The 72,089-nt window shown below is 38.3% G+C and overlaps 1 pseudogene; it reads left to right on the top strand.

Moving 5' to 3' along the window:
• Positions 1-20,380: 20,380 nt before the first annotated feature.
• LOC148122247 (ferritin heavy chain pseudogene) lies at positions 20,381-21,237 on the top strand (annotated as a pseudogene).
• The last annotated feature ends 50,852 nt before the right edge of the window (positions 21,238-72,089 follow it).

Consider the following 72,089-nt stretch of genomic DNA (forward strand, 5'->3'; position numbering starts at 1 on the left):
TAATGTATCAAAAGTTATAAAATGTACTCTTCATCAGTGGTCCGTGAAAATGTCCACTTTTGAGTGATATATACATAGGGCAAGTGAATTTTGTTGGATAGGAAGAAGGGGAGGATGTGGGAGGAGTTGGGGAAAAATGAGTAAAATAGCAAAATATAATACATGAAATAAAACTAAAAGCAAAAAAATATAGGGTCATTGAAATTTTCTCTAACCTCAAAATTTAAAAACTGGGAAAGGATAGGCAGTAAATGGAGAGGAGGAAAAGGAAAATTACCTAAAGGAGGAGCAAAAGGAATAGCAGCAATCAGAAGACTACAGAAAGAAATAGATGGCCTTCCCCTTGAGTATGAGAACTTCCACTCAGTTTGAAAGGATGGAGAATGTAAATGTTCCTTTAAAACAAACAACAGCAGCAACAACAAAATTTGAACCCGCTATGGTTGATGCTAGCATGTATCAGTACCAACAACAATGGTGTGCTTATCTTCAAGTCTCCCAAGGATGCTTGGGGCAATAGTAGCAAAGTGTCTGCTGAGTAGAGAAGCAACTGGAGCCAGGTAGCAGGCGGCACTGGAAAGGTGTGAGGCTTCCGACAGTGCTTGGGGTGCTCAAGTTCATTTTTAAAGCAAAGCAATTTGGCAACCACTCAACCATTTGAATTTCAGCAGCATATTAACCAACAGCCTAAACTGATACAAAATCTAGGTGTGCTGGTTGAGTGTTGACGGAGAGAGCCAGATGGACATGTGTTCGCTACTGTTAGTGATGTGCCTGACTTCACCACATTTGAGAAGTCACAATGAAGAGCACCGTAATACCGCATGCAGATCTAAAATTATGTGCATAGGAGATGAAGTAAAGAATTACCCTTTGGCAGGGAACCCTGACTGCTCTTAGGACTAGAGAGGGAGGGGGACGTGGGGAGGAGGAGGGAAAAGGGAGGCAGGGAGGAGGTGGAATTTTTAATTAATTAATTTAAAAAAGAATTACCCTTTGTGAAGGCAAATCCAAAGTCTAGATAGTCTTTGCTGCAGAAAGAGAAGTAAACATAGCCATCAGCCTCAGTTTATGCCTGAGATCATTTGTAAAAACTATGCATATTAAAATCTTGTATGAATAAATCACGGTTCTTATTCTGCCTTCTAGAATCATTTTTATTCATTTTGCTTCTTTTTAAGACTACTTCTCATAAAATAAGTTTGTGACTTACTTCCTAGCACACATCATTTTATTAGCTTCATGTTTTATTATTAACTACATGGCCAATTTATTAAATACTATATAGGAAAGACATACACAGATTTTAATTTGCCTTAAGCAACAATAAAGTAGTTCTATAATTCAAACAATATATGAGTTTTCACCCCAGTAGAGGTTAGTGCTCTGTATGTGCTCTGAGTTCTTGGTTTCCTTTGTCTCTTTCACTTTCTCTGGATCACAGTTAAGCAGCTGGCTTTGGATATGTTCTGGTGAAACAGTTTCAAAAACCATGTAACATTGACAAACTTTGCATTGCAGAAGCTAACAAGTTGTCTTTATGTACTTTCTTGTTGTTAGTTTTAAAATGATCTAGCACTGACCTCTCAGTAAGTGACAAAGACCTACAGGCTCCTTGAAGCCAAACACAAGGTCAAAGATTGCCAGGGACCTTAAGCTGTCCCAGAGTTAATTACAGTAAATACGGTTAGTTCTTCCTTTCTGATCCAGAACTGTCAAACCCCAAAGAGAAGCTATCAGAAACACATGTTTTTCTGTTATTCTTTCTTTCTTTTTTTTTCAAAGTTTATTAAATTATAAAAGTTGCCATTTCCGCCCCTCCTCCCAACACCCTCCCAATCCCCCCACTCCCTCTTCTCCTCCCTCTCCATCCCTAAGAGCAGTCAGGGTTTCCTGCCCTGTGGGAAGTTCAAGTTCCTCCCCCCTCCCTCCAGGTCCAGGAAGGTGAATATCCAAACAGACTGGATCCCAAAAATCCAGTATATGCAGAGGAAACAAGTCCCAGTGTCATTGTCAATGGCTTTTCAGAAAGACTCCGGGCCAGCCACATTCAGAGAATCCAGCCACATTCAGATAATCTGGTTGGATCACCTGCTCGTTCAGTCCCAGTCCAACTGGCCTTGGTGAACACTCATTAGATCAGTCCCCTTGTATCAGTGGGTGATCGCACCCCTCGCGGTCCTGATTTCCTTTTTCATGTTCTTCCTCCTTCTGCTCCTCATTTGGACCTTGGGGGGCTCAGTAAGGTGCTCCAATATGGGTTTCCGTCTGTATCGCCATCCATCGTCGGATGAAGGTTCCCTCTGGTCTTGCCTTCTTTGCTCACGTTCTCTTTCCTTCTGCTTTTCGTTTGGACCTAGGGAGTAAAGTCCAGTGTTCCAATGTGGGTCTCTGTCTCTATCTCCATCCATCGCCAGATGAAGGTTCTATGGTGATAAGCAAAATATTCATCAGTACGGTTATGGGCCAAGGCCGGTTCAGGCACCCTCTCCTCTGTCCAGAGAACAATCTGGGGAATCCCTCCTTGGACCTGTGATCCCATTTATAATCAAGTCTCTTGTAAACCCTAAAATGACTCCCTTAGTTGAGATATATACTTCCCTGATCCCATATCCATCCTTTTTCCCTCCCCCCCATCCCAGTCCCCCGAGCTTTCCCTATTCCTCCCCTACTCCCTTCTCTCTAACCCTCTCCCCTTCCAACAACCCTCCCACCTTCCCATGCATCCGAGGTTACCTGGGACTCTTGTCTATTTCCAATCTCCCCGAGGATAACTACATGATTTTCTTCAGGTTCACCTTCTTATTTAGCTTCTCTAGGATCACGAATAATAGGCTCAAAGACCTTTAATTATGGCTAGAATCCACTTATGAGTGAATACATACCATATTCCACTTTTTGGGTCTGGCTTACCTCACTCAGTAAAGCGTTTTCTATGTCCATTCATTTGCATGCAAAATTCAAGATGTCATTATTTTTTACCGCTGAGTAAAACTCTAATGTGTATATGTTCCACACCTTCTTTAACCATTCTTCTATTGAGGGGCACCTAGGTTGTTTCCAGGTTCTGGCTATTACAAATAGTGCTGCTATGAACATAGTTGAACAAATGCTTTTGTGGTATGATAGGGCATCTCTTGGGTATATTCCCAAGAGTGGAATTGCTGGGTCTTGAGGGAGGTTGACTCCCAGTTTCCTGAGAAACCACCACACTGATTTCCACAGTGGCTGCACAAGTTTGCATTCCCACCAACAATGTATGAGAGTTCCCCTCTCTCCACATCCTCTCCAGCATAGGCTATCATTGGTGTTTTTGACTTTAGCTAATCTGACCGGTGTAAAATGGTATCTCATAGTTGTTTTGATTTGCATTTCCCTGATCACTAAGGATGTTGAGCATGACCTTAAGTGTCTTTTGGCCATTCGAAGTTCTTCTGTTGAGAATTCTCTGTTCAGATCAGCAACTCATTTTTTAATTGGGTTAATTAGAGTTTTAGTGTCTAGTTTCTTGAGTTCTTTGTATATTTTGGAGATCAGGCCTTCATCTGATGAGGGGTTGGTGAAGATCTTCTCCCAGTCAGAAGGTAGCCTTTTTGTCTTATTGACGGTGTCTTTTGCTTTACAGAAGCTTCTCAGTTTCAGGAGGTCCCATTTATTCATTGATTCTCTTATTGTCTGTGCTACTGGGGTTCTACCTAGGAAGTGGTCTCCTGTGCCTATGTCTTGTAGACTACTTCCCACTTTCTCTTCTTTCTGGTTCAAAGTGGTCAGATTAATGTTGAGGTCTTTAATCCATTTGGACTTGATTTTTGTGCATGGTGATAGATATGGATCTATTTTCATTCTTCTACAGGTTGACATCCAGTTATGCCAGCACCATTTGTTAAAGATGCTTTCCTTCTTCCATTGCATACCTTCAGCCCCCTTGTTGAAAATCAAGTGTTCATAGGTTTGTCGGTTAATATCTGGGTCTTCTATCTGAAGCACATCATGAGTTCTACGACACAGAGAGCTGACTGCAAGGTTAAACTAAATGATGCTAAGGTATTTGTACTTAGCCAGGTGGTAGTTTGCCATGCCTTTAATCCCAGCACTAGGGAGGTGGAGGTAAGCTGATCTCTGTGAGTTTGAGGCCAGTTTGGTCTACAAGAGCTAATTCCAGGGCAGGAACCAAAGCAATGCAGAAAGACCCTGTCTAGAAAAAAAAACAACAAAAAACAAAAGACAAAACAAAAAGGTATTTGTACTTAACCTAAAATGGTGAAGTTATGCTTTTGTATACAGGACGTACATCATAACCCAGGAGGAGAGGAATTTTATTTCCTCTTCAACATAAATAATCCAAAGCCTGGGTACAAGTCTCTTTCCCATCCTCCTATGCTAACTTCATGCACATAGCTATTTCCCATTCCCCATGAATCCACCTTGTTCTGCAAGATGCATGTGTTCACAAGCATTTCTCACTGATGCTGTGAGTGTCTCCTTTGTCCCCCTGCAATAGTGAGATTCCCTTGGATCCTTCTGACCTTAATAAATTGTCTTCAAGCTTCCCTCTGAGTCCGTTTATTTAATTTTTTCCCAACAGTACCAAAACCAGTCAAGGAGGTGCTACATCCTTATAACTGTAAGCTTAATATTGAAAAGGAATATTTAAAGAAGTAAAAAACACTTCTTTTTCCTTGAAAGTCAATTCGAAATAAGTTCATGGAAACCATTAAATATACGTCTTAAAAAAAATAACTGCTAAAAGTGTTTTCCTAACTTTTTGACATTAGGAACGGTATCCAAAGAAGGTAAGTTATAAATAAGGTTTGTCTTGTGAGCAAGAGACAAAAAATGCAGTGAGTAGGCAAGGAAGCAAGGGAAACATTTTAAAATAATGCTTAATGGACTGAAAGAAACTCCTGAAAGGAAAGAGGAAAGATTAAGTGCATTCATGTGCACACACAGGTTGGGGTAGGATTAAACAGAGCAGGCCTTAAAAATCTTGTAAATTTTTTATCTGTATCTTTCACTTTATGTATTTCTTTAATATTCTCCAGTATTTAATCTCTATGTGTAGTCATAAGAAGTCATTTTAACCTTATTTTAGGAATTGAAGCCTTCACTATGTTTCATAGCCTGGTTTTAAACAAGACACAAGGAATCCTTTTACTTCAGACTCCAGAGGAGCTACTACCACTGCTTTATGACAACACTAACCACAATTTCTTTGTTGCATAATATGAAGAGCATTAGCTTAATAGTTCACAAATCAATGAGTTGCAACAATGTATGTTAAACACACAATATAAATATTTGAAAACACCAATGAAAACTTCTTCTTGTGCTTTCTCCTTTTAAGAAAGTATTCCTATTCATTGATTTGATTACTGATACTATTTTAAATATAGTATATATTTTAATAAAGAAAAATTCAAGCTAGTATTTACTGCTTCTATTTTATAAAGGAAGCCATGTTATTCACAAGAATAATATTGTATACATGAACTCAACAATGTGACAGTTCCAAGAAAATATAAATGTGGGGATTTGACTTTGCCGTGGGTCACAAAGATGAGAAAGGTAGGTCAGGTAGATTCAACTATTCTTTGGACTTTGGCACAGAGATTGGGCACTGTTAGCATTGTTACAAGCTATCAAGCACTGTGAAACTCAGTTGAGGATGCAAGCTTTGTATTGAGCTTTCTTAAGCCTTTATTGGAAGTCATTTATGCTACAATGATTGCTCTCATGTTAAAGAACAAAATCAGAACAAAAGGTAATTCAGATCTCTGTGTGACAGTACATAGTTGCCTTCCCCTGCGCTTAACTGCTTGGGACATAGGACTGTCCTACAAGCACCCATTTTCCATCTGCTGTAGACATGTTTTGATCACTCCGAGGAAACTCTCGCTTCAAATACCATTGAGAGAAAGGCTACAACTGCTGTTCTGTGAGCTCTAGCCCTCCTTCCAGTTACTTCAGAAATTCTGTACTCTCTGTGGAAGGCGTGGTGTAACCCAGGCATGGCCAAACAGATTCCGCAGCTCTTCTCAGTCAAAAGAGGATGGAGGAAAGTCTTCTGAGTAACCCAGAAAGAGACCATTAGCAGGGAATCAAGAAGTAGTGCTGTAAGTGATAAATACAATCCTTCATTTGCATGAAACACAAGCATGCCACACACCACTCCTGTATATATATACGTACAAACTCAGGCTGACAAGTCATCTGGTAGATGTGCTGCCCTCTGGATGGACTTCTCATGTTTGGTTGTGAAATAAAAGCTTTTATTTATCCTTTTAAATTTCCTTTAACTTTTTAGATTATAATATAATTAAGTAATTTCCTGCCCTTCACTTTTCTCCCTCTCAACCCACTAATATAGCCCTTTTTGCTTCTTTCAAACTCATGACATCTTTGACCATAATTATTTTTACATACATATATGTATATACATACATACAAACTGCTCAGCAGCATATGTTATGTGTATATGTGTTTTCAGGGCTGATCATTTGGTATTGGGTAAGCAATTGGCGTGCTCTTCCAGGGATAAGACTATTTCTCCTTATCTCAGCATTCCTTCGCTGTCTCTAGTTCTTTGTGCAGGGTAGATGCCTGTGGTCTTTTCCCCATTCACTTTAGAATATCTGTCCTTGTCCTCATATGACATATAGCTGTATGCTTCAGTTCAGTGTATGAAAGCGCAATGAAACCTTACATGTGATCTATAAGCAGCCAGGGGATGGAGTGAGGACATGAGAACAAGACAGACCCAGTGAAGACTGACCTTACTCTCCTTCCCAGAGCCCTGTCCTTGTCTAGTCAGTTTGGCTGTCTCATACCCAGCTACTTGCTGTCTTATTTACCTCTGTCTAGATTCCCAACCTTTACACTTTAATTGCAACATTCCTTTTAACACTAACATATATGTTCACCGAGCACTGTTTTAGGAGCCTCCTAAAATCCATTCTTTTCAAAAATGGTTTTAGGATTATTTAGCCCTCAGATGTTACCTTGTATTTGTAATTGTTTCCCATAACCCAGCACCCCCTCCACACACACACAACTTATAGCATTTATTCGTGAGATTCCTCTTGATTATTCTAGAAGCACTTTATTATATTAATTGTCCATTTATAATAAAATTCATTTTATTGTCAACTAGGAAAATCCTTGGATTTGTTCTTCTGGCTTATAAAATCTGTTCATCTAAGCCCACCCCTTGCATCATTCATGCTTTTAATTTTTATATGTTGGAGTTCAGTTTCTGCCACCTGTTTTCTTCTCTGCTGTGAGCAGGATACAATCTTTGTAAGCATAATAATCTTAATTATCTTAGAGCTTTCTCTTGTTGTGCCTCACTCTAACTTCCAAGTTAGAGTTCAATTGTTAAATTTGACGCCTGTCTTTTCTATGTTGCTTTTTCTCAATTCTTAGTAACCATTTTTTATCTTTGCATTTCATATTAACTATTTGATGTTTGTTATCACAAACTTTGAACACCAGAATCTGTGTGGAGCGGAGGAAATCTTGAATAAATATTTACTGTTGACATGAGCACTGGCATTTCAAAACCTCCAGGGCCTCAGAGTCGTGAAAATGGCAAACTTTTCTCTTGGTTCCTGCACAGATATTGACAACATGCACAGAAATTATCAAATGCAGCTTCCTTTTAGTGGATACTTACAGTCTAAGACTGCTTACACCCTACAGAGATCAAGATTAACTAAACACATCTTTTTTCAGTTGTATATAATAAATCCACTTATTTTATTCAGTGTATGTAATAAACTGGCTAAGTTTCAGGGCTCCTGCTTCAGAGTGTATGGCTCACCTGATCCCAAAGTTTCTGTACATGTGTTTTTGTGTGTGCTCCTTCTTCATTGTCTCAGTTAGGTTAATCTCTAAACAAAGGGAGTCATGGAAATATTCTTTTTCTTTGACAGCAGATATAACAGTATATGGGCAAGAGAAGTGGTATAATCGTCTTACTTTTTTTTCTGTTGTGGTTGTAGTTGCCTCAGCTGAAGGCTGAGGACTGCTTTAACTATTGCTAGCAATTTCAGTTCTACATTCTAGCTTCCCATGCCCAGTGTAGATGACATTTCTTCTGCCTGCTATTTGGCAAAAAAAAGAGAGTAAAAAAGAGAGAGAAATGATAGATAGATAGGTAGATAGATAGATAGATAGATAGATAGATAGATAGATAGATAGATAGATAGAGACAGAGAAGGAGACAGCGATGAGGATACAGCATGAAATAATTGAAGTCTAGTTGAAATTTTAGTTTCTCAGTATTTACTCTTGACTTCAAGACCCTGTTCAATTTTATTATCTGAGTTGGAGTAAACTCAAAGGTACACAAATGTCAGCATCATCAATTCTTTGAGAATTTTCATTTTCAATTTCCCCAGATAATCGTTTTGTTGTTGTTGTTAAAAATGTCTTCTTACATTTTGACTTCCATTGTACTTATCAGTGTTTATAATATCTTTCCTATAAGTTAAGGTACTAAATGAGTAAATGTGAAATATATATATATATGTGTGTGTGTGTGTTTATATACATATATACTTATATATTTATAACTATATTTAAGTATATATGTAGTATATATAAGTATATATGTGATATATATATATATATATATATATATATCTCCAGCCATCCTGATCCATTACAAGATAAAAAGAGATAAACCAAAGATGAATCCAATTCTCAATCACAAACACTGTCTTGTCTACAGTAGCACTTAAGAGATAAGAAAAATGTGTAGACTTGGTGATCAGACAATGGTTTAGACCTCCTGTTTTCTCTTTATTTACTGGTTTTTAGAGGAATGTGATTAGGCATGTATTAAGAGCATTTTTAATCCCAAGGGCAAGAGCTTCTGTGGAATCAGATCTATTATCAGCTCCCTCAATGCCTGAAAAATTCCCTGGGGCCAGAAAGTTTATTGCTAGCTTTGCTTTTAATGTAAATAATGTAACAAATCAGCAATATTCCTATTAAACAGAGTAAGCATAATTTATATCCCCTTTATTTGCTAAATATAGAGATTGCTGAATATGGAACAGCCTGCCTTTTGTTTACTTGATGATTGAGCTATTATCTCCATTAGCAGAGTAGAACCCCTTTGCCATCCAAGCTTGACTTTCTTCCTCCTACCCCATGACATACTATATTTGATTCCAATCTGACATAATTTATACTGGTATCTCTTAATAAAATTATTGTTTAGCTCAAAATTAAGGACACCTTAAAATACAAAGCTTATTTTTTTCTCATTTTGCTCCTTGTCCTGACTATTCTTTTTCCACCTATAAAGTTTACCAAGAACCAAATAAAAAGCATTGGATTCAAAGTGTTTAGTTGGCAGAATTTGTGACATTTGCTTATTTGAGCTAATACAACAAAGGCATATGCCAATTTCTCTTTGATTGAATTTGATCCTATAATCAACAGCAAACAAAACTCACTCAGAGAACAATCTGAGCCCTTAGAATTTGTCCCACGCTACCGTCTCACCTGCAAGAACCACGCGGGACACAGGATCCTTCTGCAGAAAAGCTTTATGTCTCTTGGGAGCTAGAGCATAAGCCACATGGCGGAGACCCAGATAAGATGGAACCCATTCCTTATAAAGGAAACAGACCCTGCTTCGGATGTGCCACTCTTGGATTGGTCAATTGTCCATAATCCCAGGTGAATGTCTCGGGAGTAGGCGGGGACTCAGTGGGAAATTACCGAGCACATGTGCGTTCACCTGGTGGTGAAGCCGGATGTCAGCGCCATCTTGGTAATGGAGAATGTGGCTGCGGCCTTCTACATCTCCCCCTAATTTTACTTCTTTGCAGAAAGGCAACTCCCTAGGAAGGTAAAGATAGAGGTCGCACTTCCCAAAATGAAAACATTAAAATGGGCTTACACGGAATCTGCCCCTAGGCTCATGACACCTGGAACCTATCCGGCCTGCCCTCTGCCAATTTTCTGGGAAAGGGAACATACGGCAGGAAACCCTTATGCAGAGTGACTTATCTCTCAGAGAGGGCCATTCTCTGTGCGATGCTTTTCAGCTCCACAACCTTCAGGGCTAGCTAAGCCAAGCACTCCACCCTGTGCAATGGACCATTGTCCTAGGGGTGCAGGAGCTGGTTGGCATAAACCTTACTGCTTCAGCATAGATAACCACACATCAGTAGAGGCCCCTGTTCCAGGGCAGCCAGTGCTTGTGCAATAACCACTTTGTCCCTACGACTTTGGGATTAGAGTCAGCAGACCATCCAGAGGAGAAACACTATTCCATAGCGTAGGACCATTCCAAAACACTTCCACCCCCACCCATTCTTTGAAGTAGGGGATGAAGGACACAATCCAGGACTGGAATTCTTCGGCCAAGCTTATGTCCACTCGCGTGGAGTTGATTGTCACGATGGACTGTCTCAAGGAGGACAGCAAATCATCAAAATTCTCCTGCAAGATACAAAGACAATTCTCGGGACAAGTTAGCCACTTTTATAAAGTTCTCATATGGTACACTGGTCACACATAAGGCTGGAGTTTTCCATTCATAGCCCAATTGGGCAAGCTGCCATAAGCTATCCACCTGTTCTTGCATTAGGTCAATTCTTTAATTAAGAACCATTATTCCACCTCTAATAGATGTATCTATGGTAACCTGTTGATCCAGGGCTGTAGCCATTGTGGTAGATAATTGATTGAGGGTCTTTGTTTTTCATGATATAGGCCGTGCTGCCATTTAAAAAATGTATAATGAACAGAGCATCGGGGGCAATTCCTTTATTATTCCCCCTTTTTTCAATTTTAACAAGAACTGGTAAGTCCTCCAGTCCAATTACCTAGAAGATAACTAGACAATTGCTTAATAATCTGGGATCGCAGGGGCACAACTCTCCAGCTGCATCAAGAAGTCTGTAGTATCCAATTCTTAATTTGAATAACCATGGCATTTTGTAACCTGTCTTGAAGATACCCATAGTGTTTAGCAGAAATAACTGACAGGATAAGGGAAACTGATAGCAAGCAATAACTGACAAAACAAGGGGAAATCCAGCAGCATAGCAATGGCACAGCAACAATAACATTGCAATGTACAGCAACAACAGCACAGCAATAACTGACAGACCAAGGGCAGGAGCTGGACCATCCCTCAGGAACCCGCCAGCTCTGCAGCAATCAGGCCAGACAGCTCCATAGCAGAGGCTTTGTCCTCAGGCCTCTGGACAGATGAATCCACAGCATGAATGTCAGTAGATGTATGTCAGCATTTCTAGAAAAAAAACATCTTCCAAAATAACATTTAAGAGTATTAAAAAACTCAGTGTAAAAATTTAGCACAGTCAGTACTGGAAGTAGGCTGGTCTTGAACTTAGAGACCTATAGGTCTCTGTTTGTTGATATTAGATTTAAGATTTATTGGCTCCCGTATTTCTTGCCGGTACGGTGGCCTCGGGCTCCAGAGCCCGCCCGCCATCCAAGGGCTGTGTGCGGCCCTGGGCCTGCTCGCTGCGCGGATCCCCGTGTCCCAGGCCAGGAAGTGGCGGCTCCACCCCCAGGCGCCCCCACCTTCCCTGCGGGGCCAGCCCAGTCCTCCGCGGCTGTGTTGGTGGGGGAGTGTGGCGGGAGCCGACACCCAGACCGAGGCGGCACAGGCGGCAACATCTCAAGGTCCGCGCCAGAGCCGCTGCGGCTCAAGGGGCCGATGGGAGAGGCGGTGAACAGGGCCGCTTCCCTACTAGCAAACTCTCAACACCTGTGCCACAGCAAAAGCGGCTATAAACTCTCACAGATCCAGCCAACGACCCAATCACCCCAAAATCCAAGGGCCCTTCGCATCCATCTCCCTGCGGATCCTGAAACACCAGACAAGCCAAGCATATACACAGCAATCTTTCAGGAGGACTTGAATTCTTAAAATGCTAAGCAGTTCTTAAAAACTTAAGTCGCACTATGTAGATGTAATATGGTACTGCCTGTTTACTGCGTCTAAACCTTAATTGCGCTTTTATTATGATAAATACGACCAGCCCTGCCTGAAGTCAGCATCGTTTAGCGTAGCCAAATGGAACGAGAGCCATTTTAGCCTCAGAGACCCTCACAGTTTTAGGTACATTGCAAGGTACAATTAGGTACAATTCTGGCCTGGCAGCTTGTGGCACCGCTCTCATTCTCGGTACGTGACATCCTCCAGGCCAGGCACCAACTAAGCCGGCGCAACGTGCCTCCCACCATAGCCACAGAGCAAAGCTCCGCTCCAGCTGCAGCTGCACCCACTCCGAGCCCAAACCGGTGTACGGAGCAAAGCGGAACTCAGAGAAGCAGGCTTGCAGATCTGCAATCACTGAAAGGACCTCATTTAATCTTTTAGGGAATTTGGGCGCCGTTAGTCTCTTTGACTGCTTCCTGCTGAATTGGGCCGCTGAATTTTAGGGGTATACACTACAACATTTCAGGAGGTCTCGGTGATTCAAACCACATAAATCCCAAGTACACCTTTAGGCTCTTATTTTCTGTGGAGACGAAAACAGAACCTCTTTTCCAAAACATCATATTCTTAAGCCCATGTTTTAAACTTAAACTACCTTTTTTAGCAGTTCCTAAATTCAAATATCTTTCTCCTGTCCAGTACATAAAAAACAACATGAACAACATAACATAAAGCTTTTGACCTTGTAAATCAGCCTTCTCCCCCATTTTTACTTTCTTAAAATCACTGGGGGGTCCTTTTTAACTTATTTTCTTTTCTGTCTCCCCCATTCTTTACCGGAGGGTCATTTTTAACTTATCTGGGTGCGCGCACAACCTCCCACTGCTGCTCAGTTTCTGATATGCTCTCTGGACTTTAGAGCGTACCTCTCTGAGCACGCATGCCTGCAGTTCTGAATCCTCCTTGTGTCCAAGGGGTCTCCGGTGGTGCGAGTAGTTGTCAGGGTCCCCCGGCGTCCCGGGGTTTCGAGCACCAGTTGCCCCACGCTCGGCCTTGCCTGCAAGAACCACACGGGACACAGGATCCTTCTGCAGAAAAGCTTTATGTCTCTTGGGAGCTAGAGCATAAGCCACATGGTGGAGACCCAGATAAGATGGAACCCATCCCTTATAAAGGAAACAGACCCTGCTTCGGACATGTCACTCTTGGATTGGTCAATTGTCCATAATCCCAGGTGAATGCCTCGGGAGTAGGCAGGGACTCAGTGGGAAATTACCGAGCACATGTGCGTTCACCTGGTGGTGAAGCCGGATGTCAGCGCCATCTTGATAATGGAGAATGTGGCTGGGGCCTTCTACAAGAATTAATATGTACTAGGCTGTCATGTCACCTTTAGAAACTATTTCTTCCTACTTGAAATATGAATATGAGAATATTACACCTCAATTTAATTCTCGGATACCCCCAGAGATGCTATCAGAATCACAGTAACTGTTTATGGAATTTGTCATTCCTCTCTGATTTTGTGTTTTGTTTTTTTATGGAAGTCAATAAAGTAATCCAATAGTAAATTTTCCTAGGGAACCACTGAAGCCAAATTTCCCTTCTAACACATACAGCTAATAAAATAAAATATCAAAAGTAGATTCTTTGTCATCATTGTTATGACTCTAACCAAGTATTTGACTCATTAAATGTGTCTGAACAAATGTTCATTTAAATAGAACTAGGATTGGAGAAAAATATTCAGCTATCCAGAGGAACAATTTTCCCATTGAAATCTTTGTCATGATTTAACTTCAAAAATAGATTCCCTTGAGCTGAAGAAATAGCTCATTGGCTAATGGATAAGGCACACAACCAAAGCTTTAAGAAAATCCATTAAAGCAAACTATATTTGCCATGCATGTGGCATCCAGATAAGAATTCCTGACAAACTTCTGTTATAGTTTATACTTAATGGTCTTTAACCTTGGGGATGTCCAAGATAGCATGATAGCCTGAAAACTTGGAGTCATGACATTCTTGTTTCATCTTATACCACAAAAACTAGGCCTGAGACAAAACAGATCATCATGATAGGCTTAAGAAAGTTGAGGGTCTTGTGACAGCACAGAAATGGGAGAGAGATGTAAAAGAAAAAGAATGATGATGTGTCCCACCCAAATTCTGTGAGCCCCTGTCCCCCTATAAGGTGCACACGCTTTCTGTATCGAGCCGCGAGCCTGGAACAATGTCCTAGGAGTTAAACACAGACACACAGACACAGAGAGACCTGGGTCATTTGCCCAAAAGGTAAATGTCAACTTTATTCAGTGAAATTCCAGGTTTAAATACTTGGGGGCCAAAGGACGAGAACCCCCCTTCCAGCCGGGAGTGAGATCGAGGTGTTGAGCTCTTGGCGCCAGTGACAGGGCAAGGGGGCTCGAGCTAGCCGCAGTGACAGACATTTTCAGGCACCCACTGCCAGAACCTTTGTTTGCAGGTGGAATTACCGTGTCAATAGAGGATAAAGCTCTCTATGCTAATTCCCCTAGCAATGGGGCGAGCAGAGGAGGTGACAGGAAGCTTAGACTGGTGGGGTAAACAGTCCTGGGATCCAACAATAATGATAAAGAGGAAGGGACTGTTGGAAGGAAGGAAGGAAGGAAGGAAGGAAGGAAGGAAGGAAGGAAGGAAAGAAGGAAGGAAGGAAGAGAGGGAGGGTGGGAGGGAGGAAGGGAGAAAGAAAGGACAGGAAGAAAAATAAAAAGAAGGAAGGGCAGAAAGGAATGCTTCCTTTCTTTTAAGAATTTCCAATTCCCATGTTGCTATCATTTTCAAATAGATCATCAAAATAAAAACCCATAAATGGGTCAGCTAGTGTTTGAATTTAAAATCTTCAAGACCTAGTCACTTCTTGAAAGTCATTGTTGGTATGAGAAGAAGGCCAATGTCACTTCTCACAGTCTTTAACCTTGAGCACATGACCTTTTGAGGACAGTTTAAGTCTAAACTATAAGAGAAAGGGTATTTGAGTATGCAAACTATTCAGGACTCTATGGTTTATCATTTTAGCTTTCATAATAATTGCTTCCCTTAATGGCAAAAATAAGACCTAATCTGACCATAGAAGCACACTTGGACAATGAAATAATTCAAATATTACTAAGAAAACCAGCTTTTAAAAAATCTTTAACATTTTATATATTAAAAAATCACACATACACTATATTATCATTTATAATCTGTTCTATTTAAGTAAGCTTCCAATTCCAAATGATTTATTGAAACTTGATTTCTACTAGCATAACCATCAAAATTAGCACTTTTAAAATTTAACACACATATCCTGATGAAAATATTTCCTTATTACTTAATATATTTATAAATTGAACTCAAAGTCTATCCCCATAATTTTGATATTTTACCTTCTTTGCACAGCACTGAGAACCTCTTACATTTTGCTTAGTACTATAGGTAAAGTCAGGGGGGACATTATTGTATGAAGCACAATATGACTGTAGTAAATAGATAGGCTTGAGTAAGCAACCATGGCATCTTAGAACTCCCTCTGATTTGGGTAAACACACAGCACTCTTCCAACAATGTATTTGGAAACCTGCATCTCTTAACTAGGACTCATACTCATACCTCTCTTGGTAATGCAGCTAGAGAACTAGGAACACCCTGCATCTGCTTCAAGACACACATATAATCAACTTTGAACAATGGAAGCAGTTTATCCCCATCTGACAACCATCAAAAATTCTCTTTGATAGATAATTTCTACTCAAATACATTATTAGATATACATGGGTATGGTAATGAGGGGACCAATCTGGTCTGAACTAGTTTGGGGCAATAAATAACAGAAATTCTTCTTTGTGTGAACTTAGGGGGAATCTCCTATTTTTCCTCCTATTAATGTGTATAATTGGAAGTATATACAACTAAAATCATGAGAAACATGGTAAGGAAGGTAGTTAGTAGAGTAAAGGTTGCATAAGCCAAACCTATAAACCAAAGTAGAGAACTAATCTTCTCTTCAGCAATCAGTTACTTCATCATTAAACATATATGTAGAACTTCTTCAATTAATTCATACTTAGAACCAGCTAAAGAAGGGAGAGGGTTGAAGGGGAGGGGAGAGGAAGAGAAGAGACCAGAGGGAAAAAATGTATAGCTCAGTAAAATCAATCAATAAATAAATAGAATAAAGATGAAACTTCATACCTAACTTCCTTCACTACGATGGGATTTGATGTGATGTAAGCTCATACAGGTGTTATGCATGATGCCACACAGCTGTGAATTTATGTATGCAGCTGCCTTGCTAGGCCCCAAAAGGTGATTTTCTTAGACTGATCTACTGCATCCTGCTCTCACATTGTTTCTTCCCCCTCTTCCACAATTAACCCTGAGCCTTCTGAAGAAAAGCATGGTATATACGTTTTTTTTAGAGATGAACATTCTACATTCTTTTATTTTTGCACTTTGGTCAGTTAAGAGTCTCTGTACTGATCATCATCTATTACAAACAGAAGTTTCTTTGATAAGAGTTGATAGGTGCATGAATGTGTAGATATAATAAATTATTAAGAGTTTGGTTAATATGCTGCTTACTTAGCACAATAAAAGTAATGGACTTTCTTTTATTGTATATTTTCTGTCTAAGTATAGGTTTGTTAACTGATAATGGTGACAAGTATGAGTTTCATTTTTTGGAATGAACCTTAAAGCTAATCAAAAAGTGGTTGGTTACTGCCATGGCATTTATGCCATTATTGTATCAGTGGACATTCCTTCACTCACCAGTTATTATTGAACTTCTTAGGATTCTCAGATAAGGAAGAATAATGACTACTTTTATGCTGTTTCATAATAATTTCCAGCACATGAAAGTAAGCCAGGTGTAAAGAACTTTGAGCATAATTTAAATTTTAAAGAAAATGCTTGAAACAATAGATTGAAAAGAGATGCAGTTTACAGACTTTAACTTCTTTAATACCTACCTATAATCACCCATAATGAAGTTGCATTCCTTTGAAATGCAAGAAAATTATTGTATACAGATAAGCTTTCCACTTGTTTTACTTCATGTCTTATCAAATGAAAACACATAGTGCTTATATGACAACTAGATTCAATCAAGATCAGTAAAGAATGTTCTGAAATTTTGATGGGAATTCAGTTGAATATCTATAGACTGATTTTGGTAGGATGGTCACTTTTTTTTACTATGCTAATTCTACCAATCCATAAGCATGAAAGATCTTTTTATCTTCAGATATCTTCTTCAATTTCTTCCTTCAGAGACTTGAAGTTTTTGTCATTTAAGTATTTAATTTGCTTGGTAATGGTTACACCAAAATGGTTTCTATTATTTGTGGTCATTGTGAATGATGTTATTCTCTGAATTTCCTTCTCAATTTTATTTATTTATTTATTTATTTATTTATTTATTTATTTATTTAGTCATTTGTATAAAGAAGGGATTCTGAGTTTTGGGATTTTTTTTGTCTTATTTTGTTTTTTTAGTTAATCTTGTATTCAGATTAAGACTACATTGCTGAAGGTTTTTATCAGCTGTAGGAATTCTATGGTAGAATTTTGGGGGTTGCTTATGCATATTCTCATATCATCTGCAAATAAGAATAATTTGACATCTTTCTTTCCAATTTGGACAACACTCAATTTCATATGAAAAAAAAAAACAAGATAGCTAAAGCAACCTGGACAATAAAAGAACTTCCAGAGGTATCACCATCCCTAATTTCAAGCTATACTATAGAGCTATAGTGATTAAAACCACACAGTATCACAACAAAAACAGATACATATATCAATGTAATTGAGTTGAAAATCCAAAATAAATTCACGCACCTATGGACATCTAATTTTTAATAAAGAATTCAATGATACACAATTAAACAGAGTATCTTTAACAAATGGTGGTAGTCTAACTGGATGTCAGCATGTAGAAGAACACAAACAAATCTGTATTTATCACCCTGTACAATAGTCAAGTCCCAGTGGATCAAAGAACTCAGCATAAAGCCAGACATTGTATAATAGAAGAGAAAGTACTGGATAGCGTTGAATGCATCAGCACTGGAAACAATTCCCTAAGCACATCACTGATAACTCAGGTACTAAGATCAAAAATTAATAAATAGGACCTCATGAAGTTGACAAACTTCTTTAATTCAAAGAACACCTTTAATAAGACAAAACAGCAGCCTTTAGAATGAGAAAAGATCTTCAACAACTCTCTATCTGACAGAGAGCTAATATTCAAAATATATAAAGAACTTAAGAAACTAGACATCAACAAGTCAAACAATCCAGTTAGAAATGTTATACAGATCTGAACAGAGAATTTAAGACAGAAGAATCTCAAATGGCTGAAAAACACTTCAAGGAATGCTCAACATCAATACCCATCAAGGAAAATCAAACTACTCTGAAATTCTATCTTATACTTATCAGAGTGGATAAGATCAACAACAAAAATGCCATCTTATGTTGGCATGGATATGGAACAAGGGGAACACACCTCCATTACTGGTGGGAGTGAAAATGCCTACAGTTACATGGACATCAATATGACGGTTCCTCAGAAAACTAGAAATCAATCTACCTCAAGATGCAGCTATACCACTCTTGGGTATATACCCAAAAGATGCTCTATCATACCACAACAACACTTGCTCAACTATTTACAGTGGCTTTATTCCTCATAATATCCAGAAACTAGAAATAACCTAGATTGTTCCTCATCTAAAGAATGGATAAATAAATTGTGGTACATTTGCACAAAGAAGTGTTACTCAGCTGTTAAAAACAATGACATTGTGAACTTTGTAGGCAAGTGGATAAAATTTAAAAAAAAAAATTAAGTGAGGCAACCCAGACCCAGAAAGACAAACATAGTATGTATTCTTATAAGTGGGTATTAGCTTTAAGGTGAAGGATAATCACACTATAATCCACAGATCCAGGAAGGAGGCATTGTTTTCCTGGAAAGAAAAATAGAATAGATTTTTGTGGGTGGACTGGAGTTGGGTAGAGATGTGAACAGGAAAGATCAAGTGGGGAAGGGCAGGACAGAGAAAGGGAATCAAGAGGAAAAGGTTTGAAACAAGTGGGCATTTAGGGATGATATGGAAACCTAGTGCAATGGAAACTTTCTTGAAACTATAAGGGTAACCCCAGTGAAAACTCCTGGTAAAGGAGGATATGGAACCTGAAGCAGCAATCTTCTGTATCCAGGATAGGCTCCCAATGGTGGGATGGGGATACCAAGCCAGCCACAAAATGTTACAATCCACAATATGTCCTGCCTGTAAGATGTGCTGTAGCAAGGGAGTAGCCAGCCAATGAACAGTCTAACTTGAGGCCCACTCCATGAGAAACAGCCCATAGCAAGCACTGCTTAGATGACAAGGATCTGGAAGTTGGATTGCTTAGAGACATAGGGTAGAACCAAAAACAACTGATGAAACAAACAAGTAAAAGTCAATGAAATGATTAATAATGATATTGTGCTCTATTCAAGAGATTAGTGCCTATCCCAGTCATCCTCAGAGAGGATTCTTCCAGCAGTTGATGGGAGCAGATACAGCCAAAGAGCAGATACAGCCAAAAATTAGGAAATACTCTGCAGAAGATGGGGAGAAATGATTGTAAGAGCCAAAGGATGAAAGATATCAGGAGAATTCAGCCCACAGAATCAACTAAGCATGTAGTAGAAGGCTGCTTGTTGGTTTCTGGCTACTCAGCCCCAAAATAATCACACAGAAGCTATATCATTTAAATCATTGCTTGGCACATTAGTTCTAGCTCCTTATTGGCTAACTCTTACATCTTAATTTAATCTTCTATATTAATCTGAACATCACCCATGAGGTCATGGCCTACCAGCAAAGTTTCAGCGCATCTGTCTCTGGAGGCAGCTTCATGGCTTCTCACTGACTCCACCCTTCTTTCTCCCAGCATTCAGTTTAGTTCTCCCCCACCCCGCATAGCTCTATTCTACCGTATCAGGCCAAGCCAGTTTCTTTATTAACCAATGGTATTCACAGCATATGGGGGGGGGGGATCACAAGCAGGGCTCATGAATGTTCACAGGGACTGAAGCATCAAACAAGAAGCCTGCATAAGTTTGCACCAGGTCCTCTGCATAGGTGCTAAGGTTCTTTAACATGAGTTTTTTTATTGAATTCCTAAAAGTAGGAGTGGGGGTGTCTCGGACTCTTTTGCCTGCTCTTGGGACGTTTTTACTCTTACTGTGCTACCTTGCCCTGACTTGATATGAGAGCATGTGTCTAGCCTTGGTGCAGCTTGTTCTGCCAAGTTCGGTTGATATCACTGGGAGGCCTGAGGAGCAATGGACCTGGGAAGTGTGGAAAAGGCTGGAAGAAGAGTAGGGACAGGACGGTGTGGTCAAGATATATTGTATGAGGCCAGACGTTCTCGCCCGGAGTCGCCGCGGTTTCCTGCTTCAACAGTGCTTGAACGGAACCCGGCGCTCGACCCCTCCGACCCCAGCCGGCTGCTCCAAGCCAGAACCCTCTGCAACCTCGTCGCTCCGCCGCTCCAGCGTCGCCAGCCGCCGCCGCCATGACCACCGTGTCCCCCTCGCAAGTGCGCCAGAACTACCACCAGGACTCAGAGGCTGCCATCAACCGCCAGATCAACCTGGAACTGTATGCCTCCTACGTCTACCTGTCTATGTCTTGCTACTTCGACCGGGATGATGTGGCTCTGAGGAACTTTGCCAAATACTTTCTCCACCAATCTCATGAGGAGAGGGAACACGCTGAGAAACTGATGAAGCTGCAGAACGAACGAGGCGGCCGAATCTTCCTGCAGGATATCAAGAAACCAGACAGTGACGACTGGAAGAACGGGCTGAATGCAATGGAGTGTGCACTGCACCTGGAAAAGAGTGTGAATCAGTCACTACTGGAACTGCACAAACTGGCTACTGACAAAAATGACCCCCATTTGTGTGACTTCATTGAGACACATTACCTGAATGAGCAGGTGAAATCCATCAAGGAACTGGGTGACCACGTGACCAACTTGCGCAAGATGGGAGCTCCTGAAGCTGGCATGGCAGAATATCTGTTTGACAAGCCCACCCTGGGACATAGTAATCAGAGCTAAGCTGACTTCCCCAAAGCCACAAGTGACTTTACTGGTCACTGAGGCAGTGCGTGCATGTCGGTCTGCCTTTATCTTTTCTATAAGTCGCACCGAAACATCCGCTTAAGTTCTTTCATTTGTACCATTTCTTTAAATAAAGAATTTTGGTACCCCCCCCCCCAAAAAAAAAGATATATTGTATGAGACAAGAATAAATAAAATAAGGATAAAAAAGAAAGACAGAAAACTAGATCTTGCTACTGCAACCCAGGGAAACAATGCCACAGTCAGTCATCAGTTCAGTGAAGTGTTCCTAATAGACTAAAAGAAAAGAACCAGTGTTCACAATATTTTACTGTTACCAAACCTTTCTCCACTCCACTGTATGGAGTCACAGCCTAGGATTTAAAAGTCTGAGGACTAAACCAAGCCATGGAAGCTCATGTCTTTAATCTCAGCACTCAGGAGACAGAGGCAAGTAGATCTGTGTGAGTTCAAGACAGACCAGCCTGGTCTACAGAGTAAGTACTAGGACAGCCAATGCTGTTGCATGGTGAAACCTTGTCTCAGAAAACAAACAAAAAAATATAAACAAACCAAAAAAGTTGTATTGTGTCAGGATATTTTAAAAATGAAACTTAAATAGAAATAGGGCAGTTAACATATGAAAATAATGTGTAACCAATAATGACTTAAGTAGGAAGAAGCAAACTATAGAATTTTAGTAAGAAAATATCTGGAATGATTTAAAAAAATCTTGGAGAGCAAAAAAGACACTGTTATAGAACATAACTCAAACAGCAAGTATACAAATGTATCACATGAATTAGGTGGAAACGTCCTTTCCTCACATGCTGATGAAAAGAGTAAGAATTTTCAAAATTAAACTGTAGACACTTAAATAAATACAAATATACCCAAGAATTCAAAAAGAAAACAATTTTAAAAACATGTAAAACTTTAATACCAAGCAGCAAGTTTCTAAAGTTAGCAATGGGCTCACACACAGTTGGGGTTGTAGAAGAGGGACCTGAAGATGAGGTACAGAAGAGCTGTTTAATCCATGTATAAATCTTGTCAGCTGTCTTATCTTTCTTTTTCTCTAATCTGCATTTTCTCCTCCATTAATCTCAGAGCATAATAGAATACGTTATTTCTTGTCCCAGGCCCGGTCTCGCCAGCAAGAACCATGCGGAACACTAGGATCCTTCTGCAGAAATAACTTTAATACTTCTTGGGAGAGAGAGTATCAGCCAACATGGCTGGGGACCCCGGACAAGGTGAACCCAGCCCTATATAAAGGAAGCAGTCCTTGCTTCAGACATGTCACTCTTGGATAGGTCAACTGTCCATAATCCCAGGTGAATGCCTTGGGAGTAGGCAGGGACAGCAGTGGGAAATTACCAAGCACATGTGCATTCACCTGGCGGTGAAGCCGGATGTCAGCGCCATCTTGTGATGGAGAATGTGGCTGCGGCCCTCCACAATTTCTGTCAAGAGAGATGCTACTAAGAGACACTAAAACCATCTTTGAGAAGACTCAAAAGTCTCTGTACGGTAATCACGCATGCACATACATGAGACTTACATTAGTAGGATTCTATTCTTCTTGCTAGCTACATCTATGGATGTCAGATGTTACCTTGTGCTCTGTCTGTACAAAATTAAAGGAGCATGGCAACCTATTCTGCTATATTATTTGCTCTATATTATGTAAAATATCATATGTTACAATGTTTATAAATACATATTTATCAGGGCTGGTTATATGTATGTGTACCATATGTATGCAGGGCCTGAAGAAGCTAGAAAATGGCATTGAATCATCTGGAACTGAAATTGATAGACCGTTGTAATCTGCCTTGTCAATGCATGGAAAGGAACCCAGATTTTTGTAAAGCAACAAATGTTCTTAACTGCAGGAGCATCTCTTCAGCTCCAAAATATAATATAATTTTTAAAGCAGCTCTGTCATGACCAAAACTTGAGCAAACCCATTGTAACGCATTTTATTGAGACGTTGGTATGTAATTAATGCTGGAACAATAACTTTAAGAGTCTCATTTTCTTAATTTCTAATTTCTTAATATACAATAAAGATGCTGTTAAAGTCTAGGTAGAAGAGGAGGTAGAAAATTTTAAGAGCCAGTGGAGATGCAAGAAACAGTGTCTTCCAGAGAACAACAGGTCTGATGCTCATGGAAACTCCCATTGACGATAGCAGCAGGCGCAGGGCCTGCACAGGTGTAAGTTATGTGGGGTCACAGAGTTGAGAGGGGAAGTATATGAAGGCTCCCATCCCTAAAACAGAAGCTATCTCTAATTGACAATCATTTGAAAAGGAAAAATTAGTTTCCTTCAGGGTAACCTTACTAGGTAGGTATATAACCACATTTAAAGGTGCCCCCACACACAGCAGTAAATAAATGGCCAATACAAAGCAAACTCCATGGTATTGTTGGAGATGCTTTGTGCCATAATGATTTTTTAGTCCTTTTTTAACTTTAGTTATTATTTGCTTACCTACTATAGTTTCCAGTTTTTATGCCTTGTGTGTATGTGGGGGGGGGGGGTGCCGCCCAATCTGCGAAACCCACTCTCTGATAAGGGTGTGTGCTTCCCAAACTGAACCACGAGACTGGATCGATATCCTAGGAGTTGAACAGACACACACAGAGAGACCAGGCTCATTCACCCAAAGAGTAAATGACAGCTTTATTAAGCACAAGTCGGGTATACATACTTGGGGGCAGAAGGACGAGAGCCCCCTTCCATCCGGAACAGAGAAAGAGGGTGCCAGGTGTCCAGTGACACCAGCTAGAGAGCAGCTGCGATGTCAGACGTATTAGGCTTAGGAGCTGCGGTGGAAACCTTGCTTGCAGGTGGAATTACTATATCAAAAGAGGGCCAAGCTCTCTCTAAACTAATCCCCCAAGCTGGCACAGCGAGCAGAGAAGGCAGGAAGCTAGGAGAAAAACAGCCCTGCATAGCACCTCGAAGAAAGGGGAAAACACCCGGACACCAACAGGGGGAGTGTTTCTCATGGTTTTTCTTTTTGCATTTTTTCTTTTTACTTTCTGTTCATCTGTCTGTTTTTTTTTATTGCTCTGTTTTCTTTTGAGGGAGAGAGAGAAAGAAATCCCTGAAGTTGGATGATGGGAGGCAGGGAAGATCTGAGAGGAGATGAGGGAGGGGAAACCACAATCAAAATATACAGTATGAAAAATAAATTATAATAAAAATATTAATAAGATTTTAATTTGAAAAGTTGTAAAGCACTCATTGTAGGAAACAACTCTGCCAATGACCACAGAACATGAAGTACATTAGTTTTCCTCTACTTTAAGGCTTAGCACGCCATGTTAGATTTGAAAGAGATTTTTAAGTCTTCAAATTCTATCTGTCCACGTAAATAATAATCTAAAAGGAGGAAGGATAAGATTCTATACTAACAATGAGCAGGCCATTGGAGTTGCGTTTATGTCTATCAACGATGATACCCTATCAACATTCTGCCTTCTCTTCAGAGTGTATCTCATACAATAAAAGCTGGGAAAGTGAAAATCATGAGCACTGGTTCTTCCATTACAAACCACAATGAAGTCATGGGAAAGCCATTTGACAACTGAACAAACGTAATTGTTGGTGTTAGGTTGTGATTTCAGAGTGAGTGCAAAAACGTTGAGAGAGAGAGAAGGATGAGGGGGAGAGAGTGTGGGCACTTGTAATCTCAAGTATGAAAGGAATGCAAGACTGAGCTAGAAATACCTGTTTTAGGGTAGTGCAAAGAACAGTTAGGTGAAAAGGCAAAAAACTATGAGCTCTATGTTCTGAGAAGCAGAAGAGTTTGCACTAAAACCCGGTAAGAGTACAAAGTACCCAAAGATAGAAATAAACTTTTTAAGGTGTTTTTCAAATAGAGGTTGTCCCCAGTCCACGTCATGCTTACAGTCATAGACTGCTTCCTGCCTGCTGCAGGGAGATTCAGGAGACCATTCTCCCTTGCATGTATTCATGCTAAACCTAGCTCTCTGCTCGCTTTGCTTTTTCTTCAAAATCTTAGGAAATTGATTTTAGAGAATATAAACAAACATGTGATAATAGCTTCTAAGCAAATTGACAGAAACGGTAGTAGAAGAAAAGAAAATGTACTGACAAGGTTTGAGGACCACAGTATGGTTTCAGAGTTGAGAATATTGCTGGGCCACCGAGGAACATTGGCATGCATGTAAGAACGTGAAAGAAGGCAATCTTACTTTCCCTGTTTTTTTTTTCTCCTTTTCAGTAGACAAGTCCAACATGTTGTCCTAGCTTGCTTCTCTATTATTGGGATAAGATGGTGACCAAAACCAACTGGGGTAGAAAGGGGTTTCCTTCATCACAGATGGAAGTCAGGACAAGAACTCAAGGCAGAAACCTAGAGGCAGAAACCAAAGCAGAGAACATTAAGGTTTGCTTGCTCTGACATACTCAGTTGCTTTTCTATATAGTTCAGGCTCACCTGCTTAGGGATGTTACAGCCCACCATAGGTTTGGCCTTTCTACACTAATAAAAAAAAAATTAAAAATGCCCTGCAGACATGCCCACAGGCCAGTTTAATGGATCAATATCTCAATTGTGATTTTTCCTATGCAGGTGACTCTAATTTGTGTCAAGTTGACAAAAACTGACCAGAACAGACATCTCACTCCTTCTCTCTTCTAGTCTATGTTCAACCTCTCTTTGTGTCTCCTGCAGACCCTCATTTCTTTTTCACATTGAGAAATGCTTTCTCCTTTACAAAGAAGAGTCATGTGGTAGACTTTTTAACTAGTATGGGTCATAAAAATTAATTAAAAGTTTTGCAAGATGTCCTAAGCTTTCTTACCATTCTCAGAAAGTTATCACAATATTGAAGGTTTCAAAGATTAAGCAAAGACTTTAACACACCAAAACTTCACATTTAAACTTTAATGATTTTTAAATAACCACAAGTCTCATCACTCAAAGCAAGGAGTGCACCAGATGGTTCTTTGCCGGCACAAATTGTTCTCTGTGTTTATAACGGGTTTCTGTAAGTGCCTTTGATTGACAGCAACCAGTTTTGTTACAAAACAGTGTGACATCAGGTCAATCATGATGGAACTTGATAATGCCACGTCAATAATGAGACATTTTATACTGCAGTTTGGAGCAAATTGCTGAAAAGGGGGAAAGTGATACTTACTAGGGGATGAATATTCTAAACAAACATTAGCTCATCTCACGGTGGCATTTGTTGGAGATGTTCAGGGCCAATAGAATAAAAAAAAATGGCCTTCAGAACATGTAATCATTCCTGAGTTGAGAAAGAAATGTTTCCCTTGACACAGGACATGGCCAACTGTTTTCATAAAGGCCATATACTATATAATTTATCTACACTCACATAGAGTGGTTAGCCACATTGGAACATACATTTCAGGAGGATAAATAAGTCCAAATGTATAACCTGGCCTAAAGCCACAATTATAGTAGTAACACAGTAGGAAACAATGGTCTGCCTTCATCAGATAAGCAAATCACCATGCCATATAAAGATAACTGGCTCATCCTGACTCCAATAAAAAGCCAATGCCTCCCTCTATTCTCTTTGTCTCTGATGCCCATGCCAGCCTGAACATGTAAGGGCTGAAAAGTTCAAACAGACGAACAGTTTCAAACAGCCTAGAATGAAGTAGGTACAATTTGGCTTACTATACCTTTGACCGAAAGGGATGGGGTAATACAGAGAATATGCTGTAACGGGAGACCCAGAATTATTGTTGAATAAGTTCGTTAACTATCTGTTTTGTGACAAGAAACACATCTAAGACTCCCAAGTAAAATCCTTACTTTATTTCATTTTCCTAATTGATGTGTTGAAGGTGTGCCTTTGTCTCCAGCATGGGGCAATGTGATCATAGTTGGATGCCAACAGTTTGAAGGTGGGTGACCATAAAAACTGTAGCCTCAGTGGGAGATTCATGAATGTCAGTGTGTTTCTCTGCAAGATCAGTTCACTTGCTGGTTTCTGGAGACCTTGATGCTTGACTAAAGCTTCATCAGATTGCTTGTGAGCCTTGTAGGTTTATTTGTGTACTTCTTTGTGAATGAAATTTTATTAAAAAGTCTACTGAGTCCACAAACATTTCTGCCTTCTGTATGGGTCTATTTTCAGTATCTAATTGGATTTCTCACACTCCAGTTCTCTCCAGACACTGTCTAACCAATGTAGCTCCTCTTCTACAGAATTTTGGTAGGTTCACTTTAGTGAGAATACCCCTTATGACTAATATGTCCCCCTCACAATTCCACATTCATTGACATCTTATGACTTACCCATGTGATGTTACCCCACGCCACAGAGATTCCTTCAGGTACCATGATGGTTCTGCCTAGGAGCCGTCAGAAATGGTAAACAGCATCTGTTAGTCTCTCGCTTTTGTGCTTTATGTTTATTTTCTCTTCCTCTGAAACAAATCTCTTATCTTCCAAAGATAAATGTCTTTGGTGCATTTGCTCTAATTTCCTAACAGGATCTATATTCCTCCCCAAAATATGAGTAGCATTCAGCAAGCACAATTCTTAATTGTATTTAAAAATAATCTGTTATATATACTGGCTGTTGTTGCATTTATGAGGTTTGAAGAAAGTTTGGTTTGTTTATCTTTATATCTACAGAGATGGCTGTACCAGTACTTCATAAATGCATAAAGTACATAAAACTGGTACTGATAAGAAGTATTAAAATTGATTATCTAGTCTTGGTTTTGTTCTAAATTTAATTGCTTAAATCAACAAATATATTATATTTTAAAATATTTAATTTAATATTTAATTCAACTGTGTTCTTATACCTCCTAAGATATGTTTAGTTGAAAAACTTCACAACTTTAGAAAGACACCAGATAGTTCTTCAGAAGAAGTGTTGCTAAAATTTCTTCTCTAAGAAGGGCAAAGTATTTTCTATACCTCTTCCTAAGGTTCTAATGATAAAGTTGTGGTACAATTCTACCAGTGTTCACTCTGGGGAGCCATTGGTTTTTTGATATTTACTTACAGGGCAATGGGAGAGGAGTTAGAAAAAAGAGCATTAGTGACCTTAAAGCAACCACACATGAAGGTCTGTATCCAACATGAATGATGATTTTCCCAAGACCACACAGATGAAGGCCCCTGCCTGCTCTTTCTATAACTGCTTACTTTTAGCCCCCTTTATAAGGCCACAAGCAATTAAGTCAGAATTACATACAGTTGTTTGGGAGGATAGCTACATACTTGAGTGAGAGCACCATTGCCTTCTCCACCATTGTACAACAAGAGAATGCCAACAGTCAAAAAGTCTAGCCACGATTACCTTTTGTATGTGAACACAGAGGAATTCTTGGTGGCTCAGAGGATCATCAGGAGCAAGGAGAGTAAATTGAGCTCTAACCTGTCATCTATCATAGAGGACAGTTAGTGATGTCCTCTGAATATGACATCTTAAGGTGCAGCTTATATATTGGACAACATTCAGAACTGATTTCTCTCAGGCTGCATGTGGCCAGGGTTAGCTATAAATACTGTACAATACAAAAAATCATAAACGTCCTTAAAGCATTATGAGTGTTTAAATGCTTTAACTCAACTATGAGGTTCTTGTATGTGATCTTTGTAGATGACAATATCATATTGCAGTGTCCTAATTAAGGGGGGGGTAAAGAAAAATAAAAAAGTACATATGCTCTCATGACCTACATGCTATAAGTTGGAATCAGGTTGTTTAATGAAGAAAACAAAACAAGAGAATTTTTTAACTAATGTGGCACAGAGAAACCAAAGACTGGACACCTTAGATTAGAGAAAAACAGTCAGAGAGGAGTATTTTCTGGAAGAAAGAGCTGTTGCTTGTTGGTTTTTTCCTCCTTTCATTCAATCATTCTTTTTAAAAATTTTATTGAGCTATACATTTTTCTCTGTTCTCCTTCCTTCCTCCATCCCTTCAACCCTCTCATGGTTCCCATGCTTCCAATTTACTCAGGAGATCTTGTATTTTTCTACTTCCTATATAGATTAGATCCATGTATGTCTCTCTTTCAGTCCTCATTATTGTCTAGGTTCTCTGGGAATGCGAATTGTAGGCTGGTTTTCTTTGCTTTTTGTATAATAGTCACTTATGAGTAAGTACATATGATGTTTGTCAGTCTAGGTCTAAGTTACCTCACTCATAGTGATGCTTTCTAGATCCATCCATTTGCCTGAAAATCTCAAGATGTGATTATTTTTTTCTGGTGTGTAGTATTCCATTGTGTAAATGTGACACATTTTCCTTATCCATTCTCTGGTTAAGGGGTATTTAGGTTTTTTTCAGGTTCTGATTATGGAAAACAATGTTTTCTAAGAAATTACCATACTGATTTCCAAAGGGACTGTACCAGTTTTCACTCCCACCAGCAATGCAGAAGTGTTCCCTTTACCCCACAACCTCTCCAGCATAAGTTGTCATCAGTATTTTTGATCTTGGCCATTCTTACAGGTGTAAGATGAAATCTCAGAGTTGTTTTAATTTGTATTTCTCTGATGGCTGAAGATGTTGGACATACTGGAAAACTCTTCCTTTTATAAGACTGTGGAACAGGCTCAAACAATTCAACAAATACATGATTAGAGAAAAGGGAAAAAAGTCAAAAAGAAATAAGTGGGCAATTATACCATTTATTGAACAATAAGCTGAAATTTTTGAAGTTTCATTTTAGAAAAAGCAACACATATATAACAGCTGTCTCTAAACTTCAAAAAGATAAAACTTGTAACAAGTGATTTATAATAAAGCTCATTATAGAATTAATACTGCTGAAGATAAGAGTACCCAAAGACATAGTAAGAGAAGCAACTCAAAATGAAGAACAGCAATCAGTAAATCAAGTAATCAATAAAAAAATAATATAAAAAGAGCAACAGTAACCTTTAGATTAATATCAAACCATTTGGGAATCCTGGCAGGAATAAAAAGCAGATCTAAAAGCTACTTTAAGAAATAATAAACAGACCTGGGTGTGGTGGTGCATGCTTTTAATCCCAATACTTGGGAGACAGAGGCAGGCAGATCTCTGAGTTAGATGCCAGCCTGGTCTAAAGAGTTTGTTCCAGGACAATCAAAGCTACATAGTGAAAACTTGTTTCAGAAAACTAGAAAGAAAGAAAGAAAGAAAGAAAGAAAGAAAGAAAGAAAGAAAGAAAGAAGAAAAAAAGAAAGAAAGAAAGAAAGAAAGAAAGGAGGGAGGGAAGGAAGGAAGGAAAGAAGAAAGGAAGGAAAGAAGAAAGGAAGGAAAGAAGGAAGGAAGGACAAATTTATTTCCCCATTTGTTAAAAATCTTATGGACTCCTGGAACAGAAATGGTCAGTAAAAACCTGACTGATATTACACTGTCACATCATAATCATGTGATTTAAAACTGTCTGAAGAGAAACAGTGGAGGAAGAGTGAATGGGAAGGGGGTGAGAAGAGAGGTGAATGGGAGGGAGTTTAAAGACAGGAGGGAGGGAAAGCTTTGGTAAGGATGTGAAAACAAGAAAACAAATGAAGATGCAGAAAAGCAAGCAAAGAGAACAGTTTGTGAAAAGAAGCACAAGAAATGCCATTCGATTTCTCATAAGGATTAATGCAAGGAAACTATTCTTTAAGGAAACGAAGAAATTGTGTCAAATTTGAAGTCTCAGTCCAGGAAAAGTGCTTCAGAAATGAAGATAGAAGTAAGACTTCTTCAAACAAAGAATTCATCAAACAAAAGGATTCATTGCCAGCAGGTTTGCACTATGAGAACTATTAATTATCTGCTGGTAAATAGCAGCTTTTCAACACAACATATATACTTGGATGCACACTCACATGTACACAACAAACACCCCCCCCCCCACACACACACACACTGGAATGAAACAACCTTCTTCAGGCTAAAAGAAGTCTTAACAGACACTTGAGCATACACAAATGAAATAAAGACCCTGGAAATTTTGTGCACATAAGATACTTTTCTTATTATTTATCTCTTTTGAAAGAAAATATAAGAACAATGCACTGTGATGTATAGAGTACATGCAAAAGTAAATCAGGCATTATATGTAGAACAAAAGCTGTAAGAGAAGAAAAATAAGTACATACTTCTGAGTAGCTGAAGTAAAATGACACAATAAAGATTAAGGGTAGAGTTTAAAAATTAAAGATACATACTTTGTCTGTTCCATATTAGGATAACAATAAGGAACTACTACACAACTCTCTAGAACACTGGTAACAAATGCCTGCACAGGTACAAAAAATAAGAACTCTCACTCACGGCTGGCAGGAATGCAAAATGGATATGGCCTCTCTGAATAGAATATGACATTTCTTCCTAGCTGAACAAGGTCACAATGTGTAATTCTGCAGTCACTATCCTTAGCATTTACCTAAAGGAGTTGGAAACCTTTCTTCCCACAAAAAGCTTCATATATACTCAAAGCAGCATTATTCATTTCTGCCACATCTTGAGGATGGCAAGGCAGCATAATACAGCACATTTATTCAGCAACAGATGAGCCTAAATGAGCAACACTAAGCAAAAACAACCAATCTAGAAATAGTAAAAGACTCAAACTACACGCTGATCTGAAAAAGATGCCAGTGCAATCTCTGTCTGTGGCTCAGCTGGTTGGTGAGATTCATTATTGATGAAAAGACTCATAGAAAAAGCAAATGAGTCCTGTTGCCAAGCACTAGGGTTGGGAGGGGTTAATAAGTGGAACAGAAATGTCTGGAACAGTAAAGCTTCTTGTACAATACTCTGATGGCAGATGAATATCATATAATTCATCAAGACTTCCAGATTATAATACACAAAATAAATGGCAATGTAAATGATAGACTTTCAGTGATACTAAAGGGTTTATGTAGCATAATGCTTAGTTTTATTTTCTGTAAGCTTGATGCAGAATAGACTCACTCAGGAAGAGACATTCTCAAGTGGAAAACTGTCTCTATCACATTGCTTTCTGGGCAAGTCTACGAAGCTATTTTCCTGTTTCATGACTGCTATTGGAGGGCCCAATCCAACGCAGGAAGTGTCACCCCTAGGAAGTTGGCCTAGGTTTGAAAGAAAGTTAAGCAAGCCATGATGAGCAAGCCAAGAAAAGTGTTTCTTTAGGTTCCAGGTGCAGTTTCCTGCTTGAGTCCTGTCCTGACTTCCCTCAGTGATGGGCTGTGACAGGACTGTAAGCTGAAGTAAAGGCTTTCTTTCCGCCAAGTTGCTTCTTGTCATGGTGAAAAGCAAACTAGGAAATGTAGCTTTGTTGACTCCAACAAATACACTGCTTGATGTAAATAATGGTCATGGGTATGGCAGGTTGTACGTATGCTGGAGTTGAAAATAAAGTGGACGGAGATTTTCTTAAACACTCTAAAGCAAACAGAACATTAAAGTGGGTAAGAATTAAAAGCAGATGTTTAACTTTGTTGGGAGAATCAAAATTGCAAATAACCAAAATATGTAACGGAAGTCCAATGGATCGACAAGCATGAAATATACACAATGGAATACTTTTCAGCAAAACAGAAAATAGTGATTTTATCAACGACATAGAAAACATTCCCAGATTTGTCATCTTGAAGGAATGAAGTTGAATGATATCTGGCAGAGAAAAATAATCTTATCAGTCAAAAGAAAATGTTGTGTCTCAAACCTCTAGGCCAAGCAGACAAGAGAGACCAGATTTCACATCTACTTCCACATATACTTTGGACAATGCAGCTTACTTGATGTGAAATATAGTCTCAATTGGTGGCAAATTTTGCAGTCCGTTAGTGTGCCATCAGGTTCATCTTGCCTTTATCTCCTTTCCTTTCCCAGGAACTTGTTTTTCCATCATGCTGAGGTTGAACAAAAGGCCCCCCACCTTGCTACATAAAAGTTGTAGCATTGATTTGCAACAGCAATCTTTTCCCAAAGAATGTGTTTATTTTCCTTTCCTCAGCCCCTTTTTAAAAATTGTCTTATATTCTTCAAATAACCCAGTTCTTTTCTTAAAGACAGCTTGCTACCCTTTTCTGCATCTGTCCAAATTCTTGGCAGATACCTGGTGTACTCCTTGTCATTAATGGTTTTTGCCTTGAGATCTGGTTGGAAATCTGTTAAAATCTGGAGCACTCATCCTACCTAAAATCTTTTTTTTCAGTATTGCAACTTTGATCAGATCAAATAATTTGTTTGCTAATTTTGCTTAATAATTGACATAATATAATTGTATTTATACAAAATTCAGAAAGCAAAAGAGGATTCAGGTAGAGAAAGCAAATCACTAGTTGAAGAGGGTTTAAGAGGGGAAATTGATGGACAAGGTGAGCTTTAAAATGACACAAAACATGGAGACATCAGATATGCTCATTATTTTAATTTTAGTAGATTTCTCAGATATGATATATAATATATATACTTCTCTGACATATTTGTGTGTGAGATTCTTACATTTCCCAATTTAAAATTTGGATTTTTTTGCAAAATTCTTGATTTTATTATTCTTTTTTTCCAACTTTGAAAACAGACTCTTTTCATACAATATATCCTGATTACAGCTTCGCCTCCCTCTCATCCTCTCAGTTTCTCCACACTTTCTCTCACATCTGGATCCACTCCTTTTCTGTCTATTAGAGATGAACAGGCTTCTAAGAGATAATAACCAAACTAAACAGGATAAAATACAAGAAAAAACAAAGCCCATAATATCAAAGTTGGACAAGGCAAGCCAACCAAAGAAAAATAACCCAAGAAAAGGCACAAGAATCAGAGACCCACTCTTTTACATACAAAAAGTCCCATAAAAATACTAACACTAATGATGTTCTGAGTCACCATTGCCTTAGCATAACTTAGAAGCAGGACAGCTTAGGTTAAAGATTTTGTGACTTGGTTATTGTTCATGGTTCTCTTTTAGTAGCCTGCAGAGTACCTTTCCATATCAAACACATGAGAAGACAGGGGTGAAGGATCCATGTAGTCAATAGTTTGACTTCTCCATGTTCAATGAGTTGTTTGGTGTTGTGTGGGTGTTGTCTTCAGCAATGGGGCATTGCTGTCAGTTTGCAGAGAGCAACTCATTGCTTAAGCAATATCTGGTTTTTTGGAAGGGTTCCATGGTATCTCTTTGACTAACAAGTCAATTGGATGTAACCCAATATCAGTACTGTAAGATACATTTAGTGACAAGAGATGGTTATTGGGACTCTGTGTCCCTCATTATTTGGAGATTTCATTAGGATCGCCTTCAGTATTTTAGGAATTTTCCACTGCACTGGCTTTCCATACCACCTCTCAAATGGTCTGCAATTCTTGCAATTTCTTTCTACATTTCCTCCTTCAATCCTGACCCCCCCTATTTCTCACATGATCACCCTATTCTACCCATAAAATCTATTCTACTTCCCCCTCTAAGGGAGATCCATGTATCCTCCTAGTTCCTTCCTTTATATCCAAACTTCTGGGTCTACAGACTGTACCTTGTTTATCATTCACTGAATGGCTAATATCCACATATAAGGAAATATACGTCACATATATCTTGATTACCTTACTCAGGATATTTTAGGTAATTACAACAATTTGTCTGAAAATTCCACACGATGTCATTTTTAACAGTTGGGTAATACTCCATTGTGAAAATATATCACATTTTCTTTATTCATTCTTCTGGTGAAGGATATCTAGATTGTTTTCAAAATCTGACAATTGTGAATGGAGCAGCAATAAAGCATGGTTGAACAAGTGTCCTTAGGAAGTGTCCTTTGGGTGTATGTCCAAGAGTGGCACAGCTGGATTCTGACATAGATTAATTTATCATATTTCTAAGGATCCACCACACTAATTTCCATAGTTACTGTACAAATCTGCAGTTCCACCAGCAATGGAGGAGTGTTCTCATCCATTTCCTCGCCAACATGAGCTGTCATTTGTGTTGTTGATCTTAGTGACTCTGACAGGTGTAGGAAGAAATTTCAAAGTAGGTTTGATTTGCATTTTGCTGATGGGTAAGAATGTTGAACATTTGTTAAGAGTTTTTCAGCCTTTTGAGTTTTCTCTTTTGCGAATTCCGTTTAGCCCTGTACCTCATTTTCAAGTGGATCATTTTTTGTGTGTGTGTGATATCTGAGTTTATGAGTTCTTTATATAGTTTAAACATTAGTCTACTAGATGTGCTGTTGTTGAAATATTCTCCCATTTTGTAGACTGCTGCTTTGTCTGGTCGATGATGACTTTTCCTATACAGAAGTCTTTCAGTTTCATGATGTCCCATTTATTAATTGTTGGTCTTAGAGTCTGGGCTACCGTGTTTTGTTTAAGGAGTTGTGTTCTGTGCGAATGAGTTCAAGGCTGCTCCCCGTTTTTTAAGTATACATGAAAACAACAATTTCCACAATTGAAGAAGAGCTGGCTGAGGTAAAAAAAAAATTGAAAAATTTTGGTGCTTTTAATAAAATTAAATTCATCTGTTCTGTGAGTCAAAAACTTTCCTAGTTGGAGGGTTTCAATCATAAACATGTATCAACACAGATTTCACACAAGAATAAACCTCTGTGCTATGAAAAACTCTAAAAGTAACTTCCATATACACAGATAAATTGTGATATTTGTGTTCAATGTGAAATTTCAATGTAATAAAAGCAAATGAATTCAGCAAGCAATAATTTTTTAAATATTTTGTAAATCAAAGAAGCCAGGAAAAAAGGAATATGAATTTTGTGAGAGCATTTATATAAAACTTTATAAAATTAAACACCAGAGTTGACAGAAATCAGAAAGGATTTCCTTTCTATACAGATATATGGGGAAAGGCCTACCAGCAGAGAAGACAGAAAGGAACTTTAGAGAATATACATAATCCAAGCGGGGTAAAAGTAGTAGTTGATTAAGCAGTTCTGTATTTTGACATCAAGAGTCACTACACTCTGCATGGAAGGCGAATGGATCTGGGGGTTGCAGAGATGGCTTACTAGGTAAAATGACTGTTATACAAGCTTGAGGATTTAAGTTTGGACTCCAGCATCTATTTAAAATCTAAACCGAATACCAGGCATCTGCAATCACATCACTGGAGAGACAAAGTATGTGAATTCTGGTTCAGTGAGAGATCCTGTATCAAAAACTTGGGTGGTCAGGAGCTATAGAGATCTTACCGTGTATATTTTAGATCTCAACAGTAACTAGGTAAGATGATGCCAGCGTGGGATAATATGTATAGGAATATAAAGAAGGTGCATCATGGTATCCCTAAGAGAACCAGTGTGTTTTATAGTAGAAGAAGAAACACCTGAGATATGAAACTGAATAAGAGTTTATCAAAATACAATCTAAGGAAGAAAATTACCATAAAAAAACACCTGGCACTATATGAAATAATGTTCTGTTTGGGATGGAGATCTTGGCTTGAAAGAGAATTGAATACACAGAGGTAGATGTGTCACTAACGTAGGCACATTGAAGCCATGGTGAATCTTGTAGATCAGAAGACCCATTTTTCACTTTTACTGTATGTTGCAAGGTGACATTAGAATTGACTGAATGATAAAAACTACCAGAGAATATTTAGCCTAAAACCACCCTTTTATAATCTCCAACTTTAACTTGTTCATAGAAATCATGACCTAATCTAGCAGAGAGCTCATTTTCCAATTTTATGACTTTTGCAAATTGAGCCATTGGTAACCATGAGTAGAAATAGGATTAATATTTTACTGACTTGGAACCACCTTAAAAATTTAGAGAAAATGCCAGTTTTCAGTCCATGACTGAACCAGATTTCACCAGTCTGCATTTTGGACAGTGATTTAATGGATGTAATTAATGTTTTTAATTATTTACTTTTTTCCTATGAAGTTAGTGTTTTAATCACATTTAGATAAATAAAATAAACTTAAGAATTATATTCTGGAGAAGGGTGTCATTTGATGGAGCAAGAACTAAGAGCCACAGAAACAATCAAGAGGCAGCTGACAGATGCTGAGAAATAGGCAGGGATACTTGGACCGTACCTGAGCTCCAGAAGCCTTGGAGTAAGAGAAACACTCTCACTCAGCGTGAGACAGTTAAAGATGATGTGATAATGTTGAAACCTGACAGAAAAGAGCTGTGTTCCCTTCACATCTGAGGATTAATCATCATGCTTCATTTTTTATAACCAATATTTGTATTCTTCCCTTCCTTTTGCTTATCATTTGAGAAGTTCTTTTATCATTTATAAGGGGCTGCTGCATCAAATCTTTTCATCCCATGCTGCATTTGGAAGCAAGGCAGGCCACTGATATTCTCACTTTATGATGGAAAAAGTTATTTAGAGCCTCCTTTTTTAGTCCAAACCTGATATTTCAGTCTTCAAAATGGTGCTCTCAGAAGAGTTATGGAAAGTGGAGTGAGAGGCTTTCCCTGGCAGCCTTCTGTGATGTCCAGACTCCAGTGCACTTAAAGCCAATGCTCTACTGTAAACCCCGCACTCTGAAACACGGTACCGTTGCTTCTGATGTTGGATTTTTACTCTTAACACCTCTCCATGTCAGATGTGAGAGAAAATTGAGACAAGAAAAATGACAGTATGTTTCTTCTTTCATTTCCAGGCCATTTGGCAAGCTGATTCCCACGAGCCACCATTCTAGAGGACAAATGTCTCATGTTCTGACCCAGCTGTCACCCACTGTACACATTGCACAGGTACAAGGACAGCACTACTTAGAATGACAAGAAACAAAAGCTGATAAACTAAAAAACTTATTTAAGCCTAAGATGTCTTTAGAACAGGGCAGAAAGCAACATTATTATTTTTTTACTTCCTTATCATGTCTTATAAGGTGACTCGATGGTGAAATATGCACCAATGGGATCCTACAACAGGCATCTCACAAATAGAAAAAGTTAAACATGATGATTTTAAAATACCGTCTAAAGGTAACACTCCGGATGCAGACGGGCTAAGTCACTGCATTTGATCCATGTGCTCTTACACTGAAGCAGGAGTGAGAAATGAGATAAGTTAAGGGAAGAAATGAAAGCAGTTAAATTTCCACAGTGAAAAGCTTCTGATGAAAAGTCAACGTGATAAATTGAATATATGACTAAAGGAACATGTCAAGTATTTCTGCTATTTAAAGAAAAAATTACCTTGGCAAAGCAGTAGAGCCTTCTTTATAAAATTCTCAGAATCCTCACTTTCTAATCTTATTTCAGTTTCTCTTTCTTCTTCTCCTCCCTTTCTCTTTTTAGCTCCCCTATAAACATCTTTCCACTCCTCCTCCCCACTCCATCTGAGCAAGATTTTTTCAATTTAACGGTGACTTTTAAAGCTGTCTGATCAGACGAAATATCTGGCATCATGCTTTTATCAGTCATTAAAAATTCAAGTGGGTTTGAGATTCAAGTTTCCTGTTTTCTTGACTGGTCCATGATGAGAATATATATGCAGCTAAACACATTTATTTGATTAAATTGATTTATTTAGATATATACATATTCATGCATACTTGGTTCTTTAGATACAGGTTCACAAAGCTTATCATTGAATTTATTGTCTTCTAAGGAACCCAGAAAAAGTACTTCCCAGGCACCTTTCTGGAATCATTGGTATAAAAGATCAAAACTACTTTACATGGATCTGTGTTATTTGCCATTGCCATCCTAAGTACTCCACAGCTTGTTCAGAGTTGGGAAGGAACCAGTCTTAGGGGGAGCCCACCACTTTGCTTTGCAAAGTTCAAGGGTCCTGCCTAGCTGCTGGTCTTTTAATATAATAACAATCTCTACAAAGGTTTATAGCCAAGTTTTCCATAGACAAAGACCTCTCTAGGTTAAGAGCATCCACACTATTATTGCTAATATTATTTGTTCATAATTTTTCAGCTCCTTGGGGCATCCCTTTTCAAAAGTAAAAGGTCCTTAATAAATTCTTTCTTTAGCAGAAAGCACTATGTCCTATTGTTCTTTCAATAAATTAACCTTCAAAGAGATTTGAACAAAACATTTGGCATTATATATTTATTCACACACTTTCCATCTTCAGAGCTCTTCTTTCCTTTGTAATGAGCCATGTATTTCCAGGTCTTATGATTTTCCTTTTTCCTGAAGCCTGAACTTAATGCTATTTGTGTAAAGCAATGTTGTCTGTTATAATGTCAGGTGGTTTCTTTCTAGTCTTAGACTGCTTTCTCATAAACTGAGTGACTATTTTCTGATTAACACTTAAGGGGAGTATGTGTGGATTTCATTCATGTCTGCTCTCATGTATTCAGAGAACTCCAGCTCCTTTTGTCTTCCCAAGTTCTCCCTCCATCCAATGCTTCACAGGTCCCACAGACACATCCTTGCATGAATCTTCTTCTATATCTATCTGCAAGTATTGCCTTCAAAGGCTCAGCAACAAATCCAAAAGCTAAGTCATGGAGTTGATATTCGACAACAGCAGCTCTTCCGTCTATGCTTTTGTCTCAGACTCCCCAACAAAACTTGCCCTTTCCTTTTTGACTGTACCAGATAGAATTGTACAGTTTAAAACACATTTGTTAAAATATTATCCCTAGCATCCCAGAAGATAACCTTATTAGAAACAGGACTACTGTGGAGATAACTGTTCAGATGTATTCTTCTGGAGCAGCATGAAATTTTAGTCCAGTATAACTCATGGGACCATCATATTGGTAGGTTACAGCAAAATGGAGGAAACTCTCTGTAGGCTTCAGATGTAGTCTGATGACAGTTTTAATTTTGGAACTGGTGAATACCAATGGCCTGTTAAGTTCATCTATTTCAGGGCACAGGGGAAAGTATTATTTCTAGAGACAGAGACATGTAAGTAGAGTCATGAGACAGAGACAGAAATGATGGCACTACAAGAGAGGAATCACAAGGCTTGCTGGCTAGTAACAGAGGCCAGGTAAGAAATATAAGCATGGAGTGTCAACAGATACATGGCTCTATTGACACTTTGACTTTGAACATATGAATTTCAGGGACAATATGTTTCTGTTGCTCTAAGACTCCCAGGTTGCAGTGTGATGTTAAGGTAGACTTAAGAAACACTGTCTGAAAATTTAAATGTGTCTGATTTTCCAGTCATTTTCTTATATCTAATAAAATGTTTTCAGTTATATCAGATAAATAGTCTGCATTTTACCCAGGTCTGAATTCCTGCAAAAGCAAAAACAGAGTGCCTAACTTGGCCCAGTAGATGTCAGGGAAATTCATAGACGAGTTTATTTTTAATCTACAGATTACATTTGGGTCACATTTTGCCAGCAAGGAGTACACAGAAAGGAGCCAAGGCAGAGGAAAAAACACGTATGTCTTTTCCAATATTTATTTCTAATAATAATTCAGTTTAAAGGACCAAATCCATCGGCTCTCTATTATTACCTTTTCCCCTTTTGCTTTCATGGAGCAGATTTAACTTCTCTGTCTTTCATTTGGGAGTGTGTTTTTATTTCATATGAGAGATATTGATCAGGTTAGACAATCACATTTTAGATGATAGAGCATTAGAAACCATAACACTCCACATAAACACACACGCAGATCATATATCTGGCAAGCAGGGGACTTCAATAAAACCAAATGCATAAAATTCTACATGTTTGAATTATATACCGTAAGTCTAAGACTAAATACAGTCTTAGAATTGCATCTCTAGAAATAGTAAAAGTAATTTGCATTACATTTTCTTAATTTGGAGGCCACTGAAATCACTAGTATGTATATAAACAGGTTGAACTGAACACACTTCTAAATGAAAGAGGGTAAGAGATTACAAATTCTGAGCCTAATATGAGTGACAATAACATAGAGACATAGATACAGGTTTCTCCAAATAATATGAGATAATGTAAAAATAGTTTCGTGAATTGAAGAAGACACCAGAAAAGGGAAATATCTCCCATGCTCTTGCATAGGTAGAATTAACAAGAGTAAAAATGGCAATCTTATGAAAAGCAATCTACAGATTCAGTGCAATTCTTCACAGTCCTAAAAAGAATAGTACTCAATTTCATGTGGAAAAGCAAAAAACCCAGAATAGCCAAAACAATCCTGAACAATAAAAAACTTCTGGAGGCATCACAATCCCTAAGTTCAAACTCTACCACAGAGCTACAGTACTGAGAACAGTCTGGTATTGGCATAAAAATAGACAGAAGAACAAATGGAACCGAATGAAAACCCAGATATTAGTCCACACACCTACAAACACCTAATTTTTGAAAAAGAAGCAAAAAATAAAAAATGAAAAAAAGAAAGCATATTCAACAATTGATGCTGGCATAACTGGATATTAACATGTAGAAGAATGAAAATAGATCCATATCTATCACCATGCATAAAACTTAAGTCCAAATGGATCACAGATCTCAACATAGAGCAAGCCACACTAAACCTCATAGAAGAGATAGTGGGAAGTACACTTTATCACATTGGCACAGGAGATCACTTCCTAAATATTACCCCAGTAGCACAGACACTGAGAGAACAATTAATAAATAGGACCTTCTTAACATAAAAAGCTTCTGTAAAGCAAAGGATACGATCAACAAGACAAAATGACAGCCTACAGAATGGGAAAATATCTTCACCAACCCCAAATCAGACAGAGGTCTGACCTCCAAAATATACAAAGAACTCAAGAAATTGGTCATCAAAAGAACAAATAATCTAATAAACAATGGCATACAAACTTAAACAGAGAACTCTTTTTTTTAAGTAATTTTATTAAATTATAAAAGTTTCCATTTACGCCCCTCTTCCCAACACCCTCCCACTCCCCCCCTCCCTCTCCTCCTCCCTCTTTGTCCCTAAGGGCAGTCAGGGTTTCCAGCCCTGTGGGAAGTTCAAGTTCGTCCCCCCTCCCTCCAGGTCCAGGAAGGTGAGTGTCCAAACAGACTGGATCCCCAAAATCCAGTATATGCAGAGGAAACTAGTCCCAGTGTCATTGTCCATGGCTTCTCAGAAAGACTCCGGGCCAGCCACATTCAGAGAATCCGGCCACATTCAGAGAATCTGGTTGGATCACGTGCTCGTTCAGTCGCAGTCCAACTGCCCTTGGTAAACTCTCATTAGATCCGACCCCTTGTATCAGTGGGTGATAGCATCCCTCGCAGTCCTTCGTCATTTTCTTCGTCCTTCTGCTCATCATTTGGACCTTGGGGGGCTCAGTCCGGTGCTCCAATGTGGATCTCCGACTGTATCGCCATCCATCGCCAGATGAAGGATCTATGGTGATAAGCAAAATATTCATCAGTATGGTTATGGGCCAAGGCCGGTTCAGGCACCCTCTCCTCTGTCCAGAGAACAATCTGGGAATCTCTCCTTGGACCTGGGATCCCATATATAATCAAGTTTCCTATAAACCCTAAAATGACTCCCTTAGTTGAAATATATTCTTCCCTGATCCCATATTCATCCTTCCTCCCTTCACCCCATCCCGGTCAACCGAGCTTTCTCCATTCCTCCCCTACTCCCTTCTCTCTAACCCTCTCCCCTTCCAACAACCCTCCCACCCCCCCCCCATGCACCCAAGGTTACCTGGGACTCTTGACTATTTCCTACCTCCTGGCGGATAGCTAAATAATCTTCATCAGGTTCGTCTTCTTATTTAGCTTCTCTAGGATCACGAATAATAGGCTCAAAGACCTTTAAATTATGGTTAGAATCCACTTATGAGTGAATACATACCGTGTTCCTCTTTTTGGGTCTGGCTTACCTCACTCAGTAAAGCGTTTTCTATGTCCATCCATTTGCATGCAAAATTCAAGATGTCATTATTTTTTACCGCTGAGTAAAACTCTAATGTGTATATGTTCCACACCTTTTTTAACCATTCTTCTATTGAGGGGCACCTAGGCTGTTTCCAGGTTCTGGCTATTACAAATAGTGCCGCTATGAACATAGTTGAACAAATGCTTTTGTAGTATGCTAGGGAATCTCTAGGGTATATTCCCAAGAGAGGAATTGCTGGGTCCTGAGGGAGGTTGACTCCCAGTTTCCTGAGAAACCGCCACACTGATTTCCACAGTGGCTGCACAAGTTTGCATTCCCACCAACAATGGATGAGTGTTCCCCTCTCCCCACATCCTCTCCAGCATAGGCTATCATTGGTGTTTTTGACTTTAGCTATTCTGACAGGTGTAAGATGGTATCTCAAAGTGGTTTTGATTTTCATTTCCCTGATCGCTAAGGAGGTTGAGCATGACCTTAAGTGTCTTCTGGCCATTCGAAGTTCATCAAACAGAGAACTCTTAACAGAGAATCTAAAAGGGTTGAAAGACACTTAAGGAAATGCTCAACATATTTAGCATCAGAGAAATGAGGAAGAATGGCCAAGATCAAAAACACGGATGATAACTTATGCTGGAGAGGTTGTGGGGTAAAGGGAACACTCCTGCCTGCTGGTGAGAGTGCAAAGTGGTACAGATCCTTTGGCTATCAGTATGACAATTTCTCAGAAAATTAGGAAACAATCTTCCTCAAAATCTAGCATACCACTTTTGGGTTCATACCACAAGAACATGTACTCAACTCTGTCCATAGCAGCATTGTTGTCTTAGCCAGAATGTGGAAACAACTTAAATCTCCCTTGATGGAAGAATAGATAAGGGAAATGTGGTACATTTACACAATGGAGTACTACACAGCATAAAAGAAAATGACATCTTGAAATTTGCAGGCAAATAGATCGAACTAGAAAAACATCATATTGAGTGAAATAGCACAGGAAGATAATTATAATATGTACTCACTCATAAGTGGATTTTAGACATAAAGCAAAGCAAGCCAGCCTACAAATTAAATTCCCAGAGAACCTAGACACCAATGAGGATCCTTAGAGAGACATAAATGGATCTAATTTACATGGAAAGTAGGAAAAGATAGGATCTCCTGAGTAAGTTGGAAGTGTGGGGACCATTAGAGAAGGTTGAAGGGGAGGGAAGAGGAAGGGAAGAGAACAGAGAAAAATGTATAGCTCAATAAAATCAATAAAAAACAAAAGAAATAATTTCATAGGGATTCCTAGTGCAAGACCACACAGCAATTCACACATCAAGGTATATTGAAATATATTGGAGGGGATATCAGGTAGGTTTTAGTAAAATAGAGAAAATTCTGACGTAGGTTTCAGATGTTGACTTTCAACAGTCTTAGTTTTGGAGTTGGTGAAAATCAACGGTTTATTATGTTTAAGCATTTCAAAGATTCTGTCTGACAGTTTAAAAAGATTAGCTCAGACACAGATGTTGGCAGTGAGTGGATATTAAAGGGATAATAATAGAGCAAGATAAATTGTTGCTGTATCTTTAAAATTTCTTCTCTCTACAATTACAAAGGTCTAATGATTTAACTTTGCAGGAATTTTAATAGACATGTGTTGTGTGATGCTTTACTCTATTGGTTTTGAGGTGTCCACTACCCAGCCTCCAGATAAATTACATACAGGGACTTCTTAGTTATGAATGCCTGGCCTTAGCTTGACTTAGCTTAGCTTAGCTTGCCAACTTTTCTTAAATTATCCCTCCTACCTTTTACCTCTGGGCTTTTATCTTTCTCTCTTTCTGTATACCTTTCTTTACTTCTTTCTCCTTGGCTTGCTATGAAATTGGGTGGCTGTCCCCTGATGTCCCCCTCTCCTTAGTCTCTGTTCTTCTCTCTCATCATACCTTCTCATCATTATACTCTCTGCCTGCCAGCCCTGGCTATCCTTGCTACTGTCTTGCCATTGGCCGTTCAGCTGTTTATTAGACCATCAAGTGTTTTAGAAAGGCAAAGAATCACAGCTCCACATAGTTAAATAAATGCAGCATAAACAAAAGCAACACACCTTAAAATAATATTACCCAACATACATTTGTCCATGTTTGGGGGATACTCTCTCTGTCTTTGTTTTGTCTCTCTCTCTAATTCCAATTCATCCTGTCCATATGCTCATAATTATAGGACTATCCATGCCCTGGAAGAAAGCTGACTCTACCTTCCCACCCAAACCCATCAACTAGATACTCAGTTAGAGGTAAGTGCTCACAGGACCCTTCTTTCTCTATGCTTCAATATTTGCTGACTTGATCTTATGAAGGTGTTCTGCAGACAATCACAATAAAATGCTTATTGATTTTTATTTTTTGTAGGAAAACGGGATCTGGTCCTTTCCCATCTCTGTTTCTTATAATCTTTCTACACTCTCTTCTCTAAGGGTCCCTAAACTTCAGTGGGAGGGATGTGATATAAAAGTTCCAATAGTGGATGAACACTCCACAGACACACTTTAATCCCAGAGTTTGATCTCTTGTGAGTTTTTCCATCAAAGAAACCTTTCTGATGTGATGAGTGTTGTGCATATATTTGTGTGTGTATGTATGAATGTGTGTGTGTGTGTGTGTGTGTGTGTGTGTGTGTGGAGAGAGAGAGAGAGAGAGAGAGAGAGAGAGAGAGAGAGAGAGAGAGGAGAGAGAAAGAGGGAGAGAAATTAGAGGGAAGTTGGGTGATACGCAAATTCAAGAAAATCAATGTAGGTTTAGCTCTGGGGATTATGAACTTCCTAGCTATGAACTTTCACTAACTTTACAGCACCACACATGCTTTTCCTCCTGGGAAGTGCATTTTAATTCCAATCAGAAAGTGGTTAGTTACCCCAATAACATTTGTGCCACTCTTGCACCCATGGGTATATTGCATCATACTTGTTGGTTGTAATTATGGCTTTTTGTGGTTTGAAAGAAAATAACCCTCAAAGGAAGTGGAACTATTAAGAGGTGTGACTTTGTTAGACTGGGTATGGCCTTGTTGGAGGAAGTGTGTCATTGTAGAAGAAGGATTTGAGGTCTCATATATGCTCAAGCCAAATCTAGTGTCTCAATTCACTCTTGTTGCCTGAAAGATGTAGAATTCTCAGCTCCTTCTCCAGCACCATATCTGCCTGTACACAATGATGATGATAATAGGCTAAATCTCTGAAACTGGAAGCAATCCAATTAAATGTTTTCTTTATAAGATTTGATATGTTCATGGTGTCTCTTTAGAGCTATAGAAACCCATATTAAGGCATAGTTCAAAGGGATTGCAGATAGGTATGACGGTAGTGACTGCTTCCCAGTAGACTTCATAGCATCATCTAGTGATTTTTCCATATCCTGGGTCCAGTCTTTGATATTTCAATAATAGTATCTTACTATCAATTTCTGGTGGGCAACCAAGAACAGTTTTTAACACCAAAAAAATGTAAATCTCTTTAAATTTCAGCTGATGGAATTATTCCACAGTTAAGAGAAGCAAGGAAAATCAAACTATGTTGTCACAAGTAACCTTTAAGGAGAGAGCTAACCTGGAGTGGGAAAGTAGACAAAGACAGGCACCCACTCCTGACCCAGTCTGAAAACTCCGCACAAAGACCTCGTGACAGTGACAGCATGAAAGTGGGTGGGTTGTTCCTCTTCTGCTCACTGTAGGAAAGAGTAGGGAGTGGGAATGACTATTGTGTTGAACTTCATGTTGCTCACCCATTAATCTCAAAACTAGATTAAAGAGGCGTAATCTTCCATCTCATCGAAGGACACAGAACCTGATGCAAGAGTATTTTTGAAATCCTCTTCTGGGTTCCTTCAAAATATTTTCTGTTAAGCATTTTTCCTAAACTCGACAGCCTTATATCTATCTCTAAGCAAATACAGCATCATGAAGAGTTCTATTCTCTATGTATGCAAAATCACAGAAAAATATCTTTTTGAAACCTTTTCATCAATCTGATTTCTCTCATGTAAATCAGATGCAGCAATTTTGTCTCTTCTTTGTTCCCACTTCTTTCACTTTTGGTCAGCTGTTAACTCTCATCTAATTACTGGAGTTTCATGGGACCTACTTCTCAGAAATGTTTTTTTTGTAATTATTTGAAGTTATGAATGCTTCTCTGCTTAATTTTTTTATTCTCACTATCCTCCTATATTTTAGTCGTTTTCAAATGTCTTTGATTGTTTGGATTAAAAGCCATAACTTTTAGTTGCTAATGCATTTTCTAATATATTAAATTTGCAAATGTGTAAGTTCATACTTTATTTTATGTTAGTGCAGATGATATGAGTTAAAGGAAATCACTCTAATAATTTTATATTTCTTATTTAAAAATGCTCATGTAACCATTTCAATTCATTTACTAGAAAAAGGAAGAGTTTTCCCTTCATTAAGTTCTCATTTTAATTTTAATTACACAGCACATTATCTCAATGCACAGCAAACAAATAATTTATATTGTTATATGTATGTAACTCACACATGCATGAAGTAGGTTATTGAGAAGGTAATCACACCTAATGCAGTCCAGAAAGAAATAATCAATAGCAATATAAACTTCAGCCTTAAGAGAACATATTTGACTCTGGAATACTTTATAAGTCCAGCCACCCAACTTACTGTATTGACAATGGAAATAAACATCGTGATTTATTCTATTAATTCATTTATTGCAACTATATATGATTATGTTGTTCAAACCTGATCCATTTTGTAAATGATATGTGATGAGCTGGTGGACTAAGAATCAGAAATAAGCCAGAAGTTTCCTGGGGAGAAATTTATACAAAGACTTTGATAACATGTAAAAATATAATCTTCGTCAATTAATTCTATAAGCTTTAATTTTACTAGTCAAGTGTATAAGTTCAGTGAACAGATTTATTTTTGAGACATATTACTGTTCTTACAATAAAGTTCTAGTATTATCTAGGTGAATTTTATATTAGCCCCAGAGAAAAGCCTTGTTTGATGTTTTATTTGTATGCACTCTCATGGTGATTGTTAATTGTTTGAAACACCCTAATTCAGGTAGGAGAGTTAAATGCTGAATGTACTAAGGTTCCAACATTTCAGAGTATCCACTTGTAAGAGTTCTGCAGCTATTATTTCGAACTGATGGTATGGATTGGCCTTTCTACCCTGTTGTAGAAAGGGCAAGGGTATCTAGTGCCCAGCTTTTAAAACTATGATTATAATCCCACATGCAATTGCACCATTGGATGTGGGGTTGTGAAAACTGTAACAACAGAATTATGCTTTTGAAAGCATAGTGAATGACCTAAATTTTATCAGAAATCAAATGCAAACACTTCAGGAAGCCAGAAATGTTGTGTTTCCTTGCCTAACTTCACTAAATATTTGGTTTAGAATATGGGAAGGGAGCATTTGGCATTGCACTTGCTATTACTATGCATAGAACAAACCAGCACTGACCAAAACATTTTAGCTGATGTTTGAGATTGTATTAGGTTATGAATTGTATATACAAAGTTGTCCACAATTAGAAAAATAATAATTTAACTATAGAAAACTATCATGCTAGATTATTTCTTTTTAATTTTTTGAGTTTTTAAGTTGTTTCATTTAAATAAAAATAATCATTAGCTGAATTTTGATTATAGGCTACAATGGCATATTCAACAATTTGTGCAATGGCCTTAAACATGCTCCTTCCATTTTGTACTAATATATATGTTAGTGTGTGTGTCTCTGTGTGTGTGTGTATACATATATATATATGTATATATATAGCAGTAGTATCAGAACTGATTATTACAAAATCAAGCTATTGCTCATTTCTGAAAACTGCCAAATATGCTCCACATCCTATGATCATGAGGGTGCTATGTCAGGAATGAGCACATTTGTGTCATTCCTCAATGTCACAATTTATTAAATGGCAATAAATTCATAAGTTTCTATGGTTTTACTGGCAGTAATTTGCCAGATTTTTCTTGAGAGGTCTGGCTGAAAGCTTTTCTCTTCTAATTTTTATTACTGATTAATTATCAAATTATACAACACAGTAAATATTCCTATATTTTACAGAATAGTATAAATGATTAAGAAGCTGAAGAGAGCTCAAGAGATCTCAGAAGTCCCCAGAAGGAAGCAAGTTGATAGATGGATATGTAGCAATCCCCTGTGATAGATGAGATAAAAGAACCTCCGGGGAAATTTCAGGCCACTGTGGATCAGAGCCTCAAGACTGAAATTGCATAGTTAAGTTCAGCTACAAATGAAAAGGGCAGTGTTGAGTACAGATGAAAAATGGGTCTGCAAAAGGATGACAGATTCAGATGGACAAGCAATAAAACATGCAGAGTAGGTAGCATCAGCAGTGAGGATGGCACCAAAATGAAGCCTTTGGTGTAGTGTGGAGCTATCTTCCTGTCTTTTCTTGATGCATTATAATAAGTGGTCAAATGATAGACTGGTGGAAGCCATCACCATCAGAGTTAGGTGTACACATCTTTATGGGATCCAGGTTGTTGTAAGGACGCTGTTTGTTCCCGGCTTCTCAGCTCCGAAATAATTACACAGAAACCATATTCTTTGCAATACTGTTTGGTCAATAGCTTAAGCGTATTTCTGGCTAACTCATATTTTAACCTATCTCCATTAATCTGTGTATTGACATGAGGTTGTGGCTTACTATATGTCAACTCATCCTCCCTGCTCAAAATGAAGGCAAAGCTTCTTATAAAATGAAGTCTCTTAAGGCAGGACACCCTTGTTCTGCCTTGTGGGAAATCGAAGGACCCCCCTACCTCCATCCCATGAATGTGTGCATCCAAACAGACTAGGATCCCAAAAAGCCAGTACATGCAGTAGAACCAAAATCCAGTGTCATTATCATTGGCTTCTCAGTCCGCCCTCATTGTCAGCCACATTCAGAGAGTCCGGTATGATCACATGCTCATTCAGACCCAGTCCAACTGACCTTGATGAGCTCCCACTAGATCAGTTCCACATTCTCCGTGGGTGGACACACCCCGCACGGTCCTGTCTTTCTTTCTTACATTCTCCCTTCTTCTGTTCTTCATCTGGACTTTGGGAGCTCAGTCCAGTGCTCCAATGTGGGTCTCTGTCTCTATCTCCATCCCACGCCAAATGAAGGTTCTTTGGTGATATGCCAGATATTCATCAGAGTGTCTATGGGAGAAGGCCAGTTCAGGCACCCTCTCCTCTGCTTCCCACGGACCTAGTTGGGGAAATCGCCTTGGACACCTGGGAATCCCTCTAGAGCCAAGGGAGTGGGAGGGAAATGGGAGGATGGGAGGAAGTGGAAATTTTAAATTAATTAATTAATTAATTAAAAAATGAAGTCTCTTGGGACAAGGCAATATGAAAGAACCATTGATTTGCACAGCATGGAGTAACTTAGGGGAGGCTATAGCCTTATTTGAACAACTGTTATACTGAATATGTATTCAAATTTTAACTCTTTATATTTTATAAAAAGGCTTGTGCATCTCTTCCCCTGAAAATTTATTTTCATCATCTTTAGAAAATGGTAAAATTACATTCACTGTAGCTGGTTTTAAGTTGAGATTTTTTTATTTACTTGGTCTTTAGTTTTGTGTAGGGAAATAGATACGCTTACATTCAGTTAGGCAAGCAACATTTGTTGAAGATGCTTTTCTTTTTCCATTGTGTATTTCTGGTTTCTGTATTAAAATAAAACAGGTGTCTGAGTCTTTGATTCAATTTCATTGAATCAACCTGTGTGTTTTTAAGTCAATATCATGAGGTTTATATTGCTATAGCTCGGTCATACAGCTTGAAATCAGGGCTGGTGATATCTCTGGAAGTTCTTTTATTATACAAGATTGTTTTAACTGTCCTGGTTTGTTTGTTTGTTTTCCATATGAAGTAGAAGATTGCTTTCTCAAGTTCTAGAAAGAATTGTGTTGGAATTTTTATGGAGATTGAATTGAAATCTTTAGATTGTTCTTGGTGGGAATGGCCATTTTTGCCATGAATCCTATCAATCCATGAACACTGGAGATCTTTCCATCCTCTGGTATCTTCTTCAATTTCATTTGTTTTTCTTCAAAGACTTTAAGTTCCTTTCATACAGGCCTTTCACTTGCTTGGTTAGAGTTGTTCTTAGGCATTTTGTATTATTTGTAATTATTGTAAAGAGTATTGTTTCCATGATTTCTTTCTCAGCCTGCTTATCATTTGTATATAGAAGGGCAACTGATTTGTTTGTATCAGTCACTTCACTAAAGATATTTTTAGGCTGTAGAAGTTTCCTGGAAGAACTTTTGGGGTCACTTATATATATATATCATATCATCTGCAAATAATGATACTTTGGCTTCTTCCTTTCCCTTTTGAGGGTGCCCACACCTGACACTGCCTAGATGGCCAGGGGCCAGAGGCATTACATCTCAGAGACCCAGGATAGAACCAAACACAACGGGCAAAAAAAAAATTCAATGGAACGATTTCTAATAATATTCTGCTATATGCACATATGTTGCTATCAAAGGGTATCATCCAGCAACTTATGGGAGCAGATACAGAGACCCACAGCTAAATACTGGACAGAATCAGGGGAACTCTGCAGAAGAGTGAAAGGCAGTATTGTAGGAGCCAGAGGGGTCTAGAATACCAGGAGAGCAAGTCCACAGAATCAGCTGAAAAAAAAAAAAAAGAGGCTCATAAGGGTTCGTAGAGCCTGAGGAGACAAACACAGCTCCTTCATGAATCTGAACTAGGTCCTCTGCATATACGTTATGGTTGTGTAGGTTGGTGTAGTCTTGTGGGACTCCTAACAATGGGAGTGGGGGTATCTCTGGCTCTTCTGCCTGTGCTTAGAACCCTCCTACTAGATTGCTTATCCAACTTTGATATGAAGGGTTTGTGCCTAATTTCTATTATATCTTTCTAGGCCATGTTCAGTGGATATCCCTGGGAAGGCTGCTCTCTTTTTTCTTTGAAAGGAAATGAAGGAGGAATAGATTTTGGGGAGAAAGAAGGTAGGGGGAGGGACTGAGAGAAATAGAGGGATGGTAAACTGCAATCAGGAAGTAACGTATAAGAGAAGGAAAAAGTTTTTAAAAAGGTTAAAATTACATATATACTAAATAATCATTTAAAATTATTTCTTTATGATTTATTAATAGTAAATGTTTAACTTTAGATTTATTCTATTTATTTATATGCCTGTCACCATGTGAAAAATATCTTAATGAAAACAAGTTCTGATCTACAGGCCTTCATAGCCTATGGCCTTTGGAATCTATGTACAGCCTGATTTTTCACTTAAAATGTGCTTTAGACTGCTTGTCAAGAATCCACAATCATAGATGGAATATAACATTATCTGAACCCTGGGGAGTCTAGGCAATTAATAAGCGATCATATAAAAGAATGGATCTCCATCAGAGACTGTCCTCAAAATTAGTTCAAAATTCCCACAACCAAAACACACACACACACACACACACACACACACACAAACAAACAAAAAACCAAACTTGTCTCTGACCAAATTTTGACACTGGGGCTTATGTAACCCGTCACCATAGTATTTCTGCAGTAAAATTTAAGCTTCTTCCTAGGATTACCATTGCGTAGATGATCCTCTTGTATATGGTAGGGACTGAATGATGAATCTGCATGCACAGTTGCTTAAGATAATTTTCTAGGACCAAACAGTGGCAGATTTGTACTCCCCTTGAATGACCCAGTACCAAGTTCTCAACACAAAAGAGTTTTATTTGCCCTAGAGAGACAAAGGGGAAGGAATAAGAGTCAAAGATAGGAGATAGAGGATTAGGCAAAAGGAGAAGGGAACAAGGGAAAGGCAGTAGGGGTTTGTCCTGGAGAACAAAGCACTGTCTCTGGGTAGAAAAAAGACAGATGTGGCACAGAGGGAAATGGCAGTTTATAAAGGTAGAAGGGGAAACTCGTATTAGGGTAATTTAATTTTAATTGTGTACATTAGTTAGGTGAGTCAAAGGAGTCTTTTGATTGCTGGACTTCAATACTTAGATATTTGGTTCTTGATAATCAGCCTCAGGAGGAGAGATTGGCCAAATAAGGGAATAGATTTTGATAAATGGCTTTAGGAATGTAATCTAATAATTTTTAAGCAAGGTAGAGAGTATGAGGGAGAAGGGCAAGGCCTGCCAGAACCATACCTACTATACCTAGGCTGGCCAGAGTCCCTTCGGGCCCTATTTTCATGACACAAAAACCCAGGAAAAATATGCACGCAAAATAACTCAACCTAGTCACACTAGGATTTGGAAAACTCTTCCAAAACGATGACTTCCCACATTTGCTTACACTACAAACTGAACTCTTGTTGCTGCCTAGCCCTTGCATTACAGTGTACAAAATTAACTTTTCTGTCTGTATTAAAATGTAAATGGGGAATTGATTTTTTTTAGGCTAAGCGGGTTTTTTTTTGTTGTTGTTGTTGTTTTACTTAAACCTTCAGAGAGCAATAATATAAAGTGTTGTGTCTAGTACCCCCCAAAAGAAGGAATTCAGAATTTCTTTGTTCTCAAGAGTTGATTACAGGAGTAGCTTTCCTTCCATTGGCTGTTAGATGGTGTATGTGGCAGTTTGTGACCTAAAATTAACTATTATTGTAACAAGTCCCCATTTATAAACAGTATTTTACATAAAAACGTGTGTCTGTGTGTGAGAAAGTATGTTTATGCACAGAAGGGCAGATATTTTGGAGGCCAGAGGAGGGTGTTAAATCTCCCTGACCTGGAGTTACATAAGAATGTTTGGGAGATGCCCCATGTGAATGCTACAAACTGAACTTTGATCCTCTGGGAAAGTAGAACACACTCTTAACTACTGAGGTGTCTCACCAGCCCCTGAAACAGTTTTTTTTTAGTTTTATGCAACTGTTTCCTGATGAAAACTGTTCTTTGTGGAGAGTAGGTTAAATATCTGGAAAGATTAATGTGGCATGAAGTCAGAGTCAAATCAATAAAATCTAAACTACCATTGCTATTGTAAGAGAATGACTTTGACACAGGGAATTCATTAACAAGAAAGTATTAGATGAGAATAGTAATAGAAGAGTATGTGTGCCTGTAACCCTGAAATGTGGGAGGTTGTGACAGGAAGTGTCAAGAGTTTTCAGCCAACTCGGGCTATGCAACATAGTTCTATCTCCAAAAACCAAGGTTTGGAGATTTAACTCAGGGATAATTTATACAAGGTCTACCTAGGTTCCACTCCAGCACTGAAAGAAAAGGAAAAAATGGAAAAAGAAAGACTTGGCTACCCGCTCTGGAATTGGAAGTGCTGAAAGGAAGAATCTAGTTAGTAGAACCTATAAGCTGGTGACAGCAGTTGATTGGACTCATCTCTCAAAGAAGGTGGGGGATTTCCAGTGACACTAACACTAAGGCTAGTGTAGAAGCTTAGAAAACAACCTGAAAATAGAACCAGTTGTCTGTGGGAGGGATGTTGGCAGAGAATGGTATTTTTTTCTCACATCTCCTGAGTTTCAAAGTTTCAACAACAGTCGTCTCCTAAGTAGGGATGGAACAGGGAAAGAAGAAACATTTACAGAGTTCAGCTTAGTAGTTCTACAAATTCAACAGAGAAAATGTTTGGTACTAAAAAAAAATAGCTTAGTAATCCACCAATGGACTTTGGTGATGATCCTGTAATACAGAAACAAAATACCCTTTGGGAATGATGATAATGAGCTTCCAAGAGCCATAGATTATATAAGGAAAACCCTAGTACTAGACATAAGAAACCACATTTTGAGTTGTTGGTCAGGGAAGTCCAAAAGCCTCCCCAAGCAATAGAGGCCATTTCTTTTGGTCTTAGTTGCCTTCCTGATGTTTAAGGTAAGTTCCTATTTTTGAACAGGCATAACATTTGAGATAGAAGACTAATATAATTGAGCTGGATCTTATATAGAAGCCTCTTCCCTGAGAACTAACTTTCATAGTACTGAAAAGTGATAAGTGAGCTGCCAAGGGAGGCAAGCAATCAATCATGGTACCCAACTTTGACACCTATGAACCACAGCAATGACAAGCTCTGGACAATATCCTAAAAGTAGCAGCATTTGTATATTATAGGTAACCAATAGCTCTTTAATTGTAATTAATGCATGCTGAACAAGAGAGAAATTATGTCTGGTACTGGTAAATGAGGTCATAGATCTCAGAGAAGACCCTACTGCCTCTGATTTCTAAACCAACATAATTCCTAATTACAATATAATATGTGTTTTTATCCCACAAATAAGTGTATCTCTTATTATCATCAAAGAAACTACTATTAGGCCATTACAGAAAGCCACACCTAGTTAAAATGGAGAGAAAAACTGACTATGGGTATCCAGCCTCAATTTATACATTTACAACACAACTTCTACCCCTAAAGCTCAAGAAACATCTTTTTAAAAAGGCATGGACAAATTGTAAGAGCCAGAGGGTCAGGAAGCCTTTGCCTGACTCTGAATTCATGATACGACAAGGAAAAGTATATCCATGAAATCTCAACAGCTGTTTAATATTGATATCTGTTTAAACATGGTGTGAACAATGACAACAACAGATGACATGTCAGAGCAGATGGGGAATACCCATGGGTACCACTCTCATATTAAACTATAAGCAATTAATGGCTGTTGTAAGGGGGAGAATTAGTCTTCTCCAAGTGTAAGCCTTGTAATTGGTTATCCAATTCTAAAAACATATATGTACAAGCAATACTAAAGGAGTTCAGTAGGTTGTGTTTATATACTTGTTCATTTATTTATAAATGTAGCAGTAATTAAAGAAAAGGGGTCATGAATTTGAAAAGGTGTCAAGGGACATGTGAGAGGTTGGAAAAACAAGAAAGAGGGAGAAGTAATGTAATTACATTAGACATATATGAAATTTAAAAATAGATTTAAATTTTATAGTAAATTAATCTTACAAAACAACAAAACAAAACAAGACTCAGAAACAAGTATATAATCAATAGATAGATAGATAGATAGATAGATAATCTCTCCTGAAAAAAACACAGATACATTTTGAAGAGAAGGGTACCTACTTCCTTACCCCCTGATGTGATAAATTCACAGTTCTGTGCATAAAACAAAATGATCCCATTTTACATTTAAAATGCATAAAGTTCATTACAAGTCAATGTGCCAATTTTGCCTCCTCTGCTTTTATGCATTGTAACACGTATTCATCAGTGATGAGCCATATATGCATCAGAGATTGACAGAAGATAAAGGAGTTCTAAAGTTACCACCTGTTAGTGACAGTATGGCTATTAAGATTATTGTGAAACTCAATATATTTGTGGCCATACAGGTATAAATTAACCTATTGTACTACTAGTCATAGAACACTCCAGTACATGCAAAAATATATGCTGAGGGATGATGTTCTTGTACACTGTAAAAATTTGTTACTCATACTAGTTTAATGAAGTTCTAATAAGTCAGTAGCCAGGCACGAAGTATAGTCAGGGTAACCAGACAAAGAAAATTCTGGAAAGAGGAAAGGCAAGGAGTCAGTCATAATTCAGGCATAGAGGAAGCAAGATGAGAATGCCTCACTGAGAAAAGGTACCAAGCCATGTAGCTAAACATAGATAATATGTTAAAGTTTTTTAAACTTTCCTTTTTATTTAGACAGAAAAGGAGAGGTGATGTGGAATTCTCCTCTGAATGCTATGAATAGTATTGGTTAATAAAGAATTTGTCTTGGGCCTGGCAGGACAGGATAGTGATAGGTGGGGAAAACTGAACTGAATGATGGGAGAAAGAAGGCAGAGTCAGAAGACACCATGTAGCCAACAGAGGGGAAAGATATGAGTGGCCAGCTGTAACCTTGCTGGTAGGCCACAAGCCTCATGGTAAAATATGAAATAATAGAAATGGGTTAATTTAATATGTAAGAGCTTGCTAGAAATATGCTAGAGGCATTGGCCAAGCAGTGTTTTAATAAATATACTTTCTGTGTGATTTATTTTGGGTCTGAGGTGCCAGTTGGTCAGACAATGAACTAGTGGGTTCCAACAACAGTCACTCATACTAATTTAAGGAAATTCTGATTGGCCAGTAGCCAGGCAGGAAGTGTAGAGGGGAACCAGACTAAAGAGAATTCGGGAAAGAGGAAAGGCAAGGAGTCAGTCACAAGTCAGACACAGAGGAAGCAAGATGAGAATGCCTCACTGAGAACAGGTACCATGCCACATGGCTAAACATAGATAAGAATTATGGGTTAATTTAAGTTGTAAGAGCTAGTTAATAATAACCCTGACATAATAGACAAAACATTATACAACCAACATAAACCTCTGTGTGTTTCTTCAAGACTGAATGGATATGGGACTGGGAGGGAAAGAAACTTCTGTCTATATAAAGAAAGCATAAAATGTTTGCCAGTGAGTCTAAAGAACTATTGCTTTTTTATTCACTGTATTGTCATTTTAGAATGCATTCCTTCTACCTTTTAAAGTAAGCATACCATATAACCGCCTGCTATGTGACAACAGTAGCAGTTCTACATACCACATGGGTCCTCACTTTGCACCATTTTTTCTTGTACTTAATTTACTCTTGGGTTGTTTGTTCAGCATGTCAGCTTCACACACCTCGTTCCCTAATTTTGCATCTTTTTTTTCTGTTATGTGTACTTAATTAAATCGTATGTTGTTTTTTCAGCATTTGTCTACATGCAATTTGGTAGCAAAAAAGGGAACAAAGCAGAGAAGTCAGGACAAGCTAGCACACCCCTGACTCTATTGACTTTTTAATTTATGTCGCTGAAGTCTGTAAGATGCATTAGTATGTTCTAATTGGAACAGTTACCTTGGTAGAAGATCCTCCTGTGCTATTAGGACATAAAAGTCCAAAAAGCAAAGGAAATCAGAGGGTTCTGTTGTAAAACAAGACATAGTTTCAGTGTCATTCAATAATGAATGGAGCTCCCACCCTTGGCTTTCTTCAATACAGAACATCAGTAAGCTTTTCAAACAGCTTCCCTGAATCAGCCTTGATCTAGTGGCTGGCAGGACCTGGGAGAGATTTAATGTGCTATTAGTGTTGCACGTGGTGTGGTTCCAAGAGCACTGCTTTGGCAGAACATTATTACAATCAAAGGGCCATATTAATGTCTTATGAGTCTGTAAACTTGTTGAAAATGCACCTGAATTCTCAGAGGTAGGAAAATGAAGATGTAAGTAAGCCTGCGGCAAGTGTTTAGCTTTGCGGTTTATTTTGTGCTTAACAATAATGGGATGGGAAGTAGCAAATTCCTATTACTTGTGATTCACATAGCAATACATGTTCACCTAAGGTGGACAACTTTGGGATGATATAACTGCATCTTGATGCCCAGGAGAGAGATGCTAAAGATCAGACTGTGCAGACTTGACTGATTAGATCCAATTTGTTCCAATTAATATGAGATCTTAGCATATCTCCAAAAGCACCTCCTAGGGTAAGCTGCAAATGGATTGATATTTTACCGAGTCTGTTTAGTTAACCAGAGCATAAGACGTTATGGATTTCAGGTAGCCATTACTGTGCTTAACAAAGTGACCCATTTTCCAGTAAAAGAAGCCTCTTTGGCCTGACTTTTCAAATTCCAGATCACTTTATTTCTATTCAGTTTCTTTTGTAGATCACATCCTCCAGAGGATAGAATTAGTGTTAGTGAAGCTTGATAGATAGGCCTTATACAACGAGAGGACCTCCCTACTTAGAAATAAAGAGGGAGAGGAGAAGATAGACTGCCCCTGGAAGTCTGAAGGCCTGCCACCTGGCTGGACTGGATCGATTTTAAGCTGATTCTCAATTTCCTCATATATTTCACAAAGGATGTTGTTGCTGAGTTACATTTCTCCTGAAAAATAATGTGCTCACCTTCTTAGTTTTGAGTTCTTAAAACACAATTTCAATTTTTTGCTAATATTAAGGATGCTTGTTTATTTTTCCACACTTAATAAGTTTCATTAAACAGCTAATAGAAATTTACGACTCTTGGAAAATGTTTCTTACTTATCAAAATAAGTGTTGGACTGTATCATATTATTACTTTCAACTCTTTGTGTTTGTGTGTGTTTGTGTGTGTGTGTTTGTGTGTGTGTTGGTCAAATGAACAATAAAATCTAGAACCTATAAATAGGATTTGAAACTAAACAAATCAGAAATATAGCATTACTTGTTATAGCGGATTTAGTTACCACGTTGGGCGCCACTCTGTAAAAGGAGCGGTGGGCCGCTTCCTGCCACCTGTCTCCCAGCTAGCTTTACCCCTGAAATAATTACACAGAAACTGTATTCTTTTAAACATTGCTTGGCCCATTATCTGTAGCCTCTTATTAGCTAACTCTTACATATTGATCTAACTCATTTCTAATAATCTGTGTAGCACCACGAGGTGGTGGCTTACCAGGAGGATTTTAACCTGCAACTGTCTCAGAGAGGAAAGTCATGGCGACTGCCTCATTGCCTTCTTCCTCCCAGCATTCTGTTCTGTCTACTCCACCTATCTAAGCTGCTGTCCTATCAAAAGCCAAGGCAGTTTCTTTATTAACCAATGAAAGTAACACATAGACAGCTAACCCTCCTCCATCAATAGCTATTTTGCTGAAGCAATGAGATATTAAAGCCTTAGAAAGGCTTTGGTATAATTTTGAACTAAGAGAATCAGAATCAAAGGGATATGGCCAACTTGAGTGGAAAATGGAATATGAGCCAGTGATGCTCTTGGAAGATCAAGAAGCACAGGGAGAGAACCAACACAGGGCTGGTGAGCTGGGACTTGTCTTGGGGCAAATCTATTCATATTCATTCATACTTAGTGCACGCACAGCAGTATTGATACATACCCTGCTGCTTAATGTAAACATAGCCAAATGAAATAATGCAAATCAGCAAAATGTAAAGGGGCATAAAGCAGCATCTACAAGGAACAGAAAATAAAGCTCCCATAACTCCTCTCTGAAGAGTAAGGTAAGATAAAATGCCTCCAGCAAGTTTGGCTGAGATTTTGCTTGTGGGGGCTTATATGTGTATGTAGAGATGCTTTCATGGACCAAAAGTTGACATCAGATGTCTTTCTTGGTTGCTCATAACTTTACTTACAGAGACAGGGTCTCTTGCTGCCCTAGACCTTATTGATTCTAATACTCTGACCATTCAGTTAGCTCTGTAGATTCAGTATCCTCTGCTTCCCAAATAGTGACGTTACAGGCAGCTGCTGTTTTTTTTTTTTTTTTTTTTTTTTTTTTTTTTTTTTTTTTTAGTAAATTTTATTAAATTATAAAAGTTAGCTGCTGTTTTTTTTCTGATGTTTAAACAGGTGCCAGTGAGATGAACTTATGTCCTCATGATTGCATAGCAAATGTTTTACCCACTGAATTATCTTCTCAGTCTGTCAGATATGTATTTAAAAAATTTATTTGAACTATCTTTTTTCTTTTATAATTTTATGGAAGTCTATCATGCTAATTTCCCTCAATATATTAATCTTTCCTTGTGCTTTCTTATCTTTAATAAAATGTACCCAATGTCTTAAAGTCTTATTGAAGTTTGAAACTCTGTCACCTTATAATAAAGATTAAAGTATTTTACATCAAAAACAGATACAGGAGATACTAAAAAATGTTTTAATATTTGGATAAGAAAAATAGCACCTATCAATAACAAATAATAGTGTGAAGAGACAACTGTCCTGATTTCTTTACCTGTTGCTGTGATAAAACACACTAACAAAAAACAACCTGAAGGAGAAAACATTTCTTTGCCTCATAGTGTCATGTTACAATATGTCACTGTAGGAAATCATTTAGCAGAATTTATAGCAGGTGATCATATTACATACATAGTCAAGAGCCAGAGGGATAGTAACACATATATGCTAGTGCTTGATTTGTTTTCCCTGTTCTTATACAAAACTCCCTGTGTAGGGAATGGTGCCGCCCACAGTGGATGGGTATTTCCACCCCAGTTAATGTAACAAGTTGCTCCTCCATGAGCCAACTGTGTTAGGTACTTTTCTATTGTGGGATTAAACACCACTAGAAAAAATATTGTGGAGCTTATGGTTTCAGAATGGTAGAGTCCATAATAGTTGAGCAAAGATATAGTGATAGAAATATTTGAAAGCTTATATCTTGATTTCAAAGTTGGAGCCAGAGAGAACTAATTCAAAATGATAAGTCATTGGGACCTCAAAGTCGGCTTTCAATATTATACTCTTCCACTTTGGCCATACCTCCTAATCCTTCCCTAAAGGTTAGGACTATGTATTTAAATGTATGAATCTTTGGTGACCATTCTCCTTCAAACCACCACATTAATAAAATATACATAATCTCTCATTGAAACTCCTTTCTCAGGTGATTCTAACTCTTGTCAAGTTGGCAATGCAGTAAAACCATCACAATAACTTAATGAATTAACGAAAATAATAGCAAACTCTACATTTAATAAGGGGCTAATAGCCAAACAAACCAATAGCAAAAAGGCCAGGTGCTTATATGATCTAAGGGGAACAGGAGATCTGAATAAATATTTCTCAAACAAACCACCTACAAATAGTCAGCAAGCATCTAAAGAATATTCAGTGTCACTACTCATCAGAGAAGAGCAAGTCAAAGCCACAACAAGCCATCACCTCACTCCAGCTACAACAGTCATGTCACAAAAGACAAAGAATGGGCAGCTTTGCACATCGATTTTAGTAGTTCCTTTGTTCTTTCCTAAGGGTGACTTTTGGTATGTTTAAACCTCCTTAAGATAAAACATAAATTTGTTGCTATCATTTTCAAATATTTAATACATTCTCCTTAGCTCTGAGTTTTTATTCTAAGTAATGTTTTGTATGTATGTCATATTTTTGTTATTGAGGTAAAAATATTCACAATTTCCTCATTAATTTTCTTATTACTCTATTAATTATTTATAAACAACCATTTGGGGCAGAGTCTTAGTCAGTATTTTATTGTTGTGAAGAGATGCCAAGGACCATGGCAACTTTAATAAAGAAAGACATTTAACTGGGGCCTGTTTACATTAAGAAGTTTAGTCCATATCATCATGGCAGAAAGCAGGGTAGCATGCAGGCAGACATAGCACTACAGAGGTAAGTCAGAGTTGCCTCTACATCCCCAGAAGACAGCAGAAAGAGTGATCCACTGGGCTTAGCCTAAACATTTGAAATCCCAAAGCCCACCTCTGGTGACACACTTCCTCCAGCTAGGACACACCTACTCCAACAAATCCACCCCTCCTAATCCTGGTCAAGTAGTGCCATACCATGATGATCAAGAATTCAAATCTAGGGAGGGGGGAGGAACTTGAACTTCCCACAGGGCAGGAAACCCTGACTGCCCTAAGGGACGAAGAGGGAGGAGGAGAGGGAGTGGGGGGAGTGGGAGGGTGTTGGGAAGAGGGGCGGAAATGGAAACTTTTATAATTTAATAAAATTTACTCTCAAAAAAAAAAAAGAATTCAAATCTATGGAGACCATGCTACATTAAAACCACAAGTGTATAGTCAGTGGCTTTATTCATTTGGATATCTTTTTTTTGTTGGCTTTAATAATTATAATTTGGTTAGAAAATACATTGATACAATAGATCATTTGAAATTTACTAAGATTCAATGGTTTTGAAATATTATAGGTAATTTATAAACAAATTTCAATTGTTGATTCAAGGTCAATGCATAGTACTCTTCCAAGACAGACATTATTATATATAAAACATACAAAAAATAAATAAATAGAACAAACTCTTCCTGAAAAATAATCATTCTGAGTTTGCTTCAAATAATAACACGAATGCCAGTTTAAGGCCTATCATAGCTATAGATAGATTGACAGCTTTGTTATTATAGGAGTTCTAACTAGCTTGTTTTCTCTGACAGTCCAAGTATTAAAAAGCAGAGAAAAAAATTTTCAAGTGGACTGGGTAGCTGCAGAGAAATTATCAACCACATCAGAGTCAGCAGGTAAAGCAGTGCTGTTATTAGGGTAAGGAACCACAAACAGCAAGTCACACATGGAAAGATCTTCTGCAATGTAGAAGCAGGACTCAAGAAGTTGAACATGGGCTCCTCCTTGAGGGACAGGAATTTTAAAGGTCTTTAAAAGGGTTTTTATCAGTTATTTCTTATCAATTTTAACAAAATCAGGGATGTTGATGAGTCAACAATATTGGGGTAAACGTGCCCTGATCTAACCTTAAACTTATCTGGCTGGTCTACTGGCAGAGGCACTACCAGCTTGAGAAAAAGTCTGCCTGGCCTTTGTGCCTTTGTGCCTGGCCAGAAGCATGGGGAAGAAACCAGACGCTTATCATCTTTATTATCTATTTGTGTATCCAAAACTGTCTGCCTATCATGGTTCTGTCTAACTCTTAGTCCTTCAGTATAAATGTGGTTCCCAGAAGAGGCTATTGTACTCATTAAAGCCTATAAAACATTTCATTGGAAATGCTAATTTTATAATAGATGGAAAAAGCTCACAACCTGGTCCTCAAAATCAACCTGGTTTAATAAAAATACTGTTTCTTACTATGTGCACATTATACTCTACCCAAGTTGTAATTCTTAAACCTTGGTGTTTAATCAGTTTAGCTGTATTTAGTTCTCTCACCCACTTCCAGATAATACAGGGTAATTAGGAATGGGGATGAGGAAAAAAAAAAGCACTAACCTTCAAATTCAGTTGTAGTTTACTCTGTAAGAATTATAACCAGTCTTTTAGAGCACTGTTCATTCTCCATGGGATCAAATGCCTGAATGGGGTTTGTTCTACGTTGTTCTCTTTGAAGAATCCTAGTTACAATAATACAATGCAGTGGTCTTAAAATCTTCCTGCAAACTTTTTTCCACTTGAACGTGGCTCAGTCATTGTGTCTTGGCAAATAGACTGAAACAGAGCAGATGGGAGCCATGATGATGGAGGATAGTAGAAAACCTAGTAGTTTGCTTACCGAAAGACACTTGCTCAGTGAAGCATCAGCTGCCTTGTAACAGATTTACTCCAAGGTCATCTTGTCGAAAGACAATAGTACAAATAAGCCTTTAAGATGACGTAGCTATCGCTGACATTAACTGACTGAAAAGTTCCCTATGAGAGCTGCCGAAATGCACATTCTGAAGCAAATTAATACCTTTTTTTTTTAAAGTGCTGATGGTTTGATTTATTTTGTGGTAATGTGTGTGTGTGCATGCACATGCATGCCTATGTGTAAAGTCCTGGCCCTTTTATGGGAAAAGATGCCTTTGCCTTGTTTTGTTCCTGTGAGTAGTACCTGGGGTCATCTCCATGCACACTTCACCTTATGTAATTCACTTTCTCCTCCATCTCCTCTCATGTATCACACGTGGAGATGAAAATTGGGATATCGAAGAACCAAATAATTCAGAACATCCTTTTCCAAGCTAATAGGCTGGACTGCAAGGCTGCTGTTCTGCTCTATAAAATAACTGAGTTGTAGCTGCTATTAGCTCTTTCTTGGGGTAATCCTGCATAACAAATTCTAATCCCTTCCTACATTCACTGCTTCCCCATCTTCCAAATAGGATTCCTATGATAGACTGTATTACCCAGAAAGGTAAAAGGCATATTTGGGGTTTAATTCAAAGCTTGTTTTATATAGGCCCTACATTGTTATGGCAGGGTAACTACCCTGAAGTGAACCCTTGACTGAGCTTGAAGAACACCTTGATCCTAGGACAGCCTCAGGCAGGGCCTACCCTCTCTGTAACTCTGTTTAGCTTTGTTTTGACTTCTTCAAGCCAACAACTTTCTTTAAATGACAACAATTACAAAAGTCAGTTGAAAGTTTTTCCCTGACCTCTTTCTATAAGAATACTGTGAGCTTTTACTAGACAGTTAAGATTGGCCTGAGACTTAAGACTCAGATTTGCACCACATACATACAGGAGTCAACAGAGGTCAGAGGAGGACATCAGACTTAGAGTCTTAGGGGTTGTGAACAGTCATGTGCATGAAGGGATCTGCGGCCAGATCCTTTGCAAGAGCAATGAATCCTCTTAACCACTGAGCTATCGTGCTAACCATGTAAATGTACTTTAAATAAGAGCTTTCAGATTTAATGAATACATTAAAGATCGTTAAGTTAAAACTTTTTGATAGCAATTTCTTCATTTACCTGAGTGATCAAATTTATTGCACATATGAAAGCATATATCTTCAGGAGTCTAGCCTCTTTACTTGATGTATCTTGTTAAAATAAAAAAGCCCCATTGGATTCTCAGAAATTTAGGAAACAACCTTTCTCAAGATCCCAGCAATTCCACTTTTGGGTATATATCCAAAGTATGCTCAATCGTACCACAAGGACATGTACTCAATTATGTTCATAGCAGCATTGTCTGTCATAGCCAGAGCCTAGAAACAATCTAAATGCCCCTCAACTGAAGAATGGATAAGAAAAATATGGTACATTTACACAATGGAGTAGAGTACTATACAGCAGAGAAAAATAATGACATCTTGAAATTGGCAGACAAATGAATGGAGCAAACATCACATTGAGTGAGAAAATCCAGACCCGGAAAGACAATTATCATATGTACTCAGTCATAAATGTTTTTTAAACATAAAGCAAAGAAAATCAGGTTATGATTCACAATCCCAGAGAACTCAGACAACAATGAGGACCCAAGAGAAACACACATAGGTCTAATCTACATGGGAAGTAGAAAAAGACAAGATATCCTGAGTAAACTGGATATGAGGACCATGGGAGAGGGCTGAAGAAGAGGGGAGAGGCAGGAAGGGCAGCAGAGAAAAATGTAGAGCTCAATAAAATCAATTAAAAAACACACATACAAAATAAAAATTGTGTGTTAGTCAGGCTTTACTTTGACAATATATCCATGTAACTCTCCTTATGAGAGGAAAGATTGGGTTTGGTTCACACTATTTCAGAGGTGTCTGTACACGATGTTCATTTCTGTTGACTGTAAGTCTGTGTTGAGGTAGAATATCATGGCAGAGAGAGCAAGTGGCAGAAGTTTCTCTTTTATAAACTCACACAGGCTCACAAACATATAAACAAAAACCAACAAACAACAAAATAATACAGTTCTTGCCAAAGAGTAGCATCGGATCAGTAGCATCAACATCATACTATGACCTTGGCTAGAAATGCAATCAGACCTTTATTGACAGACATTTTTTAAGAGGTCATTTTCCAGCTTAAGGCGCAACACATTGTTTGTATTGCTTTTAAGTAACTGAACTTTGTAAGCGTTAAATAGATGTTTTTAAATCATTTCTAGGGAGAAAAAGACTTGGATTTGCATTGGTAAATTGTTTTCTATTTAAATTTAGTTGGAAAGCATAAAGTAAAATCATGGACCTAAAGAGTATAACTCCATGAATTTTCATATATTTAGATATTTTGTTACTTTAGTTCACATTGAGATATATCTCAATTTTGGTCCTTAACGGCTCCTTAAAGTACCCTTTTCTTATAATTATTCCCTACACAGTATAAATTATTCTGGTTTTTGCTGTAATCATAGTTTGTTTTGTTTGACCTCCACCATATAAGTGTAACTTGAGAATGACAGCTATCTGGCTACTCAGTATTATTTCTATTAAATCTGCTCAGGCAGCTGCACTGTGGCCATCTGGTATTCTTGTGTGCACATGTAATACATTTTAATTTTTAACTGTTGATAGCCATTTCAGTTGTTTCCAAATTTTAACCGGAAACTTCTCATGGTAAAAAATAAATAACAAAAAGTACAGTATTTGGTACTCTTCTTGCTTTGGTTGTATGAGGCAGGGTTTCACTCTGTCACCCAGTCCTGTCTCTGCCTTCTGAATGCTGACATTACAATCACGTGACATCACACTCAGCCACCTTGGCCATTTATGAGAGTATAGCTCAGTGTCGTTATTGCGGTCATTTTGTAATGGAGTCCGTCAGTATACTTCTCACTAAAGCCCTGCACTATGAAGCCACATTCTCATTCCTCCTCCTATGCCTTGACAACCATGATTCATCATTGTCTGCATGAATTTGACTACCCTGGATACCTCACAGAGGTAGGATCACCTTATTTGAAATCTTATAACATTCTTACTGAACTTGCATAACATCTTCAAAGTTAATTCCTGCTCTAGTGAGTGTCTAAATTTCCTTTCTTTTAAAGGTTACAAAACACAGTGTTTGTGCATACGTAAACAGATAAATACTTCAGTTGCTTCTTCATTTTTAGTATTATGAAGAGCACAGCTGTGAACACGAGCTTACATTTATGTGAATCAGGGCTCTCAATTCTCTCCATATGTATAATCAGAGAAACAACACAGGAAATCTGTTTGTACCTTTCCTCTAGGAACCACGATCATGTTTTACAGAGGCTAAACCATTATTTTCACACCAGCAACACACATGTGTTCTGATTTCTCTCCATCATTTCACAGCATTTGTTAACATTTGTTTATTTGACTAGGCTTTGTTTTGTTTTATTCTATAATAGCTACGCTAATGATGTGAGAGGTATCACAAGCATTTGATAGAATATTCCTATTTACTAGCAATGTGCTTAATTTCAATTTCTTTGGAGAAATATTTGTTCGGGTCCCTTGCTCATTTTCATTACATTGTCGGACTTTTGTTGTTCTTGGAGATAAGTAAAGACTTCTACCATCCTTCTAAATCTCAGTTTAATTTTGTACTTATGACAATAGTCTTCATATGAAAGTCGGGTTCATTTTCTCATTTATCATTCTGAACATTTTTCATTTATGTAAAAATACATTTTAATTGTCTCTATTTGAAATGTACCTTCATAGGAATATCCCTCTTTAGGATGGGAAAGTTTTCTTCTATAATTTTGTTGAATATATCTTCTGGACCTTTGATCTGCAATTCTTCTCCTTCTTCTACTCCTATTATTCTTAGATTTGGTTTTTTTATTATGTCCCATATTTCCTGAATGTTTTGTGATGAGAATTTGTTGGATTTGTTGTTTTCTTTGGTCAGGGCGTTTATTTTCTCTATGGTGTCTTCATAATCTGAGATTCATTCTTCTATCTCTTGTATTCTATTGGTTAAGCTTGATTCTGTAGTCTCCGTTCGTTTACCTAGATTTTCCATATCCAGCCGGCCCTCGGTTTGTGTTTTCTTCACTGCCTCCATTTCAGTTTTCAATTCTTGCACTGATTCCATTACCTGTTTGATTTCTTTTTCTTGGTTTCCCAGGGTATCATTTACGAATTTACTCATTTCTTCAACCTTTTTGTTATATTTGTCTTCCATTTCTTTACTCATTTCTTCCATTTTTTGTTATATTTCTCTTCTATTTCTTCAAGTGAGTTATTCATACCCTGTTTAAGAGACTCTATTGCTTTCATAATGACACTGTTTTCCACTTCTTCCGGAATAGGGCGTTCGAGTCCTTCTGTCATAAGATCGCTGGGATCTGGTGTTTTCATGTTGTTTTTCAGATTGTTGGAGGAATTTTTGCCTTGGCGCCTGCCCATCTCTTCCTTCAGATGCTCTCTAATGGCTCTTCCCTCCGCTGGGTCTTCTTCTACTGGATTAGTGTCCCTTGCTATCCAGGAATCACTTTGCCTGCAGTCTTAGCTAGCTGCAGGCAGGCTATTAGAACAAAGGGACTTCCTTCCCTTTGCACTCACCACCTATCCAGATACAAAAAGAGGAACACGGTATGTATTCACTCATAAGTGGATTCTAACCATAATTAAAGGTCTTTGAGCCTATTTTTCGTGATCCTAGAGAAGCTAAATAAGAAGACGATCCTGATGAAGATTATTTAGCTATCCGCCAGGAGGTAGGAAATAGTCAAGAGTCCCAGGTAACCTTGGGTACATGGGGGGGTGGGAGGGTTGTTGGAAGGGGAGAGGGTTAGAGAGAAGGGAGTAGGGGAGGAATGGAGAAAGCTCGGTTGACCGGGATGGGGGGAAGGGAGGAAGGATAAATAAGGGTTCAGGGAAGAATATATTTCAACTAAGGGAGTCATTTTAGGGTTTATAGGAAACTTGATTATATATGGGATCCCAGGTCCAAGGAGAGATCCCCAGATTGTTCTCTGGACAGAGGAGAGGGTGCCTGAACCGGCCTTGGCCCATAACCATACTGATGAATATTTTGCTTATCACCATAGATCCTTCATCTGGCGATGGATGGCGATACAGACGGAGATCCACATTGGAGCACCGGCCTGAGCCCCCCAAGATCCAAATGAGGAGCAGAAGGACAAAGAAAATGACGAAGGACTGCGAGGGATGCTATCACCCACTGATACAAGGGGTCGGATCTAATGAGAGTTTACCAAGGGCAGTTGGACTGCGACTGAACAAGCACGTGATCCAACCAGATTCTCTGAATGTGGCCGGATTCTCTGAATGTGGCTGGCCCGGAGTCTTTCTGAGAAGCCATGGACAATGACACTGGGACTAGTTTCCTCTGCATATACTGGATTTTTGGGATCCAGTCGGTTTGGATACTCACCTTCCTGGACCTGGAGGGATGGGGGACGAACTTGAACTTCCCACAGGGCTGGAAACCCTGACTGCCCTTAGGGGCAAAGAGGGAGGAGGAGAGGGAGGGGGGGAGTGGGAGGGTGTTGGGAAGAGGGGCGTAAATGGAAACTTTTATAATTTAATAAAATTACTGTCAAAAAAAAATGAAATGTACCATAGTTACCTGTTTTGAGCAAAGATAGAACCTCGGATTTTAAATAGAAAAAAAAAATAGAGTCAGGATTCCTTTTTCCCTTCTGGAGATAGACTAAATATGAGCTTCTTATTTTGCAAGTCGTAGACCCACAGGGCATTACATATTTACATGTGGTAGTTGAGAAACATTTGTCAACAGTAAAACTTTTCTTTTTGAGTTCTTCGCAACAAAAAAGACTTCACAGTCAGCACGTAATGTATCTGAGATGTTTGTAGTGGTGCTCATGTGAGTTCCATCATGACTTCAGTGTCCGTTTGGTTCTGAGCATACATACTCATACTTTTCCTTTGCTGTAGCATCAACACATTGTGTAGCATCAACCAAAACAACCTCAAAGAGCTTACTTGGTTAAGATTTGAAACTAGTATAGACTGTGAAAAGAAGATCTTTTGGGGGGAGCTGTTCTGTTTTGGTTTTCTGTATATACAAAATATAAGTATCAAAATAGCATGTATCAGTTTGTGTTTGTGCTTTTGCTATGTTAATTTTAAGTATTCCTGGCCTTATTGTCTTTTGGAATACAATAAAACAGTTGTTTTATCAATCACTTGTGAATTTTTCTTAACAGAAGGTTAAAGAAGTAAATATCCGTGACATAAAGACACTTTTAAGTGTGCATCAAGTTACTGTCTGGGAAAGATCAGCATTCAAAGAACAGAACCACAGCACCTCATCCTTCAAGTATTCAAACTGATTCTAGACTATAAAAGAACTTTAAGGCGGAGTTTCTCAATGTCAATATTATTAATATTTTATATAATCTACACTGTAGTCTGTTCATCAAGATCTCATTATCTAATTACTCTTTCACCCTCTGATAAAATAATAAAGATCTCTCTTAGATATTCTAAAGTGACCTTTGAGGTAAAATTTTCTCTTCTCAAGAACTACTACTCTAGGAATAAGCATTCCTTTGGGGTATGAAGTGTTATTTAGAGTGATTTCTTACTAAAGAGGCAAGGGGTTGCATTTGGGGTCAAAATTGTGTAGAATTTAACCCATATAGGGCAATTTTAAAAATTCTAGGCACCACTATAACTTTGTTCAACCACATTGCCCTCCAGTTTTGTTTGTTTGTGTGTTTGTTTTTTTTAATAAAAAGAGGGGTAGTTATAATGTGCAGTCTATCTGTGCACACATGCTTAGACTATGGAAAGACATACAAAGAAAAAGCTCTTGAGGAAATCAAGTAGGATTTTCTCATTTTAAAGATCCATAAAAGAATCAACATGATGAAGATGCATATGTCTCTTCTGTGCTACCATCAATGACGTAGTCAAACATCATAGAGAAAGTCATTTATTTAGCTCAGAGGTTTGGCAGTTCATTGGCATTCACATTAGAGTAAGCTCATCACATCTGAGGGTCCCCTGGGTTGTAACATTTCCACTTTGGTGCATATGTATGAGAAATAAGTCACATATTATAACAGAAAGCTTCAAAGAGCAGGGTGGGGCCAGTCTCATACTCTCATAACAATCCTGCCAAGAGAATTATGGAGGATTCCCACAAGAACTGCTCTAAACATATCAATGACCTAAGGACTTCCCACTAGGTCCAATCTCCTCAAAGTTCACATCTCACCTATGGTCCCTTGGAAGGCACACAAACTGCATCCTAACCATAGGAGCAGATAAAACATCTATGGGTTCCAGAAAGCCAGTTCTCCCTAGGACAGGGGAGGGGGCACAGAGATAAACTGTGAGGAGGTGCACATCTGGAGTTCATACAATGAAGAAGTAACATCAGAACCGCAAGAAGTCTAACTGCTCTTTGTGATAAAACTGATTCACACATAAGATCATGCCTGGTACTATAAAATTAGCACTGCTTGAAATATTCTAAAAATTCTTTCCTAAATGTTTTGCATTCATTTCTCTATAGTTATTTAATGTATGGCGTCCAGTTAAGCTTTAGTGGAACGATCATTTCTTCCTATTCTCCCTAGGCCAACCAAACCTTGCTCAGAAAGATTTAAGCACTCCTAGGCCTGGAAGCAGAATAATAGAAATTCACACAAGCCTCTCAGAGTGATACTAACAAGCCTTTGGCTAGCATAGAAGCTACCCTGCTTCTGTACTTCTGATAGGTTAACAAAAATTAAATGAAATGGAGCAAGAAATGTTGGAGATGTACAGGGTCTCAGTGAAAAGAATGTTGTTTCGTCATGACTGCTGCTGCTTGTAGCATTCTGTCAGTGCTTTAAAATAAAGGCACAGATAGAAACCGAGTCCGGAGCTGATCTGTGACATGGCTGGGGATGATGTCCTTGTGGAAGATCAGAAGGTTGCTTGGTGACCTTTAGATGAGTACAGTCAATGGATTAGTTCTGCTTTACAGTCCTTTATTGTGTATCCAGGAGAGAAATCACTGATGCATAAGAAAATCTGGATAGATTTAAGGGATCAGAGAAAGATTTAGCTTACAAGACATAGAAACCCTCCAAATCTTTGCAAAAATACCTTCAAAAATACATATAGCCTGATATAGTTAGTTA

The sequence above is a fragment of the Myodes glareolus genome, chromosome 4, assembly GCF_982192425.1.
Source record: "Myodes glareolus chromosome 4, mMyoGla1.1, whole genome shotgun sequence".
NCBI lineage: Eukaryota > Metazoa > Chordata > Mammalia > Rodentia > Cricetidae > Myodes > Myodes glareolus.